Genomic DNA, 71,541 nt, shown 5'->3' on the forward strand with positions numbered 1-71,541 from the left:
TGCAGGTTGAAATGTTTTGGGATTATTCAATTTACAGGGGAGACTCTGCCAAAATTTTGGTAGAAAGTCTCGGTCTTTAGTAAGTGGGCCCAGATCGGTGTGATGTTGGAATTTCCACAAGATTCGTCTCGGGTTCTGAGGAATTAGGGTGGGTCCTGCCACCCAAGGCAGCCACAAGTCCTCAATGAGCCATCTCTCTTGGAATTGTCGAGGCTTGGGGCGTGCTCTGACAATCCAAAAACTACGGGAGCTTATCCGCTCTCATGCCCCCTCTATCGTTTTTCTTATGGAGACTAAACAGAACAACCATATAGTGTCTTTGCTCAGGAGACAATTAGGATTTTTCAAGGGTTTCTGTGTTGATCTCGTGGGTCTTGCAGGTGGTTTGACTCTGGTGGAGTCCAGAGGTTGATGTCGAAATTCTTGCCTCTAATAAGAATTTAATTGATACTATTGTGAAGAATAGGGACAATGGTACTCATTATCAACTCTCTTGGATATATGGCCCTTCGTATCGGGAGGAGAAACTTATTTTTTGGGCAAATTTGGCCAATTTCGCACTGGTTAATTCTCCCCCTTGGCTCTATATTGGGGACCTCAATGAGTTCTGGGAAACGACGAGAAGGAAGGTGGAAATTCGTGGCCTTGGTGTCGCACCCGTTTTTTGCGTTCTTTTATGGACACTAATGGCTTACTGGACCTCAGATCCACTGGCCAATTTTTCACATGGGAAAATAGACAGGATGCTGCCTCCCTGGTTATATTAAAATTGGATCAATGACTTATCAACACTTCGTGGCTTTACATGTGGTTGGACTCCCGCGTTCATGTTAAGCCTAGGATTGGCTCTGACCACTCTCCTTTTGTGCTTCATTTTGCTCCCAGAGTCAGGATGAGAAGGAAGAATTTCAAGTTCAAGCATACCGGGTGACAATCCGAAAAGTGCGATTCGATTATTCAAAAGGGATGGAACTGTGACCAAAATGGGGACTCTTTATCTACTCTGTCGGCTAACCTTGAGTGCGATTCGATCATCCTTCCGTTAAGTTGACCGTGTGGTCAATAGTTAAATGCTGACGTGTCACCACAATTTTAAGATATACAACTCTCTTTTAAAAGCACTTGCCAGCCAACCACACCTCCGCTTGAGCCAATTCTTTCCCAGGTCTAGCTCTTACCTCTACCACCTTTTTGTATTCTTCGGGACTTGGTTCATTTTATTTTGGGTTAACGACAAAAGACATCCTACTGGTTTGGGGTGATTCTCAATATGGACCCCAGGGTATCAATTTTATCAATTTACACCATTACGTTTGTAACATCGTCCAATTTCATCCTTCCGTTAAGTTGACTATGTGGTCAGTAGTTAAACGCTGACATGTCACCACAATTTTAAGATATGCAACTCTCTTTTAAAAGCACCTGCCAGCCAACCACACCTCCGCTTGATTTTGCTTTCACTAAACCAATCCCTAAACCTTCCTCCTCTTCCAATACGATTATTCAATTTTCAGAAATTGAATTCATTGTTTGATTGATTGTGAGAAAAACCCATAATTCTCTATTCTTTTTGTTTCTGTGAAAAACATGTATATTTGACAGAAATGGAGCCAACCTCAGGCAAGTCAGATCTTCTTCGGTGGCGGCAAACTCGAGAAGTCGACTAAGCCGACAGATTTTGCCGCCGAGATAGTACGGACGCTAAAGCCCGAAAGGATTGCACTGGTCCACATTGGCACGAAAGACACCTCTAGCTTCCATTCGTTTATTGATTTGTGCAATTGCTGCAAGCTCGTGACTTATGTGGATGTTGGAGCTAGAGGCTATGACTCCTACAAAGCGCTAGAAATAATGGAGGTCGCAACCAAGTTTGGTTGAGATCCTTCCTGGTGTCTTATTGCGACACCGCCAACACCATTGAAGGCTCGGACCCGTGATTGACAAAACCCAGAAAGGCAGCCGAGAAAGCGGTGTTGCTGATAAACTTCCTCTGCTGCCTTCTCAGATCTGCGACCTTCGTCAAGGCCTGGAGCGCGTGCAAGACCAAGCTGGAGAAGCAGATCTCAGCTATATTGGAGCATGTGACCGTCGACGACCTCCTGGTGTTGTCATTCACCTACGACAGTGAGAGACTCTTTGATCTCGACAGCGTGAGGAAGATCATCTTCGGACAGAAAGAGGGTTGGGGGCTGGGATTGGTGTGAGGCGAGAAGGGGGTGAACAGGGACATTTATTAAAAAAAATGTTATTTTATCATTTTATTAGGAACTGGTTGGTTAGTAGGTGGGTCCCACAGTAGACACGTCATCATTTAACGATTGACCACACGGTCAAGTTAACGGAAGGATGAAATTAGATGATGTTGCAAATGTAAGAGTGTAAATTGATAAAATTGATACTCAAGGGTCCATGTTAAGAACCACCCCAAACCAGCAGAGTGTCTTTTGTCGTTAACCCTTTTATTTTCCTAGAAGTAGAAACTTATACTTTCTTGTTAATCACAATTTGACGCGTGTAGATAATTTTTTTTATTAATAAATTATATATATATATATATATGTCAAATAATGATTTGCAAGAAGTAGACCTCCTTCTGATCTTATTTCCGTGTCAAAAAAACTCACATATAGAACTGAACCTTGGAACACCAACATACAATGATACTTCTCCATCCAAATGAATAACAATCACAAAGCAACAGCCCATAGGGCTTGAGCCCTAAACTTTCAAACAAAATTTGGTGGGGTGCCCCAGGCCCATCCAGTAGCGAACCCTTGGAATCGGTCTTCAAAATTCTACTGGTTCTTCAACAATTTTTTCCTGTGACCTTGAAACAATACCAAAGGTGGAGGCGGCAGATCCAAGGCTCCTGTACCCTCAATTTATTTATTATTTTAGTTATTATCATTAAATATTTTTTTATACAAGCAATAATCAACACTAAATGTGAAATGAGGTATCTTAACTCACCGAACTCACATTTCCCTGTCATTAAAGAGGAAAAGAAATTGGGAAGTCCACTTTTTAGGTTTGGATTTTTTTTTTTTGTTGACTAAATTAGTTCCCATGATCTGAAGAACACCTGGAAAATGTCTCACTCCTTCGGTTGAGAGTTAGGCAGGCCCAATTATTTGGTCTGCCGAGAATCATACCTGTTTATTTTGTCAAATACAAATTTGGAATCAAGTAGGCAAAATAAAAAGCATCTTGGAGAACTACAAATAAAATCTTGGATCTCTTTTGAAATGATGAAAAAAAAAAAAAAAAATTGAAGGTTGGACTTGGTGAAAATTTGGTCTGTTTTTTGCCTTTTGATAGAAAGGTAAAATTTGGTGTACTCTCTTTAAGTTATTATGCATGGATGGATCATCATGCTAACTTTTTTCCTTTTACTTAAATTTTGTCTTACATGGTTATACACTTTCACCCAAAAAGAAAAACTGTTTCTTTTCTTTTTGGTAGATTTACTATTGTATTTAATATATGGTCTAAATTATAAATTTAAAAAAATACATGAAATGAGTTTTAGGAACACACACAAAGTTTATTTACAATATAACAATACCTATAAATTACAAAATTGTCATTGATTTCTTAAAATAAGCTTAATTCCAAAGCCTCATTTAAAAAAAAACTTCAAAACACTCAATAGGATATTAAAGTAATTTAATAATCAAATTTTAATTTAATAGGCCCGTCTGTTATTCTTTGGATTTTTTTGAATTTATCTATATCACTGGTGCTATGAATGAGTATATAAATAAATATCTCTTTATTTTTCCCTTTTTATTTGAATATTCCAGTCAACAGATATTGGAGGCAATGCCAAACTGGAGAAGTAGATAAATAAATAAATAAAAAGAAGATATTTTTTACCAAATAAATAAATAAAAGAAATTATATTTCAAAGTCACTCTCAGCAAAAACAAAACAAAACCGGAAAAGCACCGTGACACGTGCCAATGCTGAGCTGTCAACCGACCTATCTGGTGCACGCGAGGAAGCCACTGAAAGGCGGTGGTAAAAACGTGCGCTCTAGTAAGATTCTCGTCAGCAAATCTAATTTATTAAAACTAAATAATCAATTAAAAAAATACGTAGTAAATAATTAATTTTTTTTGTTATTATATAAATTTATAATTTGCATCGGCCCGGTGTTGGCTGATATACATAATATCAGTATCACTTTTTGGACAACAGGAATAAAAAGCCACATTTCAAGCCCACACCTTTTTTCTTTTCATACCCGCAATTAAAGATTCCCTGCGGACACCTGTCTCTACCTGTTATATATTCTTCTGGTGCATATATTTTATTAAAAGGATTAATTCAATCAGAGAAGAAAAAAAAATATATATTTAGAATCTGAGATTCATCAAGCACCATGTATTTTCCCTTTTTAAAAATATATAGATATTGTTTTGGATATTACTACATACTCGTTCTTTCTTCTACTTTCTATACATCAAATTTTTTCTGTCAATGATAAGATGTTTACAAGATATTTATCTAACGATCGACATACTCACAATAAAGTTACATTATCAGATCTCGATATCAAACTTGTACCACTACACCAAAGGCTAGTTAGTCAATAAATCTTCTTCTTTTTTATAAGATCAAAGGTATCGTATTCATAGATGACGGTTTTTTGTTTTACATATATTTTTCTACTTGCTTGTCAAATTGGCTTTCTCTGTTTTGTATACAAGTTTGATGAATAAGAGCAAGCACGCTGATGGTGAAAGCACAAAGCACATGTTGCCAAACCTGCTTGCATCATTGAATCGTTTTCCCATGGAATTCAGTTAATTCTCTACCTTATTATTGAATTCAACATTCAACCGGTGCATATACCAAGGAGTTTTGACCAGAAACATAAATGCAAAGGAGTTGTTTATGACTTTCCCCATGTTTTCTTTTTTAGTTTTAATTAAATTTTGCCCCTAAGCTTTTTGGATTGTCCACTTTAGTCCTGAATTCCTTTTTTGTCTGAAGTTAGTCCAACTCTTTCTTGGACTCTGCGCAGAGCTCCTATGAGAACGTTACACACGCATACAGATCATATCATGGACTCTGCGCAGAGCTCTCACATGGTGGTTGGGGACCTTCGTCCTAATTTCTGACCTCATCACAATGACTTCGCCGTTGAAAAACAAAACCCTCCTTCTGTCTAACAAATTGATGAAGTTTCAATGTATATACAACGAACTTAAGAAAGATTTTCCTGAGATGCATGGAATCTTACAAGCAAGTTACATATTGACAGGCAAAGACAATCTGACTCAAAAGGCAACGAAAAAAAGGTTCCTCCTTCCTATTTTCGTGGCTGCTGCTTCAATGAGTATTCTAAAAGCTCAAACCGAACAACCGAGGATGGGAAAAATAACAAGAAAATGAGTAGAAGAAACAAGGAAAACGGTATGGCGATGAGGCCACTTCCCTAATTCCTGTTGCAGCTTGACTTTCCATAAGTGGAAACAAAACACTTTCTCACTCAGGTTTCTCCAAAATAGGAATGTAACTTTACCAAAGCAAACGTAAGTTACATGTCGGTTAATTAAGCAAACAAATGCCTATAAAAAAAATAAAATAATAAAATAAAACAAGAATAAAAATACAATAAATATTGAGAAAACAACTAAAGAAACCCCAGAGGTCGGCGGCCTTCCTTCCTACCCCCTGCTCTCTCCTCTCGTTCCCTCCCTTTCCCCGTTATTTTGCTTTATTATTTTACTTTACGGTGTGAAAGTAGTCACCGTGAAACGTTATCTTTATCGTGATAATCGTTATCTTTTGGACTACATACACAGGGATTTAACACCAGTTGTCAACCTTCAACATGAGTTTGGAGCTGCAATGCGAGAAATATGTCGAGTTGCGTCGGGTTCAAGTTTAGTCGATATTACACTATGGGTTTAGATGGTATGCCGTTATGGATGGAGCGGTGTTCCTACTCCTTAGTGTTTTTTTTTTTTTTTCTAATTTCAAGAACTCTTTAGAACTTTGTTGTGTTTTATTTTCTCTTTAGGAGATTTTTTTTTCTTTTAAACTTTCGACCTTCGATATGGATCTGCTGTTTTGCATCAGAGTTATATTGTAGGTTTGAGTATGTGTACTTTTAGTTGCTAAATCAGAGATTTTTATCACTTTGTGGATTGTAATTGTGCGTGATATCAATTCAACTTGTTATTGCGTTTGGTCACTGAAAAAGATTTATCCATATTTAACACCATAGACTTTCTATTGTTTTATTCATCTTATCAATAAAATAATATATATATTTATATACATACACACAATAAATATCAGTAGAAAGTGAAAAAACCCACCATAATCTAAACAAAGCATGAGTACACGAAATCAAACCTTTTATCTTTGACCGAAAAAGGGCCTTTTTTTGGGGTACACAGAAATAAATGCAAAGTGCACATTCCTATATATAAATGAAATCTTGGGCATTGTTAGGTGGTAAAAGTAGAGTACGTGGTTCTGGGGATACAGGGGTAGTGGGGTGTTGGTGAAGGTGAAGCTGAAGGTGAAGGTGAAGGCCAAGATCGGATCAGTAATGGCAAGCTACACTGTCCTATTCAAAATTATTCTGGTCCTTCTTAGTCTCTCAGGTTTGTTCTTTTTCAAACTACTTTCTTGCTTACCAGCTTGGTTCCGAAGAAAGTGCAGGAAAAGAAAAAGATGGTGATTTCAGCTAAAAGCCTCTGATTTTCCTTCTGGGTCCTCTTTAAACAAAATCTTCTCATCCGGGTCTTATTTATCTCCTTTTTCGCTTTCTACCCACAAAAAGAAAAAAATATATCAAACACTTGAAATTTGAAACTCTGTTTTCTCTCCATCCAATTGAATTCAATCTTCTTTGCTATTTTCCGTTTTGAGATCAGTTCAGATTCATCAATCACTGATCTATATTGGGTTTTCGTAAATTTAACAATTCTCTTCAATTTCACGTTAATTGCATTGGATTTAGGATCTGATTTTGCTCAAGATTTGGTGCTGCAAACTTTACCAACTCTGTTCTCAACTCTGTTTCAGATTCAGCTGTTCATGTCCTCAGCCTGAGCTTCGGGATCAACTATGGACAAATAGCCAACAACCTACCATCTCCCTCAAGAGTCTCCGTTCTCCTCCAAACTCTAAACGTCAGCAGAGTGAAACTCTACGACGCCGACCCGAACGTCCTCCAAGCATTCTCAAACTCACAAGTTGATTTCATCATAGGACTCGGCAACGAAAATTTGCAGAACATGAAGGATCCTCTCAAGGCCCAAGCTTGGATCCAGCAGCACGTCCAGCCTCATCTTCCCCAGACAAAAATCACCTGCATCACCGTGGGAAACGAAATCCTCGGCGGAAACGACACTCAGCTCATGTCGAATCTCCTCCCTGCAATGCAATCTGTCCATGGAGCTCTTGTTGATCTTGGGCTCTCCAAGCAAGTTACTGTCACAACAGCACATTCTCTTACTATTTTGGGAAACTCCTACCCTCCTTCATCTGGGAGTTTTAGGCAAGATCTTGCTCAGTATATCCAGCCAATTCTCAGTTTCCATGCACAAGTTAATTCACCTTTTCTCATAAACGCATATCCATATTTTGCTTACAAGGACAACCCTGGAGAAGTTCCATTAGAGTACGTGCTTTTTCAGCCTAATTCTGGCATGGTTGATTCTGTTACCAATCTGCACTATGACAACATGCTGGATGCTCAGATTGATGCTGTTTATGCTGCCATCAAGGCAATGGGGCATACCGATGTCGAAGTGCGAATCTCCGAGACGGGTTGGCCTTCGAAGGGAGATCCGAATGAGGCCGGAGCCACGCCGGAGAATGCAGGGTTGTACAATGGGAATTTGATGAGGAAACTTGAAGAGAGGAAAGGAACTCCTGCTAAGCCTTCTGTTCCAATAGACATTTATGTTTTTGCACTTTTTAATGAGGATTTGAAGCCTGGCCCTGCATCAGAGAGGAATTATGGGCTCTATTATCCTGATGGCACACCAGTTTATGATATTGGCTTCAAGGGTTATCTCCCTCAGCTAACCTTTACTGCCGACTCAAATAAAAATAATGTAAGTAAAAATAAAATATACCCTTTGTTCATTTGTCTGTTTTATGATCTTGGGTTAGAGTTAATTTTGTGGTTTAATATCTAATGCTGCTATGTTTTCTTGCATGTTTTGCAGGTCTTGTCCATCTTCAACTTTCTGATCTTTCTTACTGTGTACTTATTATCATCTGTTTAATGCCCCTAAATTTTGGGCTCGATCCTAAATCAATTGGTCAAAGAAGTGGTTCGCATTAAGTTCGTTCAAATGTTTGGGACTCGGGAGCCAACATATGCGTGAAGAATTCCTCAAGATTTTTCCAGGGCAAAAGGAGTTCTACAGTCTGACGGGGTATAGCTTTAATGAATTCTTATACTGTATATGGACTGTCACACGTATGTACATAAATTTCTATATTAGCTAAGTAAACCAGGCCAATATTAATTTACCACATCATTTACATTTTACACCTTGCTGAATAATGGAAGAGGATCACTATTATTTTCATTTTCAATGTATTTTTCTCCTCAGATATTCTGTATCAATTCAGAAAAAGGTAGAACAATTCAGAATGATCTGTAAATCAATACATGGTGGGAAATCAAATGGGTATCTCTGACGTACAAGTCTGTCAAGTTCTGTCCACTTCATACGTGCACCAAGTGGACTTTTTAACATAAAATAATTAGAGAAAGAAAAAAAACAGAACCAATTTGATGAAATATAATGTCCCATAAATTGTTTGTATGCTGGGAGTGGTAAGGGTCTCTGTCCTCCTTATCTTTCCACTTGTATTCGTGCATGTGAATCTTTCTGTGAATGAAATTCTGTGTGGCTTGAGCTTCACAAAAGTCCAACTTGGCTTTCCGACAAGGAAAGGAAATCCGTTTCAGTCATCTTCCTTTTGGGGTTGCCTTTTCTTGTTATATTCTTCTATCTTTTCCCTGGTCACTAAAATTTAAAATTCAGAAAAAAACCTTATCAGCTTTGTCTCTGGGTGTGAACTCTATCTGAGAAACGGCTATCTCTGTCTGCCATACGGCTCTGCATTTATATTTAATCTGTTTGCGGCCTTTGGGAGCATCACATGTCAGTTTTGAGTTTACATAGAACAGGCTGCATCTGGTGGGGCTTTGCAGTCATATAAGTGTGTAAATAAGTCGAGTCAAGCAAAATATCAAGTTGTTTATAAGGTATGGATATTTCTTTACAAGTTTGAACTTAAAATTTCGCTCGACTATTGATACAAGCGAAGCGATATTGGGGAAATGGGAGATTCGAACATCATCTCAGATGCTACAAGCTCTTGAAAATTTCGCCCGACTTTAATAATAAATAGTTGAATCTAAATTATATATTTTTTAGCATTAAATTAATATTTTTTTAGAGGAGTTGAAATTATTGAGTTTTATGAGTTGAGTTCGGATGAGCTGAGCTCAAGTTGAAGTCCAGCTCTCTTGACAAAATTCAAGTTTAGGATTAAGTTTTTCACGAGCTTTATAAACTTTTGGCAACAAAACTTGAACTTGGATTTTTATTTCTAACAAGCGGAATTAAAATGTGGTTTTAGTATGACTTGTTTCTAGTAGGAATCAAAAGTTTAAACGAGCCAAACACGACACGAATCAATCGAGCTAATGAAGTGGATTTACAATCCGAGATTAGTGTCAATCGACCGGTTAATCTCTTCGTATCAAACAGTGTATTCTCTGTCGCTATGGCTGCTATGGCTGCCATGCCCAATTCTTAATATATGATAATGATGGTCAAAACAAACGTGCATAATACTTGAATGGAGATAATCTTTTGAATACATTCTGTGTTTAGGTTCGTCAAAAAAGCAGGCGCAGTGAATAATCTTCCAAATGAATTCAACCCTAAGAATCATGTTTTCTTGTTGAATTGGTGGTTTAAAAAAATAATTAAGGTTAGAATTTTGTTCAACAAAGGTAACATGAAGCAATGCTTGAGCTACAAAGTGCGGGTCGCTTTCAAGCTTGAAGGACGATTCTTTTGCCTTATAGGATTCTCATCAGCATGGTCCCAGATGGGATAAGCTTGACAGATAGGAACCCACTTGAATATTAGTTAATATATTCAACATAAAATTGTGACTAATCTCTGATGACCTTTTGATATACAAGTACGTATAACCACCGCAATTTATTTACTACTAAGATATTAATGTAGGTGATGTTGGGTTGCCAATTGAATTGACAACCCAACTGGATTTTAGACAGCTTCTTCCAACCATATGAAATTATTTGAATTATGAATGAGAGAGGTATTAATGTCATGGTGTCAAGGAAACAGGAAACCAAATGAGATTATTGAAGGTTGAATTACATGTTTGGTTAAGTTTGATAATTTTAGTCTATTATTACTCTTCAGGAGTTTGCTTAATTTTATTTTAATTCTTAGGAACTCTTGAGGAGTTTATTGTGTTTTGTATTTTAGTTTTTGACTGTGATATGGATATACCGTTTCTGCCATTGCACAGTAGATTTGTATTGTTAGTATGAGTACAGGTGCGTAGGGCTACCTGAATCTGGGTTTGAGTAATTGTTGGTTTAAGAGTAATTCTCTCCAGATCAAATCAACATGTTGTTGTGTTTGGTCACTGGAGATATCGTACCCATTTGAGCACTTTTGTGGCTTTGTACTTGTTTTGTTTCATTAACAAATACTATCGCTTTTTCTATTAAAAAAATTAAAAAAAAGGTTCGATAATTTTAGTATTGTAGTTTAATCTTTGTAATCAAGTCCAAATCGTATGTTCCGCTATATTAATGGATGAATTTGACGTGACAATATGCAATTACTAATGTAGAACGAGTCCAAGTGCCAAATTGTTAGAAAAGGCTCCAAATCAAAATTGGTGAGAAAGTAGTTAGTAGTGGAAATACACACACAAGTCGTGTTTGGGGTTGAAAAATGGAACAAATTAAGGATTTGACATATATTGTATATTTGAGCTAGGATGAGGGAAAATTAGTAGGTGTATCCCTAACTTGCCATGAGCCCAGCATTTTACGATGGTTTTGATGAATTACAGGTGTTCTCTTTGAATCAGAGAGCCTTTTCTGCCAAACAAAATGGGAAGAATCTCTGCACATATTATGGAGAATTAACAAAAAAATTTGGTGAATTGGATCATCGTGATATGTGCCCGTGATATTGAGATTTACAGAAAGTCAATTCAGCGACAAAAGGTGCACATCTTTCTCACTGGTCTTGATGTGGAATTTGAGCAAATTCGTGGAGAAATTCTACGCAAAGATCCTATACCTGAATTGGAGGCCACATATGCCTTTTTTAGACATGATTCAGTACGTCGGGCTACTATAAATTTTGAAGGGGACAAGTCTGACACAACAACCATGATTGCTCAAAATTGAGCACTTAACCAGTCGTCTAATATTCAACCAGATCGCATAGGGTCCAATGACTGGTCTGGTCGCATCTCTGGGTCAGATCGATTCAACCGATCCGACCGACTTAACAGAACCAGTGATAGCTTAGAATCCTTCAACCGCACTACATCATCTAATAATCGCTCATTGCAATCAAATTGGTCATCTAAAACATCGATGCTTCGAACTTGTGGGATATCCAATTGGTGGGATCACAACTGCAATCCAAGGAAGAAAAATTCAACTGCAGCTGTTGTTGACACAAAGAATGGTGAGAATAGCGATATTGTTAACAAGGCCTCTACCCTAGTGGCCACTACAGGTAATATTGGTAAGGCTTTAAATGTTTCTGCATTTGTTTCAAATAATACATGGATAATTGATTCTGATGCCACCGATCATATGACTTTTGATTCTAGACATGTGTCGTCACTCACCCCATCCACTAAACATAGTATGTCCACTGCTAATGGGACTTCAGCCTCTGTTATTGGGGAAGGATCAGTTACTCTTACAGATACCTTAAATTTAGACTCAATTCTTATTATTTCATCCTTTGATTATAATTTTTTATCTATTGCCCAAATTACAGTTGCTTTGCATTGTATTGTAATTTTTTGGCCTTCTTTTTGCATCTTTAAGGACATCCCAACTCGACAAACGATTGGTTATGGTGTTAGGCGAAGAAAGCTATACTAATTGGATTTGGTATCTGATAGTTCGAAGAAGTTGACTGAAGCTTTGATAGTAGTAGACTCTCAAGAATAGAGGAATCAAAAAACAATTTGGTTATAGCATCTTCGTTTGGGACATATGCTTCTTTTAGTTATTTAAAGAAATTATTTCCTACGTTATTTTCATATATTGGTGTTTCTAAGTTACAATGTGATGTTTGTGAACTTGCTAAGAGCTATCGTGTTTCTTTTGATTCTAGTTTGAATAAAAGTTTCGTTCCATTTTAGATCATTCATTCTAATGTTTGGGGTCCATCTACACCTTCTTCATTAGGTGGATCACGCTGGTTTGTTACATTCATTGATGATTGCACTAGGATGACATGTATGTCTTATGAAATCCAAAGGGGAAGTCAAAAATTTCATAAGACTATTACTACTCAATATAACATGCAGTTTCAGGTTCTCCGCAGTGATAATAAAGGAGAATATGTGAGTACAGAGTTAAGGAATTATTTGGAATTCTATGGAATTGTCCATCAAACCAATTGTCTATATACCGCTTAGCAAAATGGGGTAGTTGAAAGAAAGAATGGTCATCTCTTAGAAGTTGTTCACGCTTCTCTTATTGATGCCCATATGCCACCCTCATATTGAGGGTGAAGCCTTACATCTACAGCTTATGTGATTAATCAAACTTCTTCCAATACATTGGGATTTCAAACACCGCTGCAAAGCCTTATTGCAGCCATTGTCACTCCTCCTATCTCCAATCTACCACCACATATTTTTAGATGTGTTGCTTTTGTCCATTTACATAAATATTAACGGAGTAAGTTAGCTCCTCGTGGTTTATGATGTGTTTTTGTAGGTTATGACACATCCCAGAAAGGATATCATTGTTATCACCCTCCATCCCAAACCATGTATGTCACTCAAGATGTTGTGTTTCATGAAGACCCTATATTTTTCCCATGAGCATGAACTTCAGGGGGAGCACTAGAAGGAAGTTTAGTTATTTGATTACGGTCATAATGTTCAAATTTACGAGATGGATGAATGCTCCAACTCAGGTGGAGCATCTCCTGTACCCATGGCAGTATCACTGATGCCGCTCATGCCACAAAGCCCAACACCAAGTGCCTACACATAACCAATCCGTTGCTAAGGATGTTCCTACACCACCAAAGAGACAGATGCCCAATCATTCTACTAGAGATATTCCTAAACTCACATATGAACCTGATCTTACCATTGAAGTGAAATACCCCATAAGTCATTATGTCTCTTCCCATAAATTGTCCGAATCAAATAAGTCATTTGTCAATCAATTATCTTCTATATCTATTCCTAACAGTGTGTAGGAAGCCTTAGTTAACTCTAAATGACAAAAATGCTATGAATGAAGAGAAGAAGTCACTTCAGAAGAATGGGACATGGGAGCTTGTCGATCTTCCTGCAGGAAAGAAACCAGGTGGGTGTAGGTGGATATATACAGTGAAATATAAAGTAGATGGTACAATCGAACACTTCAAGGCAAGGTTAGTTGCAAAGGGTACACTCAGACATATGGCAATTGATTACATGGAGACAATTGCTCCAATAAAAAGATAAATACGGTACGAGAATTACTATCATTGGTTGTCAATTTGAATTGGCCCTTGCAACAGTTTTGATGTGAAAAATGCTTTTCTTCGTGGAGACTTAACTAAAGAAGTATATATAAATATCCCACATAGGTGTCAAATACACACTGAGCATAGACATAAGGTTTGCAGATTGAGAAAATCATTATATAGTTTAAAGCAATCCTTGAGAGCATGGTTTGGAGGATTTACAAAAGCTATGAGAAATTTTGGGTATATGCAAAGTAACTTAGATAACACATTGTTCTTAAAGTGACGGAAAGACAAAATTACTGGTCTTATTATGTATGTTGATGACATGGTGGTCATAGGGATGACTATGATGAACAAGAAGCTTTGAAGAAGTATTTATCTCAAGAATTTGAAATGAAAGATCTTGGTGATATAAAATATTTTTTGGGAATTGAGGTTTCTAGATCACATTAGGGAATTTTCTTATCTCAAAGGAAATATGCATTAGATTTATTCAGTGAAACTAGAATGTCTACTTGTCAACCTGTAGATACACCCATAAAAGAAGGATTGAAGTTGGAGATTGAAGTTAATCAAGTGTCTACTAATAAAGGGCATTATCAATGGTTAGTCAAAAGGTTGATGTACTTAGCTCACACAGGCCTAGTATTGCCTATGTGTTAAGTGTTGTTAGTTAATTCATGCATAATCCTGGAGAGAAACATATGAATGCAATGATGAGAATTCTAAGCTATTTGAAAGCAACTCTTGGAAAAAGAATTTTGTTCACAAAAAGATGATAACTATTTGAAGATTAAAGGCTACACTAATGTTGATTGGGCTGGTGATGTGGGTGATAGAAGGTTCACGTCAGGATATTTTACATTTGTTGGTGGAAATCTTGTCACGTAGAGAAGTAAGAAACGTATGTTGTTTCCCGTTCAAGTGCTGAAGCATAATATAGGGAATGACCCTTGGAGTTCAAGAATTGTTATAGTTAACGTTATTGTTGATTGATTTGGGTTATCCACCAAAAGAATCTATGAAATTATATTGTGATAGTAAGGCGGCGTGTGATATTGCACACAATTACAGCATGATTGGACAAACCATGTTGAAGTGGACAAGCGTGCGCTCTGATCAGATAATGTGCACACGAACTCGGATATTTGACGTGTGTTTGCGCATGTTCGATATTTATGCCCCAACTTGAGGGGGAGTGTTGAATTATTCTAATTATGTCATTATTGGTATTAGGATTCCTTACCATAGACAAGGATTGAAATAAACCAAGTGGATACGATATTTTGCCGTATATTTTTATACCCAAGGAGTTTTGAGGCAATTGAAGCAAATTGAAACAAAAATTGCTAATTGACCTATAATTTATTAATATGGAAGTGCCGATTTATGAGCATAGAAACTAGATAGTACTAACTCTGAATGATGGCATGGTTATTACTGATTATATAATGTGGAGCTCAAGATGATGAAACAAATGGACCTCGATTTTACTCGGATATTTGACGTGTGTTATGCAAGTTGATGGTTGTTCCTCATTGTTTGAACCTCGAGCTCTTATATGTAGGTGGCCCCAACTTGCATGGTTTATTCATTCTAATCAAAATTTTATTTTCAAATTTTTCATTAATTCGGTATGGAGTGTTGATAATGTATATTCTACACAAAGATTATGTGTCATTATTGTTGTATTAGGAAATATCTATAAATTCCTTACCATAAGATAGAATTCTTGATCCCATAATTGATGTAATTACTTTCCTGTAATTCCTGGTGTAAAACCACTATATATTGCCTCCTTGAGAGAGGAATATCATTATTATGATTATTCCCATAAAATTTTGATTTTCAAGTTTTTCATCCCAAACAAAGGATTTCACTATTCATGTACATGTGTCGCCACCTCATGTCGTGTTCAGGGTCTCACATCGAATTATTATAAAGGGTCTCACTCCACTCTCTACATAGAGGGCAACCCATGCTATAGGTATGATTTTCCTAATTGTATATTCTCCAAATTTATAAATAATTGTACTCCACTTAAACATTCAACCTTAAAATCAACAAAATTAGTAACTAACTTAAACATCAGAAGTTAGTTCTTGAGCCTGTACCACACCAAGGTCTTGTTTGTTAGGGATGACTAGACTAGACTAGCAAAATGCCTACATTTCATGCGCATTCAACCTTTTACCAATCCTTCTATAGATGTAGGTCCAACCTCACCAGCCAGAGGACTCCTGGGGCCAAAGACAGCACACCTAAGTTGAATCCATTTTTCGACATCAACCACCATTGCTTATAGCATTCAAGCAAATCTGGTCTTGGTGGTCCAGTGCATTTGATAATAAACAGGTCCCTAATTTTAAAGTCAGGTGGGTCTCTATCGTTTCTTTTCTTCACAGGGGAATAGCAGCAAGGAACTCATACACCTTCCAGAAATGCTACACGAGCTTAGAATGAACCTTTGGTTTTGCACTAACAATTTTTGGACTTCAAATGAGGAAGATTGCAAGTCCAAGACTGCAACACGTGGAGTACTTTTTGTATTACGAACGTGTCACGTGTGTGTAGTTTGAGTTAGGGTTTAGAACCGTGTGGGTTCGTAGAAAGACTGAATTTGGAAAGGCATTTGAATGAAAAATAATTAACCCTCAGTTTTGAAATAAAATAAGAAAAATAGTTCCCTTCTATTAAGTAGAAACTCCTATGTTCCTGTCAATGAAAGTATGACATATATGCATAAGTAATTCTTTTTGTGTTTTTGATGAGTTATTTTTTAGCATATTTCAAGCCATGATTCGCAGTAATGTCCTCCTTGGAAGGAGGCAAGCAGTATTCATAAAAGGAAAGGACCAAACTAGGTAATCAGGGTAATTCAAGCAAGCATGCCTTTATCTGGTGGAGTATATCAATATCCAGTAATCTCTTTGTTGGAATATGTCACTATCCACATCTTGTCTTCTTAAATTTAGTCGAAGATATCAATATCTAGTCATCTCTTTATCTGTTAACCAAGGTCTAAAATATCGGTGATATCGGAAATATCGATAGTCCAAAAACACGGAAATTTCGATGGAAATATCGGGATATTATCGATATCGATAAAAATTGAATAAAAACCACGAAATTGTGAGAAAAACTTAGAAATTTTTATTGAAACTTTGGAGGATGCTTATTTAGTCAATTATCTATTAGTTTATCACAAAAAATTGAAAGGAAATGCATTGCATGATGGATTTAACTAAATTAAGTTGATTATATAGCGAGCTGACAAACACTGTGAGTGTAGAAAATATGTAGTAATTAATGAAAGAAGATTAAACACACCACAATCATTTATATATAATGATTTACTACAATATTTTACATTTTATATATTGCATGGTAAGATACATAAGTGACTTAGTACCACTTTCCTATGAGGTTCAAATTTTTCACTATCTTCATCATCTCTATGTGTAGAGTAAGTGTATTATGAAGAGTACTCATCAAATGATAAATCTCCAAAATAGTTTTGCATGTAATTGTTAACATGTCACCCATATGGATCCGAGATTGATTGACACTGTCCATGAGCAAAATCATTTGAAGATTAAGTCTTGGATTCTTTCCATGAACTGCTCAATTCCTTCCTAAAAGGAATGGGATATGAAGGGTAGGGAAATGGTTGGTTATGAGTATAATCATAGTTACTACTTCCTTGCCTGTCCATGTCTCAATATTCAGAAGAAAAAAGAACTTACCACTTGGACGCCATAATACAAAGCAAACCAAGGATGACTAATTTTACAAGAGGAAACACCTTGAATCCCCTTTGTGTTTTTTTCCCTTCTTATTTTTTCATTACATCGATATTTTTGATATTTTAGTGATATTATAGCGATATTATAACAAAATATTACTGAAGTGTGAGCGAAATTATCGACGTTGATATTTTCCGATATTATTGTCGATATTCTCGATATTTATACGATATGTGCATGGATACGTTTCAAAATATTCGTGATTCGAAAAAACAATATTATCCTCGATATTATCGATACTTTAGACAAAAAGTCCTTGCATGTTAAACAGTGAAATGCAAATACATTGTGTATACCCTGAAAAATGGCCCAAACACATTGCCCACAGGAAAATTCTTACCCTTGGAAGGAGGCAAGCAGTATTCATAAAAGGAAAGGACCAAATTAGGTAATCAGGATAATTCAAGCAAGCATGCCTTTATCTGGTGGAATATATCAATATCCAGTAATCTCTTTGTTGGAATATGTCACTATCCACATCTTGTCTTCTTAAATTTAGTCGAAGATATCAATATCTAGTCATCTCTTTATCTGTTAACCAAGGTCTAAAATATCGGTGATATCAAAAATATCAGTAGTCCAAAAACACGGAAATATTGGGATATTATCGATATCGATAAAAATTGAATAAAAACCACGAAATTGTGAGAAAAACTTGGAAATTTTTATTGAAACTTTGGAGGATGCTTATTTAGTCAATTATCTATTAGTTTATCACAAAAAATTGAAAGGAAATGCATTGCATGATGGATTTAACTAATTTAAGTTGATTATATAGCGAGCTGACAAACACTGTGAGTGTAGAAAATATGTAGTAATTAATGAAAGAAGATTAAACACACCTACAATCATTTATATATAATGATTTATTACAATATTTTATATTTTATATATTGCATGGTAAGATACATAAGTGACTTAGTACCACTTTCCTATGAGGTTCAAATTTTTCACTATCTTCATCATCTCTATGTGTAGAGTAAGTGTATTGTGAAGAATACTCATCAAATGATAAATCCCCAAAATAGTTTTGTATGTAATTGTTAACATGCCACCCATAGGGATCCAAGATTGATTGACGTTGTCCATGAGCAAAATCATTTGAAGATTGAGTCTTGAATTCTTTCCATGAACTGCTCGATTCCTTCCTAAAAGGAATGAGATATGAAGGGTAGGGAAATGGTTGGTTATGAGTATAATCATAGTTACTACTTCCTTGCCTGTCCATGTCTCAATATTCAGAAGAAAAAAGAACTTACCACTTGGACGCCACAATACAAAGCAAACCAAGGATGACTAATTTTACAAGAGGAAACACCTTGAATCCCCTTTGTGTTTTTTTCCTTTCTTTTTTTTTTTTCCTTTTTTCTCTTTTTTTTTCATTACATCGATATTTTCGATATTTTAGTGATATTATAACGATATTGTAACAAAATACTACTGAAGTGTGAGCAAAATTATCGACATCGATATTTTCCGATATTATTGTCAATATTCTCGATATTTATACGATATGTGCATGGATACGTTTCAAAATATTCGTGATTCGAAAAAACGATAATATCCTCGATATTATCGACAAAAAGTCCTTGCATGTTAAACAGTGAAATGCAAATACATTGTGTATACCCTGAAAAATGGCCCAAACACATTGCCCACAGGAAAATTCTTACCCTTGGAAGGAGGCAAGCAGTATTCATGAAAGGAAAGGACCAAATTAGGTAATCAGGGTAATTCAAGCAAGCATGCCTTTATCTGGTGGAATATATCAATATCCAGTAATCTCTTTGTTGGAATATGTCACTATCCACATCTTGTCTTCTTAAATTTAGTTGAAGATATCAATATCCAGTCATCTCTTTATCTGCCAACACAAGGTGAAAAAGTCCTTGTTTGTTAAACAGTGAAATGCAAATACATTGTGTTTACCCTGAAAATGGCCCAAACACATTGCCCACAGGAAAATTCTTAGTTCAAAAGGTACCTCTAGACAGATCACAAGTTTCACTAGGCAAATACAAAACAATGTAATACAAATTTCTTTACAAACTATATATTTACAAACAGCAAGACCAAATCAATTATATGACACCAAAAATGGGATGACCATAGACATGAATGTATCATAATTAATTGTTGCCGAACCGGTATACCGCAGATCTCTCTCTTTGAACTTATCAGTCAAACCCTGAAATCAAAATATAACAACATTTACATGTTAGCAAATCCCAGCAAAAAAATTTAGAATCAAAGATGGCTATTCCTTTGTCAAAGAGCAAATTTGAACATCTGCCCAAAAAATTGCACGAAGCTAGCTGTTTCTCACCTTCACAATCATCCCGCATCTGCGTATCAAAGAAAACAGTGTGTCAGAAGAAGCATAACTATCACTTGATTCTTAGGAAGAACAGAACAATTCATGTGAAACTATCCAGGGGTAATGTCAGATATCCGACATGTTATTTTGCCATACTGTGATCCAGGACAGTATGTTTATACGTGATTTTACTTGATCATTAATGGTTTTTTGTTTTCAAAGTCTAGCAAAAGAAAGTGTCCCACTACATTAGATAAGAAGACTTACTCTACAAAACTATCGAAATTGAGTTCAACCTTGCTCCCACTTCCATCATCATACTTGGAAATCAAAAGTTGAAGAACAGAAGGTGGGATGGCAAGGCCTAGACTGTAGAGTGCATCCCTCAGTTCCATCAAATCAATTTTCCCACTCCTATCTTTGTCATATCTCTCAAATATGCCCTGCAAGTGCAGGTTTAATTAATAATTCAAAGTGACAATTCATGGCAAAGAGAACATGGAACGGATATATAACATCTGAAAGCATTTTCTATGAACAAACAAGTAGGGAGTCATTCAGCATTCTGAATCTCTGGCTGCTTAAAATGGCATTGCAGATTGGCAGTGTGTTCAATAACAACCATACGTAGAACATATATGGTGGTGAATTGAATCAATACAACTATACAAATGTGTTCAGATAAGTTTCTTTCCAAGATTACAAGAGAGCTACACAACTACATGGCCCTTACAATTTACGTAGTTCCAGAGTACGTAATATATAAATTAAGAGTTGAATCAAATGAGTGGGGATCCTTGCAAGATTAGCCACCGCAATCTATTATTGCCAAAAATCAATGCAAAAGTTAAGGTAAATTGGTACTAGAAATGAGCCCTTTCCTTCAATTGGACTTCAAGAAATGACATAAAAGAAGTAGAAGAAAATTATACAATTGAAATTGAGGGATTTACTCAGTAGAGAGGCCACGGTAAACAACCATTAACTATCGTAAGTAGATTCATATGATAAAAGAAAGCAACTGATGATACTTACTCGCCATTGACCAAGACAAGTCCAGAGTGCAGCAAACTCTTTGGGGCCTATATCAGAAAATTCCGAGGAAATTAATAAAGTGGGACTAGTTAAATTGATGCTTCGATTCGAAACAAAAACAACTAACAAGCAGCAACCCATAAATCATTTTTATCAGGTCAAAGAATTTATAATGCTGACTGTTGGTGTACACATGATAATAAACACATGAACATTCCCAGCCAGAATTCAGGTTGGCATTTAGAAAATAAATAGAGAAACTAAAATTAATTCTAGCTAAGAATTGAAATTTGAAAAATATATGCAAGTTAGGTAAGAATTCATAGTTTACATCTATAAGAAATCAAATGATACCCGTCTAACAAATAAGCATTATAATTTCCAAATTGGGTTCAAATTTCTAATCATATCCAATGAATCCTGAAGAACAAAGAAGCCATTTTGATGAAAAGAAAAACAAAAACTCACCAACTCGGAGAGGATCATTGGGACTTTTGAAGAGAAAGATGAGCAAGCGAATGGTCCTGAGGCTAAATCTCTGGTACCCAGAAGAAAGAGCTTGCTGCAGCTCATTATCATCAATAAAACCACTCCTGTCCCTGTCGACCATCTGAAAGCTGCTAATCACAGCTGGGTCTGTTCCCGGAGGAAAACCAGAGTGCCCGTATGAAGAAGGCCCCTGCTGCTGCCCGTAACTATAGGAGCCGCCATTGCCCTGAGAGTGCTGCTGCCCGTAACCATAGGAGCCGCCACTCCCCTGAGAGTACTGCTGCCTGTAGGACTCGGGCAGGGATGGGGCAGAGGGCGCATAAGAGGGAGACTCATGTTTCCCATTGGAAGCCATTGATGAAGAAGGGATGTGTTCGTGGGTTGCAGAAATTAAAGAGATTTTACTCAGAAAAAAAATAAAGAAAAAAAAAACAGAAGGAGGAACACGAGATTTGGGGTGTTTTTGTGAGAAAAGCTATCAGAAAATGATGTCCTCTTTTTGTACGTTTTGATTTTGATTTTGATTTTGCTTTTGCTTTTGCTTTTGCTTTTAAGGATTCAGGCGGCAGGTTTCGTACGAAGGTGGAGAGAAACTTACCTGTAACGGTTGTACTGCGCCGTATTCAGGTATGTATTAAAACTGACGACGCAAGCGTGTCACGACTCACATGCGTGGGGCATCGGATGGATGGATGCTGGGTGGCTTCGCGAGTTTGATGTCAAATTCAAGTTAGGACGGCCCCGACCAGGAAAAGTCTGGCTTACAACGGGTGTTTGCAATTTACAGATACCGTCTTTTTTTAAAGTTGTTTTTTGGTTTTGGGCATAACTACTTTTTTAACTGTTAGATTACTTTATATATAACAGCTTATTTGTAGCGTGTCTATTTTGCTTTTTGTTTACTCAACAATACAACAAATTGTTTACTAACATTTTGGAATAAAAACAAGAGTGGGTCTCCCATAAAATCAACAATCACACTCCTGATTTTTCAGGAATGAGACTTCACGGTGAAGTTGAAGGGGTGGTATTGTGATTGATAGTAATTATGGGCCATCAACAATAACTCCGATTTGTGCTCACTTCGATTCCAAGTTGGTAAACATAAGCGAAGGTTGTTTTACAAAAGGATGGAGTGTATTTGCGGTTTTTGGGTTGAACCGGTCGAATCGAACTGTACCCTCCTTACACAAAATTGGACTTTATCAATTGTTTAGTTGTACTAGCCCAATGGTTTATATCTTTAGTTTAGTTGATTACTTGGGCCTTTGAGCCCTCATGTGACCTCAAAACGGGAAAAAATAATAATAATAATATAATATAATAAAATTCCACCGGGGATCAAGCCTCAAGCGGAGGCAAGACCGTGTGAGAGGAATGGCGGGAAACGAACGAGGACGAAATTACAATCATATCCTCAACCTCCTTTGGTGCCTCTGCTGAAGACTCGAGACATAAAGCGTGTGACAGGTAGGGAGAAAGAAGGAAAAGGAAAATGGCGAAAGTGGTAGCGGAAGCGGAGGAGCTGCCGAAGGCTATCGTGCGCCGAGTGGTGAAGGATAAGCTTTCCCAGTGCTCCAAGGGCGACGGTGACCTAACTCTTCACAAAGAAGCCCTCTTGGCTTTCTCCGAGAGCGCCCGAATTTTCATCCACTACCTTTCCGCCACGTATTCACCTCTCCTCCCTCTCTCTCTCTCTCTCTCTCTCTCTCTCTCTCTAATCGTAGTTAATTAATTAAATTAAAAATATTTTGATTGGGTGCAGAGCAAATGACATATGCAAGGAAAAGAAGAGGCAGACAATCAGCGCCGACGATGTTTTGAAAGCGCTGGAAGAGATTGAGTTCTCCGAGTTTATCAAGCCTCTTGAGGCCTCTCTTAAAGGTGACTAATTTTTGAAAATTTGTGTCCGCAAGGTGTTTGATGAAATGCCCCACTTAGTTGTTTTCTTTGACCTTTTAAGTTTTGCCCAAATCTTGACCACATTTGCTTGGATTTGAGATGCGCATATGGTGATGTTTGCTTTTAGTTAATGGTTAAGCAGATTCAATTAATTTGGTTCATTTAGATGTGTGAGAAAATCTTGTTTTGTTGTTTGCCTTGCAGGAAAGAATCCAGGAAAGAATGCTGGAAAGAATGCAGAAAAGAGTGGAGGAAAGAATGCAGGAAAACAGAAAGCAGGAACATCAAAAGCAAAGGAAGTGAAGAAGAAGAGGAAATTGGAAGAGCCGTCATCGCAAAAGCTAAAGGAAAAGGAGGAGGACAACCAAGATGAAAATGGCAGCGATGATGAATGAGCAAGCAAGCATTTTTGTGTATTTTTTTTCTTTCTCTGTCTTTGTAGTGTGCTTCTAAATCAAAATTTGAAAATGCCCATGTTACTTATTAAATTGGGTTTATAACAATTAGCAATTCGGGTTCAAATTTGGCCATCCTTCATATTTTGTCCTTGAGAATCTTCATGTTGCCTCTTCAAAGGATTGTGTGCACAAACAGGAAGTGCCACTGCTTTAAGATAGAGGGAGCTACACTTTTTCTTATGGTGTGTTTACGAGTGTTTTTTTTGGGTCATAGTTTACGAGTGTTCAGGCAGTGCCAAAAGTGCTTTCAAATAGTCTATTAGAACGATTGACAAATGATTAACAAAAGCGTTTCTGAACCAATCCGCTTCTTATAAAAGCCACTGGCCAAGAAAAGGCCACCACCTTCTTATATGGTGCACGGCCACTAGTTCTTGTTGAGTACGTCGCTTTGTAATAATTTAGAAAAACACATCGCAAATTTTGCATTGTCCGTACTCATGGCATAAGATTCATTTCTCGGTGAAAAACGATTCGATACCATTACCCTTGCGGGCTACCAGACCTGGAAAAATTAAGTAACTAGTATTCCTTGGTAAAAATCCGAACATGCCTCATAAAGAACTATTGCTCTTTTTCCTCAATTAGTTTCTATTAGTTTGGTGTACTTTAGGGTCAACAATGATTAAATATAACAAATCAACGATGACCACATAAGGTATTTGTATAACAAATAAGTATCCATAACGCACTTTCGTATAGGATGCTGCCGTTACAACTTTATATAACAATCTTGAACGTGAAAAGTACACAATGGAATGCCAACCCCTCCAACTTCTAACCATTGCAAGAACAATCAATACGGGTTATACCTGCGTCCATGCCCAGTATCATTGCTGTACCTACCCTTGTTTGGACCACCACTACTTCTGCTACTGCTTCCGCTCCCACCACCACCCCTGCTACTACTTCTTTGATGCGAAGGTGAGGGGTGTGGCTGTGCACCTGGTTGTTGCCTGCAATGAGGAAAGATAAATTACTCAAGTTACTAACATTCATTGAAGGGTGTCACATAAAGCTAGGGAAAGTTTATTTCAAAGGTATGTTTTATTGCAATTATATAGAACAAATTGAGTAAACAGTCCTGAGATCGAGCAATCCAAGCACTGCATTCAGTAGTCCAAGTGATTGATTGGAGCATGGAACAGAGTAGACAAAACTGACAGATATAACAGAACTTTATAGAACCACGAAGGGCTCCTCCATTATGGCCAAAATAAGTAGAACTTTCAAAAGGGTCAAATCAAATCATAACCAACAGTCATTCCAAAATTCAAATCATAATCAATCACATCCTGTAATAAAAATCCTAGTGAAAAATTACGCCCCTAACATCACAGATACACAAGGGGATGAAAATTGTTAAGATGCTAAAAAGAAGCCAATGTCTCAAGCAATTTGGAGCTTTCATTTTTTTTTCCTCTTATTTTTATGATCCAAACAGAGAAGTGTAGGCATCCTTGCTAGGATAAACAACCCTAATTATGTTCAAGGAAAAAAGAAGACGTGGTACAGATTTATACCTCCACAGGGAAAAAAAATTGACCAAACAATTAGAAGAGAAAAACTAGTTTTATATGGATTTCAAACCCAGATTCATATTTCTGGTTACTATATTGGTTCCCTGAATAGAAACCACTGAAAAGTGGATACTAGAGCTGGGAAGAATGAAGAAGAGAGGTGGGATTTTAAAATGTCTCCAAGTCTATAATTTTCAAACTTTACGCAATTATATGCAGAAAAATTCTATTGTGCGCTTAAGTTGCAGTGTTTGAACAGAAACATAGTCTCCAGCTTTATTTTATATGAAATGGCACATTTATTTATTCAGTTACTTATTGTAGAAGGCAGACATAGAATTAAATAATGTGATGCCATATAATTAAAGCTATATGAGGCAAAAGATGAGTTGTGCTTACAGAACATATCCAATCCGTCCATCAGGTAGCAGCATTGGCATCATTCCCATGCCTGCAGGGGCCGGTCCAGGTCCAGACATCAAAGGCTACAATCAAATTTCAGCAGAATTTTAGAAATCATGTACCTAAAATATGGCAGATAAATTTTGGGCACACTGGCATAGGTGAACAAATATTTGCATGTCTATGCTTTGAATAAAGCATGCCAAAATCATGGGAAATACTTTTAAAGATCTACAACATGAGCATGGAGGAAAGACGTTATACCAAAATTTGAACATCAACAATCAAGGTCCATATTCACAATTCCTTTTTTCTTGCTTTTCAGATGCCTGTTTTTAGCATAGGGAGATTGATGGAGAGAGAGAGATTTCCTAAAGTTTACTTTTGGAAAATAACAAACCCTAACTTTGTAAAATATACAGTCAAGAAAGGAAAGGGAACCTTGATGCCTAAATCCTAAGTCGCAGACCACTTTCTCACTTCCTGTTCTCTCTCAGCACTGTTCCGTTTCTCTTTGTTGAGTCATTGACAACAGCACAAGTGACCTCAAACTGAGAGCTTGCCAATTTATATAACTTATGTTCATTCCATTCACAAAGCTTTTGAAAACAAAATGGACCATGTGTTTTCTAAGTGCTGTGCTCAGAATGTATCCGCACCTAGTCTAAAACGATTTCATTTTTTTCATCGGATGTGTATACATGCATGGTGTAGGAGGGTCAACATGTGTGACCCGGACACGGGATTCCTCTCAGCCGTGTCTATGCTTCTGAGATGTTGAATCACGCCCGTGGGGTAACTGCTTCTATATTTATTTATGGCCCTGGCCTCAGAACAAATAATACTTATGAAGGTATTCAAACTGCTAACAAAGCACAAAACGAAGACCAAAGAAAATTAGAGGTAAACAATTGAATATCATGTTCAGATAACCAGGCACAACAATAGTTATCAAGGCATGGTAAAAAGCCATTTGCACCATTATATTTAAAACCCATTTAACGCTAAGCAATGATAGTCCATGAGCAATTTATGTGAAGGCTAAATAAAAAAAATTCCATGAATGTGAAGTTTAATTAAAATATTCACTTCACACTGTAAACTAACTAAGAACATCAGTATATGTTGGCACATATCTCACCTGTGCAAAACCTGCAGCACCATACCCTGCACCAAGAGCACCATAGGCACCCCCAGCCATACCATAAACAAAACGAGGTGGATAACTAGGAAGCAACCCTGACCTATGCGAGTTTGATCCACCAGACTTTTGATCTGCCTGTGGCCTTGCAAGAGAACACTCCAACAGCTGGCCTGAAATTAATGAGACCGTCAAAACAAACTACTTCACTACCTTTAGAATGGGGGGAAAGGGAATGCAGATAAGACGTTACCATCAAGTTCATAAGTTTCAGTGTTCTTCAATGCTTTCATGGCACCGGACCTCTCTGCAAAATGTACAAAACCAATTCTACTCTGTTCCTGTCCAGATTTTGCAGCTGGCAGAACCACTTTCGTGATTTTCCCATGGTGTTCAAATAGCTCCTTTAAATGGTCTTGTGTCACATTTTGGGGTAAATTCTTTACATAAACTGCCTTCACCTGTATGATATGGGGTACATTAAGATTTGCAAAAATAAAAATTTAAAGACCACTCCCAGGACTAGCAGAAATTGGTGGATGATACCTATGCAATAAAATACAGTAATTAATAGCCGGAAAATGATTGCCATGTGAACAAAGCAGGAACAGATTGTGGTTATTTAAATGGATAAGGAATCATCAAATGTGATTTTGTTCAAAGATCCAGCCAAAGGTCACATCCATCAAATGATTACTAGATCATCTGGAGTCTGCGCTATCAAGATATAAGTGGCATGAAATACTAATTGGTAGAATCTAAATTCCCATGCACCACTACCTTTCTTTTCAACCTCTATACATGCATCCGTAAAGCAACTATCATTTCAAAGCTCCTACAGAGTATTACAATTTACCTAAAAGCATTCATATATTAGAATTATCATTCCTGTCTGCACCGTTATAAATACATGTGCAACCCTAAGCCAACAAGTAGACGTCCAAAAACAAAACTATTTCTAGTTTACTTGGGCATTCACCAAGTTAAACATTGACATTGCCGTTAATATTCCAGCTGCATACTTTAGTCCTCAGTCATAAAATGTGAAGCAAACAGGAAGAAAAGAAAGAACAGAGTTACTTAGCAACAACCTGAGAAGCAGCAGACGACTCGGCATTTTTAGGATCTGCCCAGCTCACTGTTGGAGCATTGTTATCTAGCTTAAATTTTGGGTCCACCATTTTCTGCCTTGAATAGTCAGCACATGCGTGGTTATAGTAATCAACGAAAGCAAAGCCTCGGTTATTGCTTGTGTTCTTCATATCCTGTGAGAAAAAGTTTAATAAACAATGAGGATAAGAATCTAAAAACCACAAAACAAGCATAACAATTGACAATGATTTACCCGAAATTTTCTGAAAGATAAAAATTCACCAGGCTGAGAATGGAGGGATAAATAATGGAGGGATAAATAATGGACACATGAGCACACTATATATGGCACAAACCTTGACCAGTTCTATACCAGTAACTCCAGGGCCAATCTTCATCACAACTTTCCTCAGATCTTCTTCTCCCCAGCTCCTTGGAACATTACCAATGAACAAACGGTGCTTTGCTTTAGACGTTGAACACTTTATTCTTTTACCCTGAGAGAGGGAGAGAGAGAAGAGTAAATACAATTGAAGAGCCGCATATTTAGAATGAAAGCAAACAGCCCAAAGTGTACAAAACAATAATTTTTGTTTAAAAAAAAATCATCTTCAATCTTTTAGTTTTATATCCTTACTCATATTTCAAGGATTATTCTATGCATGGTTCGGAGTAATATGATTATGCCCAAAGGTCAGTTTACCTTAAATTCAGTATTATTCAATTCCTCAATGGCATCAGAAGCCATTTCCACGTTTTTGAATGTCACAAATGCAAAGCCCTTATTCTCACCCGAATCTTTGCCCTTCATAATCCGAACCTGTTGTTACAAAACAATACAGTTTTATTTTATTAAAAATAAAATAAAAACATAAACAGGGTATTTTATAAAGAGCAATTGAACTAACCTCTGTAATCTTTCCTACAGCCTCACAAAAAACCTTTAAATCCTCTTGAGAAGCATCATGAGGAATGCCACCAATATAAACTTCTGAACCATGTGGAGGAAGGGCAAGAAGTTCAGCATGCTTTTTCTTCTCATCCTCATCATCAGACATCACCTCATCACTGCTATGGGATTTCCCAACATCAGTTCCAGTGGCATCATTAGAATCTTCATCCTCCACCTCTTCTTCCACCTCCTCTACTTCTTCTTCTTCCTCTTCTTCTTCTTCCACCTCTTCTTCTATTTCTTCCTCTACTTCTTCATATTCAACCTCTTCATCCATTGCCTCCTCAGGGTCATTGTCACCATCAAGATCAACCTTCTCATCAGACTCTATTGGCTTTTCGGGTTCAACTGGTTTATCAAGTGATGAAGCATTTGCTTTTGCCCTTGGCATCTTATGTATCTAATTAAATAAGCTTGCAAGGCAACTGTGAAGAAGGCACAGAAGCCAGAAGAATTCATGGGAAGAAGTAAACACATATTGAAAGGAAGGAAAAAAAAGAATGGGCAAAAGGAGCTGCAGAGTATGCTTCTCAATTGAACTGGATTCATGAGAACAAACTCAAAGGTTTTCAATTTGAAAGACTTTTATTAAGGGATAATGATAACATTAACAGCAGTATTAGAGACAGGAAAAAGAGTTTTCTGAAAGATTATCATGTGGATTATGAAGGTGCTCCAAATATTCAAGATATGAATTTCTTGAAGTCACAACGAGACTGCTGTCCAAAAGAGGAAAAAGAAAATTGGCTAGTTTAACCTTATCCGAGGGCACATTTAACCCCATTCCAATAATAAGAATAGCAAAGATGCAGCATATAAGGATCTAGGGGAGGTAAAATGTAATAGATAATTGGAGAAAATATGGAGACATTTATAATGCTTTATGCGTATGCAAGGCCACACAACAAAGTGACAAAAAAAGTAGGACCCAAGATTCTATGTAGATAAAAGGAATGAGACCGCTGCAACAAAAAGGAGAATCAAGCCAAACAAAGTCCAATTTGACAAAGATAATACCATTTCCAAAATATATGTACCAATCTGGGTACCTTCCTGCAATAAATTGACATATAACAACTGAGATAGGGATGGACATTACGGCTATGATTTACATAACCAACAGGCACAATCATAATTCAAATGCACTAATACATCCTCTCCACCTATTCTCAATAGCTCCAGAAAGATAGTACTTGACCAGTGGCATTTGAACAAATTACACATCTGAGGTCTAATAAAAACAACTTAGCACTGTTGTTCAGAAAGTGCACACAAACAATCCATTTGATAAAGATAAAGGAATTAAAGTATATTTATCTCTAGTTGAATCAGTTTTATAGACATATATATGTAGGTCCTATATCAATAATAGAATCATAGGTAAAGGAAACTACATGAAACAGCATAATGGAGTGAAAGACTAACTCAAGGGTACATAAAATCTGAGATGGATGTGCACACTTTCGAGGCATAACGGATCTTTTTTTCTCTTGTCCAGATTCTTTCCACTTTATCCCCTGTTCGGATAGGACAAAAAGGCCCGAAAGCTACCAAACCTAAACTGCAAATCCTCCACCCAGTGCAGTGAACCCATCTAGCATTTGAATGTCTCAACATAGCTGAGCTATTTCACCAGGATTTAGTTTTCAAGGCAACATGAACTTAGATCACTTGGATTAGAACTCCTAACAGTTGCAAAATGATCTTCCTATTTTTCAGCTCAGCTTAATCACTAAGAAAATGTATATATAAAAAAACCCAAGAAGTCGTTTTTTTTTTTAAACCCGACTTGAAATGTCCAAAATCCAACTGACATATAGGAGACAGGGCATTTACAACTGGCCCTGAATTTCAACAAACAGTCACATTATCCAGCGGAGGAACTACATGTTCATAATATAAACACAAAAACATAAAACAGAAATGCAGTTTCTATTTGAACAAACCAGCAAGCATAAATACTATGGAGAACAATAAAGAGTCGAGAGAGAGAAAGTACCAAATGAAATGAGCAATCTGTGGAGCTTGCTCTTTCTTTCTTGTGGGTTGTCTATAAATAGAGTGAGGAGCAAATGGCAGAGCGAAATTGGCAAGATCCGAACCTTGGTTGCGTGGAAAATAATTGAAGGCTCTGGCTCTGTAGTTTTTATATGGAAAGGTTGAAGGGCACGAACCCTAGGCAGAATTGTGTCCAAATTAGGATTTTGTCGACCAATAGGATTTTGCTAACAATTTGGTGTTGTTTTTACAGCTAATCTTTCTCATCAACATGTTTTGGCATCTGGAATCTATCAATAAATCGAAAAAGAATCCAAATGGGGAGGAATTTGGTGTGTTTCATTTTATTTTATTTTTTTGCTAAAGTTAGGGAGGGGAAAAATAAATAAATAAAACTTGGACACGCGGAAAAATTATTTTACGTATCATTGTGTTATTGGTTAGGATAGAAAAAGTGATATATGCGTTCAAACTTGAGATCACCTGTCTGCAAATCAATCCCTTTTTCACTGAGCATTGACAGTGTGTTTTCTCTTATCCGTGAAACCAATTTTGGACGGTAATATGGGCGAAATTTCGCTTAGTTTCAATGTTATAACTTATACATCTATAATTTTCTAATCTTTTCAATTCAAACATATCCACATGCACGAGTAAGAATTAAAGTTTAGGAAGATGTCATATGTGTCCATTCACTCTGATACTAAACTCAATAGATTATATGTGCAACCTTCTCTCTAACATTCTATTTTGGACTTTTTTTTTCATGATATGTGTTATTTTTCTTACACTATACTAAACAATACTAAACTCAATAGATGTACCAAAATAATACAACTAAAAAATGAACTAATTCAATATTCATCACCAAAATAAGTGATGCCTAAGTTACAAATTCAAAGATTCAATATATTCAATATCCATCAACATATTCAATATTCAATATTCAATATCCATCAACATATTCAATATCCAAATCCTAATTAACATATTCAATATCCATCAACATATTCAATATCTAAATCAACCAAATCAATATTTATCCATCAACATATTCATCAAATCCAAATGGTTAAAACTCATGCGTTATGGCTTTTAAACTTATGCCTTATGACTTACAAAAATACAAACACAATCCAAACATGACAAAAGCGTTTGAGAAATTGAAAGGCAAGCGAGTGTTATTTTTCTTACACTATACTAAACAATATTCTCATCTCCTATCTCGGTATGCAAATCCGGTTTAATGCCCACCCCTACTACGCATGTATCACTAACATGCATATTCAAATGATATACATGAACATATTTCATTCCATATATGGTGCTCATCTTTATGATCATAGCCCTCAACAATTTTCAAAGATTTATTTTATGATTGGAGCATTTCATCGTAACCTTCTAGTTTCATATATGACGTATCAACTATCTCTTGATGTAGTGCTATATTTTTCCCAAAATTGAACAAAGCTCCAAATTCACGTTACATACGCAAAAACCTAACGCCCCCTTTTCTTCTCAGCGTCGCATGGCTCCATTAGGGAGGATGAGGTCTGTCCTCTCCTCCCTCTCCCTCCCCTCCATTTTTTCTCCTTTGTTTCTGCCAGTTCTCAACCTCCCCTGCCTTGGATTCTTGTGGGATTGGTCTTATTTTGTGTTTGAGCCTTGTTTGGATATGTTGGTGGTTGTCTCTAAGAGTTGATTGCTTCCCTTAGTGAGTGCTTGAGCCTTGTGCTATGGGTTGAGATTATATGTCTCAAGTCAATTTTGTGTCCCCCTTTCTTTGCCAAACACCCTCTTCAACCAGATTTACTTCTCCAACAACAACTCATCCCACTCTTGCCTTCTCCTTTTTCCAGATCTGGTTTCTCCATTGAGATATAGCAACTACTACTCTAAGAGCTTTGTTGAGTCTTTATCGGATTGTATATAGAGCTCTTGCTACAGCTAGCACCAATCGTCTCCACTCACTTTGATGTTGTGATTGGTTGCTGTTTTCTTCTTGGTGCACAAGCTGACTCGGGTGTGAAGTAGAAAATGACTTTTGGAGGAATGTTCTTGTTATGTTGTGTTTATGTTTTTTGGGGAAATTTTGTTCTTGGCATAAGATTGGTGGGTTTATGTGCAGCTATGCTGACTTGTGTGGAGGATGTGAATCCCCCTCCTTTGTGGCCATATTGGTGCGGTTGATGCTGTCTCTGGTCCCTTTATGGCGACAATGGCTCAGTTTTGTATTTTGTTTTGATTTTGTGTGGGGAAGATTTGTTATACTAGACTATACTATTTCTTAGTTTAATCTTCCATGTGCTTGTGGTACTTTGTTTCTGCATTTGGCATTTTCGACTTTGTATTCTCTATTTGTTTTCTTCCCATTTTTGGGGTTTTAATGAACTTTGATTGACCAAATATATATATGGGGGCGGATCCGTGGCACCATAATTTTGATATAAATTTTGACACAAGTTCTGAACCATTAGATTAACACATTATAAATGGCTGAGATTAAATCTCACTACTATTTATTACTATCTTTTTAATAATACTTTTTACCTAAAATTACTATTATTTTAATAAACTAATTATGAAATGCATAGTTCCCTTGATTCTCTCTACATGTCTCTTCTCCATGCCCACCGTTGGCTGTATTTCTATCCCTCTTCCTCCATGGCCACCATTGACTACATCAATCAAGAATACCAGCAACAATCAACAACCGCCATCTATAAATTAAAAAAATCTCTTCCCATCCTTCATCAGGCCAACAATCATAACCCAACTCCTACAAGGCTCATCAAGATCATATCTTCAGTGCCTCAAAGTTCATCAAATTATTCAAAGTGAAAGAAATGATCTCACATCTTACCACCCATTATGCAGTTTTACCAAGGCTCAATGATTAGACAAGTAATTAACTAATGAATTAAGAATTTTCTTATGAGTTTTAATTATTAATTCAAGTATTTTTTAACAAACTTCTTTCATTTTAAGAAACAAAACTAGAACAACAGGAAACATAAACCCACACAGAGCTCTCGAAAAAAAAAATACAGCTGACTTATGGCCCTTGTTTCGTCTTCAGTTTCTTGGAGGGCATGGTAACCCATCTACATGAGTTAGGACTGATGAGGGTCGGTCCACCCAGACCTCTTCGTGCATCATCCTCTTCGCCCAAGATGCCAAAGCATCTAATAGAGAGTTTAGGTTGTACATGTGATTGATACCCAAGGGTGGGCATAGAGGAAGAGAGATGTGGCGATTTATGTGGCATTTACATGGAGAAAGAGAGAGAGTCTTGGGACCTATGTCAATCTTAATTAATCTAATAAAATAATAACTTTGGAATAAAATTATTATTAACAAGATAATAATAAATTAGTTGTGAGATTTAATCTTAGCCATGTATAATGTGTTAATCTAATGATCAAGAACTTGTGTCAAAAATATAGTACCACGGATCCACCATATATATATATATGTATATATATGTACATGGTATATGTATCACTAAGATCAATCTCCCGCTTGTTGGTCTCAATATTATACACCAAAGTGCTTCTTCTTGGGTGTGTGCTTAATTGTGTGGATTGACATTCTATTTGAAATTATATTTGAAGTGGGATCCTATCAAAATTGAATTTGAATGGATGAAGAAAAGGAAAGCAAATAACTTATGAAATGTTTACTTGGAATGGCGAAAGTAAGGAATTTGAGAACTTTGGAATAGGGGAGTTAAGGAATTAGATCAATCATTACCCCTTAGAGCATCTAAGATGAATTTGATTGATGTGACATCTTTGACATCTTACATTACACTCCACCCGATATGTCAAATTAAATTATTAAATTATTACATTTTAGTGTTGATTTATTTTTAATTAAAAAGAAAAGAAAAGAAAAAATAATAAAATATTCATTTGACATCTTACTTTTGAGATGGAGTTGACACAGGAGTGATTGAGATGTTATCAGGTCTATGTGGCATTGACACATCCTCTTAGTTAATCTTGTTCCTTGGTTTTTTTTTTTTTTTAATTTTTAAAATAGAGAAAAGCAATAATTGTATTCATAAATTAGCCATAAAGACCATCAGCCACAAGGGTAAATACAAATGCCCACAAAGGGGTAATACAAAGATGGAAGCATAGTAACCACATAGAGTTAATCCAGATATAGGCCAAAAAGACCAGGAATTTCGGCATAAAAGCCGCATGCCTAAACAAACCAGACATGAATCGCATCGCCCAAATCTACTAATACAACTACAATTTTAACTCTCACAAGTACAAACAAAATACAAGTAGAGACTTGAAAATAATCAAACACCCAACTCATAAGGAATTAATGCAATCATTACAAAAAGAAAGTTGTAAATAAACAACCAAAAACCAACAAAGCCACTACCGTCGTTGTTGCCACCACCACCACATCCATCACTGCCGCCTTGGAGACAGAGAACAAAATTGATATTGCAGCCCATCACCCTACAACAAAACACCAACCAACAAAACCATATATCCACATATCTGGACACAATCAACCTTCCCACAAGTAAAACCCCAAATCCAGTAGATGGGGAAGGGGAAAATTAAGTAGGGAGGTAGAGAGAGAGAGAGAGAGAGAGAGAGAGAGAGAGAGAGAGAGAATGGAGGCTAGGGTTTTTAATTCCTAACTAAAAAAATCAGAATATCCAGTTCTTGGTTTTAAGAGTATTGAATTACAGATTTTAAGGTGGGGCTCACATTTTTATATATTATTCCTTATGTGTTATTGAATATGGAGAAGTCATGAATTGAAATAATTCATTTTCTTCTCATACCCATTGATGGTAAGTAAATATGTCATTATATATGAACAGTTAAATAAATGACCTAAAATATCAGCGTATCAACCAACGCGGTCTAGTCCAATAGAAAAATGTCTTAAGTGGTTTCAGGTTCGAACTCCTATGACACCTTAGTAGTGTGTGTGTGATAAACCCTCCTCTCCTTATAGTTTAGACTATTGCTTCTGTATATATATATATATATAGCTATCCAATTTGCTGATAAATTTCCAGTCGAAATTCTTGATAAAAGTCTACTCCAAAGATTTCTTAGTATCTTTCAATTATATTGCTGACTTCTATCAAAACTTAAGAAAGCAGTGCAAACCCTTGTTTGATAGACTTCAAAGCAATCCTCCTCCTTGGTCTCCTAGTCACATAGAGATGGTTCAGAAAATCAAGCGATATGTCAAAACATTACCTTATCTTGGCATTCCTGCAGACAACTCATTCAAAATAGTTGAAACTGATGCCTCTGTAATTGGTTATAGAGGTATTCTTAAACAAAAAAAAATCTCTCATAGTCAATCAGAACAAATTGTTTGATTTCATTCCGGAGTTTGGACTCATAATATATAGGGAGTTTCACTAAAACACCCAAAATGTGAGCTGAAATTATAAAAAAACCCAACACCCAAAACACTTTATAAACACACCCAAAACCCATCATTACACACACTCAAAACCCATTTATAAACACACCCAAAAAATATACAATTGTTGACTTTGGGGTTGATTTTGGGTGTGTTTCTATGTTTAAATAGTGTTTGGGTTTTTTTATAAATATATGTCTAGGATTGGGTTTATTTATAAATTTGTATAATATATATATATATATATATATATATACATATACCAATTAACAAAATTGGATGTTTCAATTGGAGCATAAAGTGGGAGATGCGTAGACTTTGTAGGAATAACAATCTGAATTTGTGCTCGATTTGCATTTTGGTCTTCAAATTAGAAAAATGGTTGTTGTAGTCCCTCAACTTCAATTTCTATCGCAATGTTGGTGTCAATTCTATTACATTTTATGCCAATTTTGAGCACGTGCCATGCATATGGTTTACTGTTGAAGGTCAAAATTGACTTTTAACACAATTTCAAATCTCCAATTGCTCACCAGTAGGGAAATTGAAGAGGTTTCACAAATTGGGCCTAATTAAAGTTCTAGGGTTTTAGAGATTCACCAATTTGATTGCAATTTGAGTGGATTTGTTGGGGGTAATTGTTCTAGTAGTGCTAATTTAAGGTGTGAGGGAGGGCTTGATTAGGGTTTGCTTACGGGATTAGGGCCATTTTTTAAGACATTATGACGCTAGGACTAACGGTGCAAGAGACACTGAGGTTGAGGGACTACAACAATCATTTATCAAATTCGAGGACCAAAATGCGAATTTGGTATAAATTGATGGACTATTGCTCTAAAAAAGCCGTAAAATTAAGTTATAGTTAGTTTGTGAGCAATTGGATCTTAGTTTACCCTTGTTGCTTTATCAAATTGAAATGTTAGATTTTATTTTTATTTTTTTATTTTTGATACTAGCGATATTTGGAGGAATGGGGAATCGAACTTAGGTATTAAGGTGCATGAGTAAATATTCTTAACCACTTGAGCTATAAGTCCCTCGCCAAGGTTAGGATATTCATAATGAAAGATCAACAAAATTGTTAACTCACAAAATTTTGTGAGCTACAAAACGAATTTTATGATAATGAGTTTTCACTTCATTTTATAGCACACAATAAATCCAAAACACAACATTCCGAACTAAACAAGCGCAAAGATGCAAATGGGTTTTTGTCAAATCATGGGTTACTTTCCCTTATAACAAAAAACAAGCATAAAATAAAAGCAAAAATGGCAAATGAGTTTTCAATTTTGAATATGAATAAGAAGGGCGAGGATACACCAGTGTCTTTGGATCCGGCAGGGATCGATCGGCTGGCCCTGAGGGTCGACGCTGGGAGTGATCATTATATATATTTTTTTATTAACTTGAAATATGTTATTTAGGAAGCAAATCGACCTGTCTTGTGCACGAGAGAGACAACTGAATAGTCCTTGTTGATGCTCAAATTAGTTAGGCCAAGAATGAGTCCAACTTAGTGATGATGTGTGATGGATGATGGATGAAGGTGAGGACCTTAAGCATGTATGTAAAGAATTGGGCAAGCGATAAATGTAAAGAAGACAAGATATACGTGGTTTCACCCTTAATGAATGGGCTACGTCCACGGAGAAGTGTGTTCTCATTATAATAGTGTATGATTACATTTATACACTAGGTTGGACCCGAATATAAAGATGACAAGTGAGATGCCTAGGTCAGGGATCTAGAAGAGAGTCCCCGGCCCTAGGGTCTAGCTTTGAGACCCGAATCCTCTTCTAAGTGGAGAGAAGAAGTCCCTTTTTCACATGATACTACTCCCTATTTATAAGGAGGTGAAAGTGGGAGGTTTGCATAGAATTTCGATGTGGGACTCTTGCAAGTCACTGTGGTGGTGACACATGTCACGGTGTTGATGCTCTTGGTGCTGTTGCTTTGATGCCGGATATGCTCGGTTGATTATGGTGTAAACAATCCTAAAACGAGTAAATCCCATTAAACATAAGTAAAACCAAAAGCTTCCATGGAAAACTTTTCAGGCCTGCCTCTGAATTTCAAAATCCATTAATGTAATGACTACATCGCCACTGAAGAAGTAAAAACAAAAATTTCGAGACCGAAGATTGAAAAGTCTTCCAGAAGGAAAAAATAAAACATATATCGCCACTGTTAGAATGAAAAGCAAAAAATTCAAGGAAACTAACAAAATTTTCACTTTTACTACATTGTTTTATACCAAGCAATGGCCAATGCAAAAGCCACTTTTAGCACAGTTTGCTAAACCTATATTCATGATTTGGCCAGAAATGTTGAGCTCTTACATGCCCGCAACTATGTTTTACAACAACTATGAGAGTGAATGTGATTTCTGTATAATTTGTACCAGTAGGGAGCTTAAGAAAAGGACTAGAAACAGCTGCCCGGCTGATTCAACCAGAACAGAAATTCCCGACCTCGATGGCCATACAAAGCTTAAACAAGTGGTCAGTACACTCAGTATCAAGACCCGTGATTTAAGCACCCTGGCTAAATGTACCCTCTGTCCTGTACTCTGTGATGAAATTCAGATACCAGATTTCATGTATTCTAACACACCCTGCGTAACATTTTCAAGAAAGGAAACAAAACCCATAACGCTCGTTAGACCACTTCCGTCGACGTCCTGTTCCTCAATAAGATAGTTTTCAAAAGCTGTGGCATCGTCCTTCCCTCCTCTGATAAATATGAGTTTTGGGGTGACACATCTCTCTTGCTTTAATTTGTTGATCACAGTCCGCAACAAACCTAAAAGACATCTTGTGTTAGACGTGAAGCACTTGCACAACAAAGATTCTTTTGATTTTGATAACCATCGGAAAGCAGGAAGGAAATTTGTAGAGAACTTACAATCATGAGGTGGAGGAAAAGGAAGTGCAGGGTCTGCCGTTGAAGAATAAAACACAATTAGAGTCGTAAATGCATCAAGGAAAAATATAGGACTGCCACTCGTAATCAGTGCAGCACGACTAAGTGAATGTCGTGGGTATGCTTGTTTATCTGGAGTGGAATAGGAGGTCAGCACTGGATACACAGCTCGATGGAGTGAACTTGGTTCCAGTGCGCTGCACAAAATTGAAAGAATTGCTGAGTTGATGTTTCACTTAGTTGCAATTGATAGTTATAACCCAGTAACAGAAACCTGGAAAACATTTTAATAATATCAGTTTGTGCATCAAATACCTAAAAAGACACTGCAGGTAGATTCGGAAGTCGGGATGAACACCTTCTTCATGAAAACGGAGCAGAGGGTTTCTGAGCAATGCAAAAACTAAGCGCGGTAAAGACTGCAGTTCTGGACATTGTGAGAATGCAACATCAACCTGACCAATTACAGAACTTCCATTCTTGAGTTGAACAAGTTTATAAGCTTCATTGTATTGAGCTGTTAGGATCACAAGCCAATCATGAAGCAACATTCTGCCTTCCCGAACCCCTTGCTCCAGAGAGGCTAATATAACCTATAGAAATAACAAATTTATGATAAACAATTGGTCAGAATTGTTAAGTGATAAGAATAAAAATTACGTTTTCAGTACATAATCGTAACGACACTTGTGTTTGTGCGTCCTATTCCCACAACATTCCCAAACTTGGGAATGAGTGTTATACTATCACAGATACGCATATTTTATCGTTATTTTTAAAAGAAAAAAATATAGACCAGTAAGACTTCTATTAACTACATATACACAAACATCAAGTTAATCTACACTAAGGGTAATTTATTATTAACCACATGAAAGACAAAAGAGCCTTTGACATCAGTAAATAGTCTCTTAAATGTGATTTGTTAGTGTAAGCATATCTTATATTTCCTCTCTAGCCTCCAGGAAACCTCATCCGCAGGATCTGCTACTGTGAGAAGATTTAAACCTCCAGTTCAGGGGAACAAAAAGACAACAGCCTAAGTTGAAGATAATCTCACTCCAACATACAGTAGTACAAACCATTGTCTTGGTGTCAGGCCCTCCACAAGCTTGTAAGAGTGAGATATTAAACAAGCAACACTATGCCAAGCAAATGCAGAATTATATTTCATGTTTGCACCCATTTGGTGAAAATGATGCAATTAAAGAAATCATTACCAAAGGGAGTCCCGTAAAACAAATACTTAGGACCATCTATTGATCAAGCTCCAAACAGAATTCACCAACATAGTCTCAATTACAATAAAAGCATTAAACGTATCTAAACACCTTCGCAGTTATATTTCATCTACCACAATGATGTTGAATAATAACCTCGGAGCTTGTATTCAGCTATTTTGAGATGCATGTGTTCATTTTTGACACAGAAGATCACAGTTTCGATTTCTTCGACCACTTCACATGTTTTCCCAATTCATGCTGCTAAGGATTTTAGTCAGGTGTCCTCCTTTTTCCTGGTTTCCACATAACTCAAACAACTCTATTTTTTAAAATCCAGAATGGTAGGTCACATGAAGGGTAAGTCCTAAGACAATAATCTTTACATTTGTTTGTTACCCTTCAGGCACGTGATAAGCCACCAGTTTATATGGCTTATGGGTATTTAGTTGAAAACAAGAACATGACACTAAGTGTCTCCTCAAAACTAGTCCTCTCACATGCGGTTGAGGCTCAATGAATAACTATATGCTAGTCGTAGTTTTGTCTCTAGAATTTGTTTTGAAGGATGAACATACAATCATCAGATGAAAATATCCTCATTAGATAATCAAATTTTTTTCTTGGGCATCAATGTAAACGGGGGATATTCTTTAGAAGGAAAAAAGTGCAGAAACAAAGAATAGCAAGTTATCATGTCAACAACACAGCTTGCTGGAGTTTTCTAACACAACCCATTTCTATAGTGTAGTTTAGTGCAGAAATTATTTAAGAAAAACTAAATTGTTCCTCATAGAAACCTCAAAATACAGTTCACATAATAATGCCAAACAATCCTTTAACTGGCTTGAAGAAAAACAACACAAACAGTTATGCCAGGAATCATCATATACTTTACATGGTGGAGTATGATAGAGCCACATGAACAAAGACAAAATTACAATATTAACAAAAACTAAGGAACAAAACTGCTGGGATGGTAATACACGCATACCTTGTGAACAAGCAATGACAGAACCACTTCAGGATCAACACTGTCATAGAGTTCATTTATATTTTGGGCAACTCCACATTGTAAAGTTCGAATCCTTAATCGTCGTTTGAGGGAATGCTTGCCTCTACATAAAAATTCAGCATGCTCAGACCAAAAGCATTTAAATTAAAATATAAAAATTTAGTAAATTTAATAAGTGAATAATTGCAAGGGTGGTAGTGGTGGCAACATGACACAGACGCAATCATTATGGAGGGGAGAAAGTAGTGAACATATAGAATTTAACATTCTAGAGAGCAAACCATCACCCAAAAAAAAAATTCCCCAAATAACTAATGACATGTGGAGTCAATCATAAAAAAAAAGCCATATTTAGCAGAACGAACTGCACCGGAATGCCAAACTTTTTTGTATGAACCCGTAATATCCTAAGATCCTCTTACTCAATCTTAGTATTTCTCATGAACCATTGTAAGTTCTTTTGCATAATGCAATGAAAAATATTGGATTTTCAATGAAAACATTTAAAACTATAATAAGAAGCACCATGAGACAACCCTGAAAAAAAAGGGTGTAACTAATGTTACAAGAGTAGAGATGGTATTGAAAACCTGGGATATGGTGTCAAAGATGACATAGAAAAGATGATGGTTGGACAAAATTCTTCTTCAGAGCTAAGATTTTCCATAAAAGATTTAGAATATAGAAGAAACATCTTTTAAGGCTCGGGTACATAAAATTGGCATCAATCAGAGACACACATAAGATAAGTAACTTCTATCAATGCACTCAAGTAAAATAACTACTTGACCTTGCATTTTCTGTAAAGAGTAGACAAAATGCAACAAAGTGTTGAATTAGCCAAAAAAAAAAAATGCAATATGTCGCCTGAGGTAGGATAGTTCATTTATTAAAAGAAAACAAACAAGATTACCAACTTATAGACTGCTGTCAATAACTAACCATACCTACTTGAGGAAACCAATCCTGAATCAGAGAGATCCTCAGGGGGCAGAACAACTGTGTATTGGAATGCAATCTGTATAATAGGAGGCTCTGATCCATGTCTGCAAAATACAACAGTCCCACCAGAATTGGATTAGACATGCACATGAAGCAAACATTGGGCTTTATATCAGTAAGTGATAGCATGCAGTGAAAGTGCTGCTCAATAATTAAAAGGGAGTTTCACTAAAACACCCAAAATGGGGGCTGAAATTATAAAAAAACCCTACACCCAAAACACTTTATAAACACACCCAAAACCCATCATTACACACTCTCAAAACTCATTTATAAACACACCCAAAAAATATACAATTGTTGATTTTGGGGTTGATTTTGGGTGTGTTTCTATGTTTAAATAGTGTTTGGGTTTTTTTATAAATACATGTCTAGGATTGGGTTTATTTATAAATTTGTATAATTAAAAGCTACATGTGTTGCTAACACAGAGAGATGAGGGCTAGAAAATATCAAAACAATGTGGAAATCCCCAATGATGACCAAAAAAAAAAAACCTAGTTTCGGAAAGCAACAGATGATTGGCACAAGCTATAATATCTTAATGAAATAGCATTCACTTTTATGTAAATTGTGCTTGAAGCTGTATGAAAATATACCAAACTAATGAAAGAGAGGACAGGGGAGGGGAGCGCGACAGGAGAGGGGGAAAACAGTAGCAGTGAGTGGGAAAAGATTTCTTCCCGTCTCTAAGTTTTTTACTTGATTATTTTAGAAATGTTTATATGCAGTATTTGCAGACAAAAGTATCCTGTTTAGGGCTTTTTAGTTATTTTGCAAACATGTATTGCAAAAAATAAAAATAAAACATTGTTCAAGTTTGGACGTCTAGAGAAAATTTTAGGGTATAAATCTAGAATAACTTGACATAGAAACTAACAATGAATTGAACATTTTCACTAAATGGCATATTGCGCCAGAGAGCTAGAAAGTTGGTATAAAAAGAATTGAGAAATTAGTAAATGCTGCCTGAAACTGATTGAGGTGGGTAGTGGCATAAAAGCTGCTTTCAGGATTCTTCAAGGTGGGGAGACCAAAAGCTTTAGTAAAAAGAAAATAACAACTAGGATAAGGGAAAAAAATTACGACTTTCAAGTAATAGGTTTTAATAACCATCACTGGGAACCGCTTGATATCTTCAAACTCAAGTAATATAATAGTCATCAAGTATCATTTGTGTTTAGCCAAAGGAAAGACAGCAAGATGGCAACCTAAGGTGTATACTTACCTTGCAAATCCCTTGGTATCTTCAAACTCAAAGTCATAAGCATATGTGGCATAAGAATCACAACAGATAATATGTTGAACATTCTCATACTGTGGATCTGGGAAGAAATGACCATACTGCAATATATATATATATAAAAATACAATAAGCAAATGGTACAGTTGTAAATTGTAATTGGAACATCAAACAACATGAAACTCACAGAGTGGCCAGTTTTGAACTCAGATGATGTCCTCAACCGCAGTACACAACCAAATGCATATGGTCGACTTAGCATTCGGTACCTGCAAATAAAGCATATGACAGTAATTAAAACCTAGATATTCAAACGACCAAAACACCCGTCTGATATGAGTGCACTGATGCAGGACGCGTAGGACCTAAATTTATTAGTTTCCTAATATATTTGTTAGTTTCCTAGATTCTCCAGTTTTCCAAATTCTAGTAGGATTTCTACTTTTCCTGATTTCTAGTTTTAAGTTTCCTATTTTATTTGGGTTAGGATTTCTGTTTAAGCAAGGGATTTTTATCCTATTATGTCTAGGTTTTAGTTTGCTATAAATACCCCCATGTAGTTCTTTAAAATTCAGATTTGAATGTTGAGTAAACCTTTTCCTAGAACTCTCTGATTTCGTCCCTTCGATCTATATTTCTTCTCCTCAATCTCCAATATTCTTCTTTGTTCTACTGTTTCTGTCCTTTATCTCGTCTTTTCGATCTCTATTTCTTCTCCTCGGTCACTTGTATTCATCTCTGTTCTATTGTTTGAGTGCTTAATCTAATACCTACCGGCTGTATTACATCAATTGGTAATCAGAGCCTTCCTTCACTTTCGTTTGCATTTGCTCTCTGCCATGGCACCCCCAAACCGTGGCCAGCCTTGCAGAACAATTTCATACGTTCCAAGACAGTTTCTGACAATATCACTGGCATGGAAACCCAACTCTCCAAACTCAGCGCTGACCTCAAAGACTAGTTGGTACAGGCTCACACACATCGTGCGACGACGGACCTTGCCATCACCAAACTCCAAGACTCCGTTCAGTTGCTTATCAATCACTTTCGGGCTGGACACGCTGAACCTTCGTCTACCTCAGCGGTGCTCTCGAGTTCATCTACGCCACCGCCACAAAGTGGCCTTCTGCCCACTCCACCGGTGGATAAAAATTCAAGGCCATGCCATATGGCATGTCCCATAGCTCAACTGGGCTCTCGCTCGACACGACCAAGGCTCAATTGGAGCCCCCTTTTTCTTTTGGGATTATGCCACCGCTCCATTATACCCAACACACAACCGGCCCTCCTCCAGTGACTACTTAGGCTCCTACCCTGCCACCCGTTCCACATGCTCAGTACACTCATCCCCCTCGTCGTTTTGACAATGATGTCATCCGCCAAATCAAGCCTACCGCTCCAACTTTTGATGGTCGTGGGGATCCTACGATGTTTCTTGATTGGGTTCAAGCCATGAAAGATTATTTCGCCTGGTACAACTTGACAGATGCTCATAAACTTCGCATTGGTAAGATGACGCCACAGGGAGCTGCTAGACAATATTAGAATTCCATGGAGGAGCAACTATACCAATTTGGACAGCCGCCTGTGACTCAATGGGACGAGATGAAATTAAAGCTTCGTGAACAATATCTTCCCACCTTTTATCGCCATCAATTGTATGAACAATTATGGACCCTTTCACAAGGAAGTTTGACCGTTACTGAATTCCACGCTCGTTTTATCGAACACAAGATACGTGCGGGGATTCGTGAAGAACCCGACATCACTATGTCTCGCTTTCACCATGGTCTTCTTCGTGATGATATCAAGCCTGAAGTCCGACTGTTTCGTCCGCATACTTTGGAAGATGCATATTGCCACACATTGGAAGCTGAGACATATTTGTCACCACAACATTCAGGATATTCTGGTCAACTTGCCACTGCCAACCAACCTCTTCCCACTACGGATATGCAGGCGGGGTTTTCAGGACCATCTAACCCGCCTGCACCACCACCTAACAAAGGACCGGCTGTTTCTACTAATGCTCGCATTGAATGTTTCCATTGCCATGCCAAAGGACATATTGCCTCTTGTTGTCCGCAGCGAACTTTAACTATCAACACTCCTGCTAGTGAGCTTTGTGAGATTGTGGAGCCTCTCGAAGGTGTCTATGATCCAAACATTGATGATTGCTGACGCTCGTCCCCTATTATTCATACTTGTAGTCGGCGTTGTCATCATTAATTTACCTTTTGTGGTTGTTTACTCGTCGGAGTCGAGTTCTTTTCGGCAGAGGAGAATGATGCAGGACGCGTAGGACCTAAATTTATTAGTTTCCTAGATTCTCCAGTTTTCCAAATTCTAGTAGGATTTCTACTTTTCCAGATTTCTAGTTTTAAGTTTCCTATTTTATTTGGGTTAGGATTTCTGTTTAAGCAAGGGATTTTTATCCTATTATGTCTAGGTTTTAGTTTGCTATAAATACCCCCATGTAGTTCTTTAAAATTCAGATTTGAACGTTGAGTAAACCTTTTCCTAGAACTCTCTGATTTCGTCCCTTTGATCTATATTTCTTCTCCTCGATCTCCGATATTCTTCTTTGTTCTACTGTTTCTGTCCTTTATCTCGTCTTTTCGATCTCTATTTCTTCTCCTCGGTCTCTTATATTCTTCTCTATTCTATTGTTTGAGTGCTTTATCTAATACCTACGGGCTGTACTACATCAGGCACTCTCCAAAGTATATTATGATTCTGGAAGCCAACATTGCTTATTTATTCTATCTGAGGGGGAAGTAAGTCACTCACTAATTTTATCAAATATCTCTTTTTTTTATATTAAAAATAAAAATAAATATTCTTTAAATAATTCATACTATTTAGAACCTAATACTTTTGTCTCCAATATACATAATTGTTCACATACACACGTATGCAAGTTGAAATAATTGCATTGTATTTTCTATCGCATACTCACATGTCCTGAGGAAGAGTTGAATCATCAGCATTTGAATAAAAATACAATGAGCCTCCACTTTCTACACTAAGGAACTTCAGAGATGCCAAATCTGTATACTCATTTGTAACAGCAAAAATATCCACGCAAACACCTGCTTGAACAGCGACAGCAGCCTGTAAAACATGTCAAAGCTTACATTTCCAAAAAAAAAACCCAAAAGACGATAACAAAGACAAGTAAAAGATTAAATTACCAGATCTCTGTAGAACGGCGTCTGCTCAGGAAGCAATGCACGGTCCGCATCCTCTCTCTTACTAGCATATTGTTCTCCATAACGTCTTGTATCTAATTGCCCAGCTCCATAATCAGGAGGGCCAGACAAAAAGGCAAAGACTCTGCCTGCAGTTACATTCAAAGGAGACAACAACCTGTGTCACTGACTCAGGCTTTTCAAATCATATGATGAAAAGAAAAAGATTTGAAACTTTGCTTATATCAGAGCATTAAGGTACCAAAAACAATTTATGAGTTTGAGATTTATCCCGCACCTAATGCAAATGTGCTTCCATATTCTGATCCAAGGTAGTTCAAAATGGCTTCCATTGCCACCCCAAAACCCCGCCCGCCCATCAAAACACCCTCAATTCCTTGACCAGCTGCCGTTGTTCTCTCCCATGACGTTGTTGGTCTAAGTGTTTCAAGTGCAGATCCAATACGATCCTTACAAGTTTCCACCTGTAACAAAGTTACTGAATTTAGCTCAGAAACCAAAACTGAATCATACATGAACTGTGATTTCGTGTTCTGAACAAATTGTACTTGAACAACTCAATCACTCAATGAGGAAATACATTGCACATAAAGAAGTAAGAGCCAGAAAACACAATGGAAGACATACTGGTGCCAGGAACTGTGACAAAGGCATGACATCTTCAAGCTCAATTGGCAAGGTGCCCTCTGTATCCGGGGGAATGAAAACATTCTTCACAACTGGTATAGGTCCTTGAACATCATACAACCCTAGTTTGTGGCTAAATGTAGCAAGACCAAACAGAGAACCAGGCGCAAGAGCTGTGATAAAAATTGAAAAAAAGAGAGTTTAGCTATCAGCATTCATGAAGAAACAAACAAATAAAATCATTTTCACATAACAAATATCAACCAACCTTCCAAAGAGGCCAGCAATGCACTTTTAGTAAGTTCTAAAAATTCTTCTGAAGCTGAAGTAAAATCCATAAAAGATAAATTGTCAGTGATCTGATAAATCTTAGAAGCAATTAAAAAATAAATGAATATTTCCAGAAAAGAATGCACATATCAAGAAACATATACTAGACCAGAAAGAACGCGAAAAATATTTAGCTGAGAGGAAATTTCTTTCAATAAGCCTATTAGTGACAAAAACTGCAAAAGATCACAAACCTCAAATTAAAAAAAAATTCAAGAATTAAGTTCTTCATAGTCAGTATATGTAAATGCCTTGACAAAAACTGCCATGTGTATCTTTCTAAAAATAGCCTGCAAAATAGTCGTCCTGAAGAACATAAATGTTACTTTAACTTGAAATGAACCAGATGGTGGCAATCACAACATGGTTACATCCTTAACATCATCTTTGGTTTCCACAATCAGAAACAGATAAGTGCAAAATGTAACTAGGGGCAAACCTAAACAACACCTTTCAAATTTATGAAAAGGTTGCCGTATTCTAAACAAAATCTTTTGAAATAACTAGATGTAGTACATTTGGAATGGATGTGAAATGACTATATGCAAAAAGTCATTTGAAATCTATTTGTCCTCTACATTTCCTCCTTATTCAAATCTTGGCATACATGGATTGCAGTAGTCTAAACAAACAATTTGACCTTATAATGTCATCTAAATCCCTAGATTTGGAACCACTCCATCCAAATGGATCCGTAGTTTTGGTGACACATGTACTCACGAGATTAAGCTTCAAATTCTATATCCTAAGGCATATACCCCTAACTAAACCCACTCATAAACCATTAGGAGACACAACAAACCGAACACTGACTCTCATTGTCATCAACACCAGCACAGCCCAAAGACATGACAAGAAATCCTTCAGCTCTATACATTATCATCTTATTTCTTCTAAGTACTACCAATTGTAATATAAAAAACAGAACACAATAAAAGACAGTTATGCCAACTTATCTCTTTCTCACGGCAACGTTATCATTGTGATAAACTGCAATTTACAACTGCAACCTAATGACATGAACTTTCAAGCACCAAATGACCAAGAGTTCACCACTTACAGGACAAATCAATGGCCGCAACATAAACCGGGCGAGGTTGCATTGCTTCATCCGACTCTTCCACTGCACAATTAAAACAAAAAACAAAAAAACCAGAAACACAAATTAGCAATGAAAATCAAGAAACCCAAATTCGAGCATTCGAAGTTCGAATTTTAGTTCGTTTATCTCGGCAACCAAACAGAGACACTAATAATTCGAAAGTGTGGCAAATCGACTAACCAGGAAGCTCCAGATCCACGAACGAGGACATCATCTCGGGGCAAGACTGAGGATGAGAGTATCGAGCTATGGCCTGAGAAGAAAGTCCCTGCGGGTTTCCACATAAGGCACAGTTCCATGACCACTGGTCGAGCTCGCAGTACGTATTGAAATAGGCCCAGCAGTTCTCGCATCTCGGCAACAGCTCACCGTCCGATCCGTACACCGGGGACTGGCCGTTCTCGTCCTTGGTCGCGAATGGCGTCACCGAAACGCCCCATGGTATGCCTGAGCTCTCGTGGGCCCCAGCGTCGATCGGGAACCGCGACACAGTGGCTCGAACCGCCATGGTTCTGAGAGAGTGGGCTTTTTTTTTTTTCTTTTCTTTTCTTTTCCGGTTTTTCTCGGGAAACAAACGGCGGATGAGAGTTTGGATGGGTGCAGATCAGAGGTTGCGCATGTTAGCCTACTGCTGGGGGAAGCGCCACATCGGTAATCCAGTGCTTTTATGCCACATCAGAAAAGTAATTGAGGATTTGGCAGCCACATCGGATAAAGAAGATCCGGGCTGCGCCAAGTTTAGAAGTTTGAATCGGGCCAGCCCAATACCTGAAATTCACATGGAGTGACACTGAGTTGGCATCCCACCGATTAAAAAACAACTTGCAATTTGTCCAAGTCATGCTAGAACTATAAAACGGCATCGGCCAACACCTATACCTCTCTTCCCTGCCATAATCGCCGACTCTCTCTCTCTTCACATTGAAAACAATGGAGACCAGTGTGAACATAGAGAAAGAGATGGTGAGGGAGTTTGAGCACGGGAGGGGGGCATGGGGATGCAAAGGATTGGAGTGCCAGCACCGATGCCGACACCGTCAACTATGGCGGGGATGAGAGGTCGACGTTGGGTAAATATATAGATGTATAAAAGGGCAAATTACAAAAAAATTATAAACTATGGGGTCATTTTCAAGTTTATATTTATTTTTGAGGACATTTACATATTCAAACTCGCAGAAAGCCTACAATTTACCCTTTCACTACCAAAACGGATCCACGCTTGGGCTAGAGTGGGCTTTAGCCTAATATTGACTTTGGAGAGAAACAAATTAGGCTTAGTTGTGTAATCTCAATCCAGGAAAATTGAATAATAGCCAGCCCACCTCATCTCATATATACAGTCGAATACTTTAATACTTTAATTATTAAAGTCTTTCTTGGTCAAATTGTTTCTTAAAACTTAAAACTTTAGTTACTAAAGTAAAGCCAACCTACTCTGATTTTGTTTTTCCGATTTTATTGATTTCGCTTCTTTTGGAAATATTGAAATATGGACCGTCCCTCAATGAATTACTCTGCCGACCCAAAGTCCATGAGCTTCCAATTGCTCTTAGTCTGAGCTTCTAACTTTTGGTTTTTAGTTTTTTGGGTTTTCTTTGTTTGTTGTAGGTTTCTTTGTTTAGATATCTCTTTGAAAATAGTTTTTAAATTGAAGGAAATATACTGAATTAGTAAAAAATTATACCACATTTGTTAATCTGAAGGAAATATACAGTAGGAAATATTGCTTCTTATAATTTATTTTTTGTCAAAAAATAGGACTTATAATTAACTCGACAAAAAGGAAAAAAGCCCACCCCTGTAAATATTCCTATGTCCACCATTGTCCGTTACCTAAACCGTTAGTGAATCCCTTAAATGTTTGCGTGTCACAAGTAGGACCTATTTTTTTTAATGGCATGGACTTCCACATGGATAAAAAAAACTAATAAAAAATTATCTACTTTATAAAAATTAAAATTATATTCATTAAAATTTTAAAATCAAAATGAAAATGAAAAACAATATCCCTCCTCCACCTACCAAAAGAAACTAGGGAAATAGCTTTAAATGCCACCCTTTTTATAATTTTTTCTGAAAATACCACATCTCCCCTTTTTTTTTTGGCAACTATCACCTATAAATATATATTTATTGTCCACTTTTTGCACAGATATCACTTTGCTCTGAAATTTAGTCTCTCTCTCTCTCTCTCTCTCTCTCTCTCTCTCTCTCTCTCTCTCTCCATCTAGCTAACTACATCTCTTCTCAAGAAGAAGAAGATCAAGAACAACCTAAAAAACCAACAGCTTTGCCCTCATAACCCAGTTCTTCCTCTTCCTCTCTGTTTTCTTCTCTACCCAAATCCAAACCCCAACTTCGTCTCTCTTTGAATCCCTTCTGCAACCTAAACAAACCCAAACAAAATCATCTTTTCTGAATATGACAACATGTCTTGGCATTAGGTGGCCATTGTTTGAGCATTTTGGTCCAATTTTGGGGGGTTTTGAAATATGGGTTTACATGCCCTCTTCAAGAACAGCTTCTCCAGAAAATGAATTGTTGGGAATATGTAAGTTTTGATGTTAAATTGAATTTGATTACTAAAATTGGAATTCTGATTGATTTCGTCAATATTTTGTGTAGAAAGTGAAGTATTGGGATTGATTTTGTTTGTCTGAAACAAAAAATGTGTTTGTTCTTTGTCGATTGATTCTTGCATTTGGTATTGGGATTTTCTATGAACTTATAATTATATCACAGTGAGGTAGCATCGTTGCTTTGCTATTGTAATCGTATTGTGATTTTATTGCGGTTGTATTATAGTGCTATTGCTTTTGTATTGCTATGATATTGCTGTTATATTGATTTTTTCTGGTGTTTTATTGATATGTTACTGTAATTTAATAGGAATATATGTTGATATCATTTTTCTTTATCTGCTTGTGATTTGAGTATAAGTTGAGATTATTCTTGGCTGAAGTATTATTTACGATCTCTCTCTCTTGCTGCTCTTCGTATTTTTCTCAACATTTATGTGTTAATTTAACGTCTAGTATTGTTTTGGAACCATAATCATTGTCAATCTCATTGTTTCTTTAAAAGATTGTTGTGAAATTGTTACTTCATTTTCTTCTTTCCTTTGTTTTAAGGTATTTTTTTTTTTTTTTGAGAAGAAAACTCTGCTTTTGTAATCTAAAAGACTAGGTACTCATGGTGAGTGTTTTCTGATCAACAAGATCCAAACTTTATATATGTCAGTTTACTACTTTTGCACTTAAACTTTGGCTGTTTAAAATTTGAAAAGTCTTGTATGCCAACAGTGTATCTATGTCACACATCTTAGGTAAGAGGTATTCTTCAATTGTGATAGTTTGCTCTGTTGTACGTATTCAGACTGCCTCAAAATGTTTTCATTAATGTCTTGAGTTCCATATCAACAAAAATTTTTAAATGACAAGAAATTATGAAAAGCTTATACATAACAGACATATAGTTGAACATAGCTAGAGTGTGTAGTTAGAAGATGTCATTGTGCTTCAAATTAGCAAATTTGTGGGGTAAAAGCACAATGGTTGACATGTCATTCTGTGTTTGATGAAAATAATTGATGACTTTGCATGGAAGTATACTCATTAAATATCTTAGATTCTATCAATGAATGAAATATTTGCCTTCGAGAGCTTCATGTTTTTTGGTTTGTTTTATCAAGTATCTTATATTTTATAAATGAATGAAATATTTTAGTAGATTGGAGAGACTAGTCAGCTAGTGCATTTTGGATCATGACTTTTGAGGGGGGACTAGGCTTGAGCAGCTGCAAGAGTAAAAGGGATAATGCTTTATGTAAATTCAACTATTAAATAGGAGATTTTTGTTTTCAATTTATTAATTCTTGAGATACACAATGTAAAGATGTAAAAATGGATATCGTGCCAATTTGTTGGATTGGAGTCCTAAATGAATATAAACGACATGTCGTTTGCATCATCCTTGTAAGCGCATTTTGCATTTCAAGCTAAAAGTTCAATTAGTAAACCACCAAGAAGGGGAAATGAAATGAAAACTGGGTTGGTTATATTCAAGCCACGTTTATATATGGTCAACACGGTTCTACATTCTGAGACCGCTAATTTATTGTAAGTTCCACAAAAGCTCATAGCAAAGTCCTCTTAAGTTATGGCCATGAATGGGCATGGTGAGTTGAATTTTGAAGCCCCCAACCATTCCCAAAATATGGTTATTTTCGCAGTGATTTTGTTTTATTTTCTTGTTTATTTTAGCAATTACAGAGAAATTTAACATCAATATTGAGACAATCGGGTGTGTCTCCACTAAAGATGACCTAGAATGTAATAAACAAATGCATTAATTAGCAAATGGAATCTAATTATTCTGCTTGACTTGGTATTTTTGTTCTTGTTTAGCATTGCTTTTGTTTTTTGTTTTTTTTTTTCCCTTTCTTGGAAGTATTATTAGTAGTTCAAGATTAGTAATTAACGAACATACGCGGTACACAAAAGTACGCGTCTGGCTATCAAGGAAAGGAAAGGCCATCTTGTGATTGGTCAACATATTGAACACGAACACGAACCGTAAAACATATTAATTAATACTGATTTTAGCAATTATATAATTACCACTTCGATGACGAAAGAAAAATAATTTTGTTTTTTGGTAATTAAAAATGAAGCCTAGAGGGTCAAAGGAGAAGTTCAGTTGGAGTGCTAATGTAGGTTACACGAAAGCTATTATCAGAAGGGATCGTACTTAGACATTCAAATTAAAATCAATTTAACGGTAATTTCAGAATTCAAATTACAACCACACCTAAATGATGAATGTCCATCATTCATCTTCTCATAAATAACAAAGAAAAGGACTATCCTCAAATTGGAAATTTTAATGAAGGGGACTTGAGAAGATTTTTATTTATTTTTTTAATACAAGCGATAGTATACTATAAGGGAAATGAGGGTTACACACACACACACACACACACACACACACACTACTAAGGTACCATCGAGATTCAAACAAAATATCACTAATCTACAAGTCAAAGCCTCTTTTCATTGGGCTAGACCCGTTGGCTGGGACTTAAAAAAGATTACAAAATAAAATATATAATAAAGAGTATTATATAAAAGTAATTTCCTCACAATTTATATATATATATATATATATCCATAAATTCTCTCGCAATTTTCAGTCTACGTACATGGACGTGTGGACCTATGGTAATGATCCCACTTGCATGCCACCTGTTTGTTTTGGGGAAGATCATTTTTTGCAGGCCTTGACAATTTCTTAGGCCTTAACGTACTCTATTAAGCATTGTGCATAGATATATAGCAATATATTAGCTACTTCTATTGGGATTCTTCAAATTAGTTTATTTGAGGGATATTTTTATAGGGCCCATTTCTCATTGTATTTCACTAATCCAAACAATCTATGTTTTACATAATCATTCCAAGATTATCTCCATAAAAAATCACTTGAATCAGATATTTTTTGACCACTCAATTGTGTTATTAAAAATTTAGTACTTTCTTAAAGCACCGTGTTCATTGATTTTGTATAATACAATTTGATGTTCAAACGGTTTTCGATTTGTCTAATTTTTTGCAAGGATGATCTATAAATATAGACTTAAAAAATAGATGGTTTGGATCATTTGAAAAAAATTCGTAAGGTACCCTAAAAGATATCCCTAAAATAAAATTATCTGAGGAATTTCTCAATAGATATATATATATATATATATATATATATAATTTGACTTTGGTTCCTGTATTCTTTTCACGGTTCTCATCTATGCTTTTCTACATGCAAGCTTTTCCATTCATTGTCTTAAGTACAAATTTCAGTTTGGTCCCTGTACATCTAATTTTAGCGATTTTGCCTTATAATTGACTGTCTATCCACATTCATATTTCCGTTAATCTTTTTTAACATGCTTGTCACATGCTTGTCACTTGACAGAATTGGCACATGCTTGTCACATGTTGTGGTTAATTATATTAATCTTTTTTATATCATATTCCTTAGCACTCTCCAATAACCCTACCATGATTAATTTTAGCGATTTTGTCCTTAAATTGCAATGGCCAAAATTTATAGTAAAAGGACCAAAAATCAAAACTCGTACAAACTCAAATTTGGCCTCTTTGAAAGTCAATATTACAGAAAAGAAAATTAATCACATAAAATTAATTATGAATAAAAAGAAAAAGAATCCCATGCCAAATCCAACGTATATAGTTTAATATAAGCAAAATCCTAGTAAATAATTTATTTTCATTTTCCAGGTGTGTGATTAAGGAGGATAAATCCTCCAAGCAATCACAAGCAATCAAATTATATTTTTCTCAAGCGCCCTTCTCTTTGACTGCATTGCAAAGAGTCTGAAAAAACCAATACATCCCAGAGACCGCTTTGTAGGATATATAGAAAAAAGAATAAGAAATAAATAAATTGGGTTGCTTAGGGGGTTTAAATTAGGTTACTTTCATGGTAGTCATATGGAAACTATATGGCTAGGATATTTGGGTGGTAATATTATCCCTCGCCCTTGCTATAAATACATACATATCAAAGGGCATAAATGAAATGTGTAACCAAAATCCTTTTAGCTTGTTGCATGGATTTACTAAGCAGAAACTAGCTAGCATCCAAAATGTCTTCTAAACAAGATGTCACTTTGGCCCTATGGCATAGCACGAATGATCATCGTGGTTCGTTGTCTCAGCCACATCCTCAAAATGATAATGGTGGACATTCGTCGGTTCAACCAAATGTTCAGGATGTTTTTGGAAGACAGAACACGTCTCAGTCAAATGATAATGGTGGACATTCGTCGGTTCAGCCAAATGTTCAGGATGTTTTCGGAAGATAGAAGAAGAAAAATGGGAAAAAGAAAGGGAACTAGTGATAAGGGTTATGCAGTAGGTCATAATATATATAAATAAGCTCCTTTGCAGATTTATATTTACAAACTACAAAGATCTTTGTACAAAATAGATACAAGCTTGTTTTGAGGGGCACACATTTGTTTAATTTCAGTTTGCATTGTTGTATAACAAAAATACATGCATTATTTGATTTTGTTCCACAAGTTGGGATTGCAATATATAATTCATTATATTTAAGAACTACTAATCCATGTCTTTTTTGGTTTGATTGTGTTTAATTGTACCATAGGGTTGGGAGGGCAAACCCTTTTTCTATATAACGGGCCCCCCTCATCTTTTTAAAGGGATCTCTTGTCCTTTAGCTTTTGAGACTCTCCCAAGGAAACTCATAGTGAAAAAAAACCAAACAAATTCCATGGACATAACTCACATTGGGTGAACCATGTCAAAGTGTTGTGTTCTTATACGTGTCTCGATTGCATTACTTCATGTTATTAATAACAATGATGAGATTTGAGAAAAAACAGTAGAGTGAAAATGAAGTTCTTTCTATTGTTCTTGAGAAAGATGAAGTCTGCTTACAAGAAGGGTTATCTACTGTAGACGTCTCTGAACTATGGCCCCAATTGCAATTGGGTCAGTAAACTAATTTTTGAGGAAATTACATCCTTTAATTAGACAATCAGTTGCAATTAGGTCCTGCCGTCTAACTCTATCAAATTATCTGTCAAAATGAGGGGTAAAAGAGTCATTTCGAGTATGAAGACTCTCCTTCGAGTCTGAACACTTGCCTTCGAGATTTTGAACACCCTAAATCGTTTGCTTCATAACTTAACTCGACCCCCAAATGAAGAACTGAAAAATCAAAAGCGAAAAGGGGTGTGAGGGAAGGAAAAATGTCAGAGAGTTCGACATATTCAAATTGTAGCCGTCGTTACTGCTAGTGTGAGTTGGAAATCAAACGCCGAACTTCATGGACAAATCTGAATCCTGGAAGAAGATTTGAGGCATGTTGCAATAATCGGGTAAGTTTTTGTACTTGTAGAAGATTGGTTGAAGTAAAAATGGATTTTGTTGGATCTGAAATTGGTGTTTCGTTTTGTTTGAATTGCAGAACAGTAAAAGGGGGTTGCATTTTTTCCCATGGGTGGAAAATGAAACATGCCCACAAGGAAAGGAAATCTTGCTTGGGTTACTTAGAAGACTAAGAGGAATGAAGGACGAATTGAGAGCAACGACGGAGAATTTCAGATTGATGGAAGAAGAGAAGAATAAATTAGAGCAAAAACTGAGAGAAGAGGAAGAAGAAATTAAGATTTTGAAAAAATAGAATTTGGGAATGGGTAAACAAGTTGTTGTACTAGAAGGGGAAATTTTGAGTTATCGACAAAAACAAAGGTGGTTCTGGGTTGTTGTTCTTTGTGTTTTATGATTGTGATATTGTTCATCAATGTGGATGATTTGGTAGTGTAGAAATGGGCAGGAAATAGGAGTAATGTTGTATATACTCTTCAAGAGCTTTTGATGGCATGGGCATAGTGTAGAAATGGGCAGGAATTGGTAGTATGGGCAGGATATGGGAAGGAATTGCTAGTGTAGAACTGTGGGCAGAAACCTGGGCATAAGGTTATTTTGTGCCTCTTTGGCAGTGTATAAAATCTTTTGCTATATAAGCTGATTTTGTGCTGAATTGGCAGTGTATACCAAATGAACATGAGGACATTACATACAATCCAAAATACATCTGAACGTTACATAGAATAGGCAAAAGAGCCTTGAAAATAACATTACCAAATAGCATACTTGAGTTTATAATTGCTCACCCAAAATACTCATCCACATATTAAGTACTTATGAGTTTAAAATAGGTCTTAAAAGTCCACAAAATAGGTCTTCACAGTCTATACTTGTTCTCCTCTTTTGACACTATGTTTGACTTTTCCTCTATGGGGTGTGGTTTCTTGAGTAAGTGAAGAGGATGATGGTTGCAAGGGCACTTGTTGTGAGTATGTCATTGGCGGATTGACCCTTCCTTGACTAATACCACTTACCACCTAAGATAAAAACCACAAAGAACATATATTACTATATAGGCAAACATAAAAAATCTGAGTTGGGCAAGAATAATAGGCAACTAACTGGCTATAAAGATGACACCTTTGCAGCTGGATTCCATATGCCTCTTCCTCTTCCTATGCCTCTTCCTCTGCCCCTATTAACTTGAATTGGGCTGGGGCAGTGTAAGTTTGGGCTAGGGCAGTGTCATAAGTTTGGGCTGGGGCAGCATTAGTTTGGGTTGGGGCATTATCATTTTGGCATGCATTTCCATTGTTAGCTACTTGAACTTGATTTTGGCCAACATTCCCATTTTTGGCTGCCTCAGCCTGCACAACATACAAACACAACTATATAAAAAATCACAACCATAGCTGACCACAACCCAAATAATTAAAATTCATAAGAAAACCCGAATAATTAAACAACCTGTCTTCTACATCCTCTTCGATTGTGCCCTTCTTTTCCACATGCTCCACATCTAATTTAAATGAAGAGTCTTCTAAGTTTTGCTGGTGGAGTAGTATAACCTGGAGGCAAAAGGTTTGGTGGGTTTGGGGCTGGTACTTGAACCTCACCAGGCTCCCTTGTCCTCACTCTCTTGGGTCTTCCTAGTTGGCGCTTATGAAATGGAGGTCTAATTGGAGGCAAGCCACCCTTAACCCACTGATCCATAGAATGGATGGAGTGAACTATTGGTTCATATGACCTCATGTATGTCTCTGGCTTATAACACTATGTACATATTCAATAGGGTTTTCATCTCTGTGGAATATAGCTGAAATAGCATGTGCACAGGGTATGCCACATAAATCCCATCTCCTACAACTACAAGACATTGCTTTTAAATATACAACAAACTCCCCACCATACATGTGATTGACTTGATACATTTTCTCCCCAGCCAATCTAGGAATGCATGGAGAAGCTCCCATCTTGTTCTTCTAAATTATTTTGAATATCCTTGATCCAACAAGGTGTTTCAATTTACCACAAGCAGTCCTTCGATTAGCCATCCTAAGCATCATATACATTCAAATACTTTCCAAACATGTCAAAATGGAATTATCTCTAGCATCAATTATAGTTGCATTAAAGCTCTCACAAAGGTTGTTCAACAGAAGATCACACTTATACCTTGGATGAAAATGAGATCTAGTCCAATTTTTGGGTGGTCTCTGCACTAACCATTTCCAAGCTTCCAAGTCTTCTTCCTTCATCTTCTCCATTTCTGCTTCTCACCAAGAAATAGTAGTGGCTCTGGCAGCTGCCCACAACATGTGTTTAAGATTGAGACCAAGATGTGTTGCTATGAAATTATTGTACAAGTACCTGACGCACATCCTATGCTCTGCAATTGGTAGTACATGTGCAATGACAGGTATGAGGCCTTTTTGCTTATTACTTATGAAAACCCATGATAAACCAATTGTAATACCTAAATTCAATCAACAAAGATAGAAACCAAATCCACGAGTCCTTGTTTTCAATCTCAGCCACACCATATGCAATTGGAAAAATACCATTATTACCATTAACTCCTACATCAGTCAATATTTGCCCAGGATAAGGACCTTTCAAATGGTAAGCATCAACCCCAATTACAGGCCTACACCTTTCTAAAAACCCTTTTTTTACAAGCAGCCAAATACACATAAATCCTTTGAAATATTGCTTTACCCCCAATCAAATCACACTTAATTTTCACTATACTACCTTTGTTGGTATTCTTCAACTGCTCTGCATAGTCCCACAACCGTGCATATTGCTGTATGTAGTTTCCTTCAATTTGTGCTTTAGCCAATCTCTTTGCTGTTTTAGACACCCTCACATGATAGGACTCCGAAACTTCTCCTTGAAATGCTTTCAGATTCCAATATGTGTTTCTCTTAATCTTGCTAGAAAATCTATCACAAATCCATTTGGGATTAGCAAACTTCAGTTTGTCCACCCTCCCACATGTATGTTCTAAGCTCAACTTCTTAATTGCAAATGTTTGCACATCCTAGTTTATCTGTGAAGCATAAACCACAAATGGACATTTTAATCCTCCTTTGCAAATTGCCTTTACTCTCGTCTTGTCATTTTTTTTAAAGTACAGTTTCCTTCCATGAATAATGGAATATTCCCTCAGTGCCTCCTTAAGAACCTATCTGTTTCAAATTGCATCCCAAGCCGAAACTTAGGATTCTTTAAGTCCACCACCCTTCTATACTGCTTAAACTGAGGTAGCTTTTTTTTTCCTTCTCACCTTACTTGTCCCTTCATTATCCCTTTCTATATCATCCCCATCACCCTCACTTTCACTATCAAAATCTGAGATGTGCTCACCATCTGATGATACCTTTTCAGGAGCCTCAAAAGTAGGCCCTTCATTGCTACCATTCATAGTGTCCTCTGCCCCTTCATGAACAGGCATTTCAACTGTCTTAAACCCAAATTCTTCTTCATTGAACTCGTAATCACTATCAACAAATTCTCCATCATCTTCTTCATTGTCTACAACCTCGGCTTCATCTTTATCTTAAACATCAATATTATCTTACACATCTACATTATCTTGCACCCCAGTTTCATCTTCCACCTGACTTTTGTCTTGCACCTTAGTTTAATCTTCCACCTGAACATTGTGTTGCACCCCTACGTAATTGTTTGCACCATCCAAACCTTGGCACCCAAAAGATGATTGACTCTAAACTATATTAGAATTGCCCACTTCAGTATAGTACAACACAACAATCCTATTACATGGCATTTGGCCCAACATGTCAATCAGTTTAGCATCAGAGCTGATAAGTTCAAGCCCATCTACACCATGGGTTCCACCCTTCCTATACCATATTTCCATATTTGGTTTGAGGTTAGAAATGTCTACATTGTAACCAAGCTCTTTCCCTACCTTTCTTAAGTCCATCAATTACAAAAATCCTCTATAACATTATCCAAGTAACAAACTTTTTCATTTTTATACTCCCCACTTTCCAACACACCCCCATGGTGAAGTTCTAAAGTATAGTTTTCATGGTTACCTGCACAGCAAACAAGAGTCAAAACAATACTAAAACACACACACCTGTTTTGGAATCATAAAATCAGACAAAACCATGTTTTAATTCAATGTTCTACACCAAAACCAAAATATACAGTACACAGTTCGGTGAGTTTTTTAATTGCTATGGAATAACTTCAGTCCATTTGATGTGGGGCATAGATAGAAGACAAGAAGGGATAAAAAAAAAATCCTAAGTGTTGCAGTCAATGACAGTATAAAGCAAAGCGTGTAAGAAATCTTTAAAAGCTATGGATCACACAGACGAAAACAAAACCAACTGATACGTATTCAAATAGGCAGAATCACTTACGGTATTTAAGAGCAACCCCACCCCAACGGAAGTCATATTCTTCCATCAATATCAGCCAAAATGAAACCCTAACCTTTAACTGTACCCCTGATCAACCCCAAATTTTGAAGCTTACACAGAAAATTTCTCACTCACTCATCCGCTGCAGCAAATTGAACTCCAATGGCTGTCTCGGAAGGGATAGTTCACCGTCTGCAACTCCAATGTCTACTTCGAAGGTTCGGTTCACGTGCTTTCCCGCATTCTTCAACGCTAAATTGGATTTTGTTTTGTTCAAAATGACGAAAAGTTGAATATACCCGAACAACAAGATCATGTGACATTCACATGGTCAATCTCGACGGATTCTGTTACAACGACATAATTGCAATTGATTGTTTAATTAAAGGATGTAATTGCCTCAAAAATTAGTTTACGGAACTAATTGCAACTAGGTCCATAGTTCAGGGACGTCTATAGTAGATAATCCTTGCAAGAATCATGACACATTGGCTAAGTTCATATTAAAAAACTGAATTACATAGATAAGTAATCTCAGGTGACAGGAGCAGGGCTTGAATATATTGAGGTGATGGGAGCAGGGCCTCTAATGAAAAGTGAAAGTTGAGAAATTCGTAAACAACATTTAGGATATTCAAAGCCACAGTGATAAATGCATGGTATGGGACATGCAGGCTTGGTGCCCTAAAGTATGAATTAGTGGGATTAGAAGGAAGTGAGTTCATGGCATCACGACATGTGCAAATTTGTGCATATTTAATTTGGATACTGCCAACAATTAATTTTCTTGATTAATGCTTTTGTTGAAACCGTAGGTTCTTTTTGGACATGTCACCAATGCCTTGTTATTTGTTAATCATGTGTACAAGTTTCTTTAAGTGATGAGGAGTCTTTGTTCCCTTCTTCTTAATCTTAATTAGGGGCCGCTTATAGCTTGTTTGCTGCGCTCTTGGTTTCTTTTTTTGGCATGTTGTCTTAGTTTAGGGTCATGATTTAAAACTACAAATGAGTCATACGTCATGTCTATATATGTGATTTTTTTTTTCTTCCATTTTTTAATAGGATTTTGTGGATTCGTGTTGTATATAATTATAAGAAGATTTATTACTGTTTACTCTAAATCATAGGCTAAGAGATTGTCTTCAACGCGAGCATACCACTATGAGAAAACTAATAAAAATTAAAATTAAAATATGACATGGATTGTATTGTTAAATATCAGAGAGACGGGTTAGTGGCCCACTACTAGCAACACTGATATTGTCTCCCAACAAATCTCAGTAGGTGCAGAGTTTTATCACAAAAAAGCCTCGGTGTTATTAGGATTGGAACCACTTAATATAAGTTGTAATTTATTTAGTCATGTTTCCAATGTAGGACTTTATATTATACGCACCCTTACGTGTGGGTGGGAGGTTGGGTTTGGGTCAAGGACCAGCTTTGATACCATGTTAAATTTCAGAGAGACGGGCCATCCCCACTATTAGCCACATCAATATTATCTCCAACTAAACCACCTACAAAGCCGAATAGGTGTGGATTTTTATCACAAAAGGCGTCGGTGTTATTAGAGTGGAACTACTTATTATAAGTTAGAATTTATTTAATCAAGTTTCCAATGTGGAACTTTATATTCTTCAACATGTATATGCTGTTATGTAAATAGGATCAAAGGGACATGAGTCAATATTGGATCCTACACCATAGATTAATTGAAATTATTCAAGGATTAAAATCCAATTTTCTCACTAGTCCAAGAACGAAATCACTTTTTTTTTTTTTTTTTTGTTCTTGAACTGATTGGTTTCTATGTAACAAGTGGTCCATAATTAAGCATATGCAGAAGTTTTTTAGTCCTGGAGATTAAGATCCAAAAATAAAAGCTGTTAAATATTTAGATCTCGGCATCCACATTGGTCAAAAAATAGATCAATGACCACAGAATCATAAAAACCACAATAACACACAAGAATAAGGGAGTCTCGAAGGCTCAGAGAGAGAGAGAGAGAGAGAGAGAGAGAGAGAGAGAGAGAGAGCCCTTTAGGATGATGAGGAGGCCACATATATAGTTTTCATGTCCGATAAGGGAGCCCCAAAACTGGGTGCAAACACTATCAAACCAAAAACACAATGAAATATAGCAACAAGAGTTGTGGAACAAAATCAAATAATACATGTACTGTGTTTCTTTTACACCCTAGATTTGGAATTTATTCTTGGCAGCAGCCACCCCTTTTACAATATAATAATGGTAACTGAATTAATGAAGGAAATTTGAATGAAAACAACTTCTGTATTTATACATCTGCAAAAGGAGCAAGCATATACCCCATTATTTGCCCAACAATATATAAACATTATATTTAGAACCTGCTGCATAATTCTTCACTTGTCCCCTTTCTTCTTCCCATCTTTCTGCCTATCTTCCTTCTTCACATCTTTCTTCTTCCTACTTGGTGAGAGACTCTCCTGAGTATTTGGAAACGAGGTTCCGTTCTGAGAACGCGTCTGCGACGAAGGTGGCTGCGGCCAAACGGTGTTAGTGACGTTGGGTTTCTTAGGAGGCATATTGATTCTAGCTAGCTTTTACTTTCTTTCTGGTTATGCTTTTGGTTTGCCTTTTTGAAACCAGTACGGTATTTATAGCCCTAGCTAGTATCCTACCAGTTAGTTTCCACTCAGTTACGAAGAAAGAAAGTGACAATTAAGATCCAATCAACTCAATTTATTTTTATGCTAAATTGGTTTCAGACTTTGCATGGCAGTTCAACAGAAGTGGTCTTCGTGATAAATTGGTTTCAGGTTTGATCAAACCTTTGATTGTTGAATCGCATGCGGTTGCTTGGAGCAGTGGTTTACTCGTCGTGAGCAACACACACATTCCTGGAAAATGAAAATAAAATTTTGACTGGGATTTTTTAATGATAATATTACTTGGAATTTGACGTTGGATCTACATTACATTTTCATTTCAATCTTTTTTCCCCTTCCCTTCTCAGCTTCTCTATGTGATTATTAAGAAAATGAACACAAATGCTTACACGTGTACAAACCAAGAAAACGCTTCCCCTTCCCTTCTCAGCTTCTCATAGATCGAAACCCTCATAAATAGAGAATTAAATAAACTTTGAAAATGCTTTTTTTTTTTTTTCTTGGTGGAACCGATGAAAATGCTTAAAAACCAAGAAAACGTCAAGGCCGACCAACAAATAATCTTCCCAGAAACTGGTGGCGTGCATGCATGCAGTCAAGTCATTTTATGTGGAATGTAAAATTACAAAGACTTTGGAATGTAAAAATAAATGGCACTGAATTAGCCAATTTGGACACACTCATTTTCGTTGTATTTTCTAAGAAGATACTTAAGATAGCCATCACGTACGTGGGGAGTAATTAAGATAGCCATCAGTGGAAATTCTCCTTGACCCTCTGCCAGGCCTTTTTTAAAAATTTAATTAATTAATTAATTTATTTATTTATAAACACGGCCTTGCATTAATATGTTTGAAAACATGTGTGTGAATTTAGCTTCAGCATGACGCGGACAAGCTATCTTTTGCATATATTTGGTTTTCTTGCCACTCTCACAATTTGTCAAAGAACCCTATAAATACGTACCGGTACCTTGCCAAGCATTTTCTTTTTATTCATAGAAACGTGTACCTTTTTGGTCCTTATCAGTTTTGTGGGTTATTAGTACTACGGTGTTCGTTAATTACTAGGGTTATTAGAACTATTAGGCTTTGAATTTTGACCCAATTCGTATTTTGATCCTAAAAAGGTCAAAATTTAGGAACTAATAGACCTAATAACCTTAATTACAAAGGTGTCAGATTCAAAAATTTCGCACATTGAAAAATACTCAATCTTTTTTACAATACTTAATACTAGGAGAATTTATTGAATAACTAAAAAGTACGTACTATGGGGGACATAAAGTCGACTCATAGAATAAAAAATAAAATCCCCAAAAATCAATTCAAAATTGTTACCAAAGCTCATTGATTTGTTCCCTACATAAGCATCTCCAATTTGATTAATGTTTTGTTGAGACGATATTTAGATTAGTTAAGGACTTCTCATGTCAACTATCCATTAAATATGTTAGTGAGTTCATATTTCTTTTAATATGTACCATATGTATGCAATTCAAGGACTGGGATTAGAAGTCCTAGACTGTGATTAAAGGTTTTAATTAAGTAATCTTTAGCATAAAATCCTTAATGGACTTTCCCATTCTTATTTCAATTCAATTATGTTCTTACTGCACTACATACATATGAAATCCTTTTTGGTAGTTGAAGTCATAGAAAAGAATTAATCTAAGCCATTTTTTCAAGGCGTACTAATAGAGGTATGGGAGTATTTTTTTTCACCACATTAACTAAATGTGTATGTTCAACACCACCCTTAAAGGGTGACACCTATCAAATAGTTAACCTTAGTTAACTTTATGTGAGAATAAATAAATAAATTTGATAAATGACCCACATCACAGCATAATCCCTCTTTTTCCTCCTTTCTCAAAAAATCAATGCATCCGAGAGACCACTTGGTAGGATATATAGAAAAAAGAATAAGAAATAAACAAATTGGGTTGCTTGGGGGGTTTAATTAGGTTACTTTCGTGGTACTCGTATGGAAACTATATGGCTAGGATATTTGGGTGGTAATATGACCCCTCCCCCTTGCTATAAATACATACACATCAAAGGGCAGCAATGAAATGTGTAACCAAAATCCTTTTAGCTTGTTGCATAAGATTTACTAATCAGAAACTAGCTAGCATCAAAAATGTCTTCTAAACAAGATGTCACTTCGGCCCTTTGGCCTAGCACGAACGATCATCGTGGTTCGTCGTCTCAGCCACCTCCTCAGAATGATAACGGTGGAAGTTCGCAAGATGTCACTTCGGCCCTTTGGCCTAGCACGAATAATCATCGTGGTTCATCATCTCAGCCACCTCCTCAGAATGATAATGGTGGACGTTCGTCGGTTCAGCCAAATGCTCAGAGTGTTTTCGGAAGATAGAACAAGAAAATTGGGAAAAAGAAAGGGAACTAGTGAAGGGTTATGCAGTAGGTCTTAATATATATAAATAAGCTCCTTTGCAGATTTATATTTACAAACTTCAAAGATCTTTGTACAAAATAGATGCAAGCTTCTTTTGAGGGGCACACATTTGTTTAGTTTCAGTTTGCATTGTTGTATAACAAAAATACATGCATTATTTGATTTTGTTCCACAAGTTGGGATGTTGCTATATATAATTCATTACATTTAAGAACTACTTATCCATGTCTTTTTTGGTTTGATTGTGTTTAATTATACCATATTTTGTGCCTCACTTATCCACATAGAAATATGTAAAGGGCTGGGAGGGCAAACCCTTTGTCTATATACAGGCCCCCCTCACCCTTTTAAAGGGATCTTTTGTCCCTTAGCTTTTGAGACTCTCCCAAGGAAACTCAAAGGAAACAATAACCAAACAAATTCCGTGGAAGTAACTCACATTGGGTGAACCATGTCAAAGCGCTGTGTTCTTATATGTGATTGTTGTCTCGATTGCTGTTTTACAGCCTCGATTGTATGACTTCATGTTATTAATAACAGTGATCTGAGATATGAGAGAAAACATCAGAGAGAAAATGAAGTTCTTTCTATTGTTCTTGAGAAAAATGTATTCTGCTTAGAATCATAACGCATATTGGCTAACCTAAGATTTAAAAACTGAATTACACAGATAAGCTAGCTAGTTTAGAGACTAAGTAATCTCAAAAATGCCAAATGGGGTCTAGCCTAGCGTAAAGGGTCTTGACTTGTATACCAGAGGTCTCAGGTTTGAATCCCCATGACATCATAGTTGTGCGTGTGTGTGATAAATCCTCATCCCCTATAATTTAGACTATCACTTGTACTATAAAAGTAATAATCTCAAAACCAATCAATTAATCAGACTAACTAATCAAAAGATGCGCTTCCGTATTTGGATTAACCCTTTGTGGTTACTGCGCTTCCGTATTTGTAATAACCTTATGTGGTTATTTGTATTTGTAGTAACTCGCATTTGTACCTAAATTATAAATACAATATATCGTGTTTATAAAAAAACAAAAATAAAACCTGCTTTCATTTGAGGATATTAATCTGTATGTTCAATTGCTGGCCAAAAAGAACACTTGTGCATATTTAAGTTGGACATATACTGGCATCAATTGATTTTCTTAATTAGTACTTTTGCTGAGACCGTAGGTCCTTTTTGGACATGCACACTTTATTTGAGTGATGAGATCTTTGTCCCCTTTTAATTAGGGGCCGCTTAGCTTGTTTCCCACATCATGCCCATATATGTCGCTTTTATTTTCTTTTTAATAGGATGTTTGTGGATTCGAGTTGTATATAATAATGAGATTTATTACTGTTTATCCTAAATCATAGGCGAAGAGATTGTCTTCAATGCGAGCATACCACTATTAATAATGCAAAGAGCTTAATAGAGATGAATAATTGATAACTTGTACCTTGGGAAAATGGTTAGATTAGCTGTTTTCTATGACTTCAACGATAAAAAAGGATTTCATAATGTATCTAGTGCAATAAGGGGTCATTTGATACGGCGGATTGCCATGGACTGGACTAAATATTAGGATTGTCTTAGATTTGCTTGGCTTGTCATAAGCTGGATAACACTTGTACTACGTTTGGTGTATGTTTGATTGGATTATGACTAAATTTAAAAAAAAAATTTTTTTTTTGAAAAGTAAGTTTTTTTTAAAATAATTTTTTGACTTTTTTCTCTCTCTCTCTCTCTCTCTCTTCCCACTTCTTCCTCTTCTTCCTCGTCTTTCTCTCTGCTTCTGTTCTTCTTCTTCCTCTCTGCATCTCTTTCATCTTCTTCGTCTCCATCCTCTCTCCTCTTCTTCTGTCTATTTTTCTCTTCATTTTTTTTCTAAAATTTTCTCTTCTCTTTCTCTCTTATTCCTCTTCTATTCTATCTTCTCCTTCTCTTTTTTTTTCCCTAAATTTTTATGTTCTTCCTCTTCTATTATGTCTTCTCCTTCTCCTTTTATTTTATTTTCGAAAATTTTCTGATCTTCCTCTTCTATTCTGTCTTCTCCTTCTCCTCTCTTTGTTTTTTTGTTTTTGTATTTTTGATTTTGTTTTTTCAAAATTGTATCTTCTCTCTTCTCTTCCTCTTCTATTTTGTCTTCTCCTTCTTGGGTGGTTGTGGCTACCACTTGGGGGGTCCCTGGTTGTGGGGAGCATGGGTGGGGTTGGTTGCTCGTCGCTTGGGTTGGGACTGTTAGTCCCTCCTCTCCAGACGGGTTTCTCTAAGAACACGTAAGGAGGTGATTTTGGTAGGGCCCGTATTAGTTAATCCCAATTAATATTAGAACCGGGTGGAACAAACGTGGGATAAAATCTTAGTCAAGCCAGTACATGCTTGTACGGTGTAACAAACACTCCCTAAGAGTATAATTGAATTGAAATTAAAATGGGAAAGTCCATTAAGGATTTTATGCTAAAAATTACCAGTTCTGATTATGACATAGAATATTTATCATATAATTAATTTTAGTCTTAGACGAAAATTAATCTTAGACGAAACCCATAACATTTTCATCGCTGTGACAAACCAAGATTACATATGTGTGTGTGTGTATATATATATATATATATATATGTCAACACGCTTTTACATTTGGAGACCTCTAATTAACTATGTAACTTCCACCTAAACTCATACCAAATCCTCTTGCAGCCAGGCAGGGGGGCAAAGAGAATTTCCAGTTATAGGAAAGCTATTAGCACAAGGGATTGATTCTTAAATATTCAAAGATTGAATATACAGTCATGCATGTGATAATTCAAATTAGTATCTTCTCAGAAAATACAACGAAAATGAGTGAGTGTGCACAAATTAAACATGGTATTTTTACATTCCACATGAAATGACTTGACTGCATGCATGCACGCCACCTTTTTATATATGACATATCGTGTGGCTCTTCGATCTGCAGTTTCTGGGAATATTATATTTCGGTCGGCCTTGACGTTTTCTTGGTTTTCAGGGTTTGGATCCATGATGCTTTTGTACATGTGTAAGCATTTCTGTCATCATTTCTTACAGACGGTTTTAAAAGTCAATATTTACAGAAGGGAAATTAATAATCACATAGGGAAGTTGAGAAAGAACGGGGAAAAAAGATTGAAATGAAAATGTAATGTAAATCCAACGCCAAATTCCAAGAAATATTATCATAAAAAAATCCCAGTCAAAATTTTATTTTCATTTTCCCGGAATGTGTGCGTTGTTCACGACGAGTAAACCACTGCTCCAAGCAACCGCATTGCGATTCAACAATCAAAGGTTTGATCAAACGCCCTGGTGTTGAACTGCAATGCAAAGTCTGAAACTAATTTAGCAGAAAGACCACATGTTATAGGATATTATATAGCAACGGAGATTAAAAATAAAAATAAATTGAGTTGATTGGATCTTAATTGTTACTTTCTTTCTTCGTAATTGAGTGGAAACTAACTGGTAGGATACTAGCTAGGGCTATAAATACCGACGCAAAAAGGCAAACGAAAAGCATAACCAGAAAGAATACCGACGCAAAAAAGCATAACGAAAAGCATCAATATGTCTTCTGAGAATCCCGACGTCACTAAAGCCCTTTGGCCTAGCAATGGTCCTCCGCCGAAGAAGCCTTCTCAGAATGGTTCCTCGTTTCCAAATCTTCAGGTGATTGTCGGAAAAGGTGGGAAAAAGAAAGGGAACAAGTGAAGAATTATGTAGCAGGGTTCTAAATATAATGTTTATATATTGTTGGGAATATAATGGGGTATTTGTAAATATGCTTGCTCCTTTTGCAGCTGTATAAATACAGAAGTTTTCATTCAAATTTCCTTCATTATTTCAGTTACCATTATTATATTGTAAAAGGGGTGGCTGCTGCCAAGAATAAATCCCAACTACGTGTAAAAGAAACACAGTATATGTATTATTTGATTTTGTTCCACAACTGTTGCTATATTTCATTTTGTTTTTGGTTTCATAGTGTTTACACCAAGTTTTGGGTCTCCCTTATCGGACATGAAAACCATATATGTGGCCTCCCCATCATCATAAAGGGATCTCTCTCTCTCTCTCTCTCTCTCTCTCTCTCTCTCTCTCTCTCTCTCTCTCAGCCTTATTCTTGTGTGTGATTGTTGTTTTTACGATTTTGTGGTCATTGACCTATTTTTTGACCAATATGGATGCCGAGGTCTAAATATCTAAAAGAAGCTAGATAATCTGGTATGATAATACACAAATTTATCAGTTTCTGTTTTTGATTCTTAAAATGCATAGCTAAAAAACTCCTGCATATACTTAATTAGGGACAGCTTGTTACGTAGAAACCAATCAGTTCAATAACAAAAAAGAAAAAAGTGATTTCATTTTTTACTAGTGAGAAAATTGGATTTTAATCCTTGAATAATTTCAATTAATCTCTGGTGTAGCATCCAATATTGACTCATCTCCTTTGATCTTATTTCCATATCAGCATATACAATCCATGACAGATTTTTTATTTTTGATTGTTTTTCTTGGTTTCTATCTTCCTATTTATAGGACCCTTGAATCCACTTTCAGGATCTCATTTAAGAATTTTTGGAAAAGAGTAATGCCCTCTCGCTCTCCCTCCCATTTTAAAAATTTCTTCTAGGGGTGTCCTCGATTCAAAACCGATATAATTTGGCCAATTCAAATTCGATCCAATATAGGTGGGATATAGATTTTCCAGTCCAATCCGATTTAGTTATATTTTAGGATCCAATCGAATTCGATCCAATTGATATATTGGATCTAACTGGTTTTAATAATGAAAAAAAGACAATAATGAAACATGAAACCTTTATGGTCAAGTTTGATCTAATCAAACATTTTAATAGATGTGAATGTAAAATATAAACTAAATGCTGAAGAAAATTGTTTTGATTCTATAATGTATTAAACATACTCCATCGAATGACTTAAAAAATGTTCATATTAGTTTTTCAATTTCAATTACCTACAAGAGAAAAAAAAAATCATGAATCTAACTAGGGATTGAATTTGATTAGATTTTGCAATCTAATCATGTTGATTTTGGAAATTTAGGATCCACTTCAATCAGTCAAATCATCAAAACCGATTAAAATTGAATGTAATTGGTCATTTTGGGCAAATTGGATTGGTACCTGATAGGATTTTTAGTACCTGCACA

General features: G+C 36.4%; 5 protein-coding genes, 1 long non-coding RNA gene and 1 pseudogene across 10 annotated transcripts; 4 read left to right on the top strand and 3 right to left on the bottom strand.

Annotated features, from left to right (window-relative positions):
- The first annotated feature begins 6,318 nt into the window (after positions 1-6,318).
- Positions 6,319-8,574, top strand: LOC103328035 (Glycosyl hydrolase superfamily protein). The gene is made up of 3 exons (XM_008230424.2): positions 6,319-6,623; positions 7,048-8,084; positions 8,199-8,574. Exons 1-3 carry the CDS (start codon positions 6,569-6,571, stop codon positions 8,256-8,258), a joined length of 1,152 nt encoding a protein of 383 aa, XP_008228646.2. The 5' UTR covers positions 6,319-6,568; the 3' UTR covers positions 8,259-8,574.
- A 2,401-nt stretch (positions 8,575-10,975) lies between these two features.
- On the top strand, positions 10,976-12,434 carry LOC148921591 (uncharacterized). Its single transcript, XR_016123386.1, has 2 exons — positions 10,976-11,804; positions 12,116-12,434. It is a non-coding gene; the product is annotated as an uncharacterized LOC148921591 (long non-coding RNA).
- A 7,016-nt stretch (positions 12,435-19,450) lies between these two features.
- On the bottom strand, positions 19,451-22,217 carry LOC103328045 (Calcium-binding EF-hand family protein). The gene is made up of 5 exons (XM_008230435.3): positions 21,393-22,217; positions 20,925-20,971; positions 20,157-20,332; positions 19,899-19,917; positions 19,451-19,760 (listed from the first exon to the last, which is right to left on the bottom strand). Exons 1-5 carry the CDS (start codon positions 21,766-21,768, stop codon positions 19,650-19,652), a joined length of 729 nt encoding a protein of 242 aa, XP_008228657.2. The 5' UTR covers positions 21,769-22,217; the 3' UTR covers positions 19,451-19,649.
- Positions 22,218-22,752: 535 nt separating this feature from the next.
- Positions 22,753-23,837, top strand: NF-YB11 (nuclear factor Y, subunit B11). Its single transcript, XM_008230444.3, has 3 exons — positions 22,753-23,081; positions 23,179-23,297; positions 23,520-23,837. The coding sequence occupies exons 1-3, from the start codon at positions 22,909-22,911 to the stop codon at positions 23,708-23,710; spliced, it is 483 nt and encodes a 160-aa protein (XP_008228666.2). The 5' UTR covers positions 22,753-22,908; the 3' UTR covers positions 23,711-23,837.
- A 503-nt stretch (positions 23,838-24,340) lies between these two features.
- LOC103328065 (heterogeneous nuclear ribonucleoprotein Q-like) lies at positions 24,341-31,154 on the bottom strand. Of its 5 annotated transcripts, XM_089052220.1 has the most exons (10): positions 30,880-31,154; positions 29,898-29,933; positions 28,837-29,305; positions 28,632-28,748; positions 28,285-28,425; positions 27,928-28,101; positions 27,090-27,297; positions 26,837-27,009; positions 25,693-25,778; positions 24,341-24,729 (listed from the first exon to the last, which is right to left on the bottom strand). In XM_089052220.1, the coding sequence occupies exons 3-10, from the start codon at positions 29,269-29,271 to the stop codon at positions 24,570-24,572; spliced, it is 1,494 nt and encodes a 497-aa protein (XP_088908346.1). In that variant the 5' UTR covers positions 29,272-29,305; positions 29,898-29,933; positions 30,880-31,154; the 3' UTR covers positions 24,341-24,569. The 5 variants fall into 5 exon arrangements, with proteins under 5 accessions (XP_088908346.1, XP_008228678.1, XP_088908330.1 ...); XM_008230456.3 differs by lacking the exon at positions 29,898-29,933 and having other exon boundaries at positions 30,880-31,153; XM_089052204.1 differs by lacking the exon at positions 29,898-29,933 and having other exon boundaries at positions 28,837-29,596; positions 30,880-31,153.
- Positions 31,155-38,503: 7,349 nt separating this feature from the next.
- On the bottom strand, positions 38,504-49,600 carry LOC103328075 (sec23/sec24 transport family protein). Its single transcript, XM_008230464.3, has 14 exons — positions 49,150-49,600; positions 48,928-48,990; positions 47,806-47,859; positions 47,538-47,710; positions 47,188-47,374; positions 46,893-47,038; positions 46,658-46,812; positions 43,886-43,967; positions 43,684-43,799; positions 42,401-42,499; positions 41,433-41,556; positions 39,534-39,811; positions 39,201-39,415; positions 38,504-39,098 (listed from the first exon to the last, which is right to left on the bottom strand). The coding sequence occupies exons 1-14, from the start codon at positions 49,475-49,477 to the stop codon at positions 38,878-38,880; spliced, it is 2,241 nt and encodes a 746-aa protein (XP_008228686.1). The 5' UTR covers positions 49,478-49,600; the 3' UTR covers positions 38,504-38,877.
- Positions 44,034-45,879, top strand: LOC148921592 (uncharacterized; annotated as a pseudogene).
- Positions 49,601-71,541: the final 21,941 nt, after the last annotated feature.

Source organism: Prunus mume, linkage group LG1 (assembly GCF_029339155.1).
Source record: "Prunus mume cultivar Tortuosa linkage group LG1, ASM2933915v1, whole genome shotgun sequence".
Classification (NCBI taxonomy): Eukaryota; Viridiplantae; Streptophyta; class Magnoliopsida; order Rosales; family Rosaceae; genus Prunus; species Prunus mume.

Coding starts and splice junctions, on each gene's coding strand:
- LOC103328035 (XM_008230424.2), top strand. CDS start 6,569: ATGGCAAGCTACACTGTCCTATTCAAAATTATTCTGGTCCTTCTTAGT. Junction 6,624..7,047: donor GGTCCTTCTTAGTCTCTCAG/GTTTGTTCTTTT, acceptor ACTCTGTTTCAG/ATTCAGCTGTTCATGTCCTC. Junction 8,085..8,198: donor CCGACTCAAATAAAAATAAT/GTAAGTAAAAAT, acceptor CATGTTTTGCAG/GTCTTGTCCATCTTCAACTT.
- LOC103328045 (XM_008230435.3), bottom strand. CDS start 21,768: ATGGCTTCCAATGGGAAACATGAGTCTCCCTCTTATGCGCCCTCTGCC. Junction 20,972..21,392: donor CAATGATCCTCTCCGAGTTG/GTGAGTTTTTGT, acceptor TTTCTGATATAG/GCCCCAAAGAGTTTGCTGCA. Junction 20,333..20,924: donor CTTGTCTTGGTCAATGGCGA/GTAAGTATCATC, acceptor CTGCACTTGCAG/GGCATATTTGAGAGATATGA.
- NF-YB11 (XM_008230444.3), top strand. CDS start 22,909: ATGGCGAAAGTGGTAGCGGAAGCGGAGGAGCTGCCGAAGGCTATCGTG. Junction 23,082..23,178: donor ATCCACTACCTTTCCGCCAC/GTATTCACCTCT, acceptor GATTGGGTGCAG/AGCAAATGACATATGCAAGG. Junction 23,298..23,519: donor TCTTGAGGCCTCTCTTAAAG/GTGACTAATTTT, acceptor TTTGCCTTGCAG/GAAAGAATCCAGGAAAGAAT.
- LOC103328065 (XM_089052220.1), bottom strand. CDS start 29,271: ATGCCAAGGGCAAAAGCAAATGCTTCATCACTTGATAAACCAGTTGAA. Junction 28,749..28,836: donor CTGTAGGAAAGATTACAGAG/GTTAGTTCAATT, acceptor TTGTAACAACAG/GTTCGGATTATGAAGGGCAA. Junction 24,730..25,692: donor GGACGGATTGGATATGTTCT/GTAAGCACAACT, acceptor TCCTCATTGCAG/GCAACAACCAGGTGCACAGC.
- LOC103328075 (XM_008230464.3), bottom strand. CDS start 49,477: ATGGCGGTTCGAGCCACTGTGTCGCGGTTCCCGATCGACGCTGGGGCC. Junction 47,039..47,187: donor TGGAAGCACATTTGCATTAG/GTGCGGGATAAA, acceptor ATGTAACTGCAG/GCAGAGTCTTTGCCTTTTTG. Junction 39,416..39,533: donor TACCTGCAGTGTCTTTTTAG/GTATTTGATGCA, acceptor AATTTTGTGCAG/CGCACTGGAACCAAGTTCAC.